This window comes from Cavia porcellus, unplaced genomic scaffold (genome assembly GCF_034190915.1).
Source record: "Cavia porcellus strain 051 isolate PalLab524CR breed Dunkin Hartley unplaced genomic scaffold, mCavPor4.1 scaffold_18, whole genome shotgun sequence".
Lineage (NCBI taxonomy): Eukaryota > Metazoa > Chordata > Mammalia > Rodentia > Caviidae > Cavia > Cavia porcellus.
The window spans coordinates 36061650-36133738 of NW_026947501.1; the positions used below are offsets into that span (position 1 = coordinate 36061650).

At 33.5% G+C, this 72089-nt stretch overlaps 1 long non-coding RNA gene across 1 annotated transcript; it reads right to left on the reverse strand.

Annotated features, from left to right (window-relative positions):
- Positions 1 to 17621: 17621 nt before the first annotated feature.
- Positions 17622 to 28775, reverse strand: LOC134471497 (uncharacterized). The gene is made up of 4 exons (XR_010040946.1): positions 28652 to 28775; positions 27565 to 27753; positions 23744 to 23837; positions 17622 to 18516 (listed from the first exon to the last, which is right to left on the reverse strand). It is a non-coding gene; the product is annotated as an uncharacterized LOC134471497 (long non-coding RNA).
- Positions 28776 to 72089: the final 43314 nt, after the last annotated feature.

Consider the following 72089-nt stretch of genomic DNA (forward strand, 5'->3'; position numbering starts at 1 on the left):
GAATCTAATTGTTATACCAGCTGATAGTTATGCGATGATAAAAGAAATCAATCTTTTCCTTGATAAGTGTTGAAATGACATGGAAACAACTATAAAACTCTAAAATTGTGAAAGCATATACCATAAATATACCACCACAGGGGAACTGAGAGTTGGGTCTATATACCAGAGTACATAATAAAGGAAGACACTGAAGTGTAAGCAAGACGTCAAAATGGGAAAGACAGTCTATGAGAGGGGACGATGAAGGACCAGGGAGGGTTGAGATAAGTGGCTGAGATCTGTTAGTGACCAAAGATGAAAAAAGTAAAGCAAGCAGAGATTGATCAGTTGCTGGGAAAAAAATATGCTAATAGCTTCTGTTTAATCCCATCAACAGCAAAGATTGGCTAATTTGTTTAACCATAGAATTAATAAACTCCACATATTATTTCAGAAATACGATTTAAAAAACATATGAAGGATGAGGTCAAAGAAATTCAAAACAAATATGCCTTTGAATTGTTTCATTATTTTAGTGTCTGCAATTGAGGTTGATGTAGGAAACAACAAAAAAAAATCTAAACTTTAAAAACAGAAATTGCTGTCATAAATATAATACTCCAACAACAGAAGAATACATTTTCTATTATTCATGAAACTTCCCCTAAGGCAAATACTTTAGGGAATACAACAGGTCTTAACAAATAGAACAAAGGAAATAACTTCTTGTATCATTTCAGATTGTAAAATAATGGAAATAAGCAGAGAGAGATACGATAGCAAGTATTGTAAACACTTTAGATGATAAATAATATACTTAGAATGGTAAGTGTGGGTCACTGAAGAAATCTGAGAATTAAAAATTCTTACAATCAAATAAAAATAGGAACCATGACATACTAGACTCTCCAGAGCAAAGAGATGGCAGTTCTGATAGGAAAATTGACAACTATGGTTGCCTGTGTTATAAATTCAGAGCTAGGTGTGGCAACACATGCCAGTGACTGCAGCATTCCAGCGGCTAAGGCAGGAGGTCGCTGCAAATTCGAGGCTACATAGGGAGACTCTGTCTAATAAATATATATATATATATATATATATATATATATATATATAAACTATTCAGAGATAACTCAAACAAATCACATTCTTTGGGAAAAATAATCAAGTTAAACCCCAAACTGGAAGAAAAAAAGTAATACAAATAAGTAATACAAAAAAGTAATACAAATCACAGCTGAAATTAATGAAAGACACTTAACTATTTACTTTGTCTTTTATTTTAGTTTTCATTTATAAGGGGAGGTTCTCATGTACGCAAAACCATGCAGTATTGAAGCCCGGCTGTCTGATTTAATTCACTTAATGTTATGGCCATAGTGTGCATCTATTTGCCTCTAAATCTCTCAAGTTATCTTGTGTCAGCGTAGTACTCATTGATTGTGTATAAATATTACATTTGCCCAGCCAGTTCTTCTGTTAGTAGGCATATAAGCCATTTCCAAATTTAGCTATCACAAATTATGTCACTATAAACTTGGGTATGAACATAGTATTGTAAGCTGATGCCTTTAACTCTTTCAGAAAGATATCCGGAAGACGAATAACTGAGTCAAATGGTTCCATTTTCAGTTTTGTGACAAATCTCCATGCTAATTCCATGGTAGTTGCAGTAGTTTACAGTTCCACCAACCCTGTGCAAGGGTTCCTTTTACCCCATAGCCTTGCTAGCATTTCATATTGATCTCTTGATGATACTCATTCCTTCTGGACTAAGATGCCAAGTTCATGTTGTATTAATTGACATTTATCTAATTGTACATTTTTTCACATATGTAATGGACTTTTTTTTACTTTTTCTCAGAAGTATTCATTGAAATTATCCACTTTTGACTGGGCTTTTATTTTGTGATGACTAATGTTTTGAGTTCTTTATATATTCTAGAGGTTAGTTCTGTATCAGAAGAATAGCTTGCAATTTTTCCCCATTCTGTAGATGATCTCTTCACTCTGTTGGTTGCTACCTTTGCTGTGTGGAAACTTTTAATTTTTTATGATCTTATTTGTTGATAGTATTATTTACTGGTGTTCTTGTTTGGCAGAGTCTTTCTATTAATCAGCTTTTCTTTCACTGGGTCACAATACTGGACACTCAAAATTTAAAGGAAGAGAGGTTTAATTAGGCTAAAGTATTAAATTTCTAAATTCAGTTCAGGGTAATGGTTTCAAGGCAGAAGTACTGTAGAGAAACCAAACAGCTTAGTTTATGACAGCCAGGGAAAAAAGCAAGAGAATTAGGCCAGAAAGGAAAGGGCAAGATAGCAGACATGGAACCCAAGTGCACACCAAAAATTACACTTTACAAATCAGTTGAGAGGATCCCGAAACAGACAAGTTGATATTTCACTCTAATCACCATACCTCACTCCTTGTCAACTTTGTGCTTCAACGTGTCTTTTTGAAGCATAATTACTCATCAAATAAAGCCAATAGCATGTTCATAATTCATGTTACACAGTATGGCTATCCTGCATGGCAGCAGAAGCACAATACCTTCCTCCAAAGTCTCAAACGTTTCGACAGTCTTCCAAAGCTCAAGACGAAAATCTTTTCAGAAACTCAAGCAAACTCTTAGCTACAAACCTCTACAAGTTGCCAGGCTTAAAAGGTACAATGGCAGAGAGTAAACACTCCCATTACAAAAAGGAGGAATAGAGAGATTGAACAAAATGGAGCAAAGCAAACCTGAAACCAGAAGGCAAAACAATAAATCCTCACACATTCTTTGCATCTTTCCCAGAAAACTGTCCATGCTCCTGGCATTTCAGGTTTCTGGGAGTCTGCATTACACCTGTAGCTTTGTTTCTAAAACTTTGTGCATTGCCCTTTGATGGGTTGCTTGCTTAGCCTCCTAGGCCTTCATTTGAAAACCAGGTGAAATCCACCCCCCCACAACTCTTGCATTCTGCATAACAATGAAACCAATATAACTGGACATTGCTAAAATCTCTTGTTAGTACAAGCAGTAGATAGACCCTATGTACCATGGATGCAGAGGCTTTTGAATGTTTTCATGACTGGAGACAATATACTGAACTCTCTGGGACCAATTCCCTAGAAGATCTTTCTTGAGCAAGGGTCCCAGGGACTTTCTTTTGAAAACAGTTTGAGGTTTTAGACACTTGAAATTGTGATGAGTGTGGACAAATCACTGTTTTTCTTGTCCTTATTAAAAAGAAAATTTGGCTTCTCTTTAACAGTGCTGTTTGGCAGTCATTCTTCCTCAGGTCCCAACTTTAAAATAGTTCATTCTTGGCCAAAATTTTCATTTCTCAAAATTTTCTGCTTTTCTTTTTGACCCTAATTCTCTCTGCAAACATAGATAAAAGCATCTAGCACTACTCATGTCACAGAATAAATGTTAACATGTCTTTGAATTTCCTTCACCAAATCAATTAGTCTTCCATTCTTAACCTCAGTCTCATAAACATTCTCAAGATATGGGCAAAATACTGACAAATTTTCTATTAAAGCATAATACACATGGATTCTAGTCCAATTGCCAGTGGAATCTTTGTTCCCAACTAAGAAGTCTTGAAGCTGACCTTTACTATTTGTGTTGATATCAGAATTCTAGTCTTCTGAGCTCCAGCCAAAATCATTCACCAGGCTCTGCTTACCAGGAGCAGAACTTTTCTAGCTGGACTCTCCAAACTGCAAACTCTTCCCATAAATGAGTACTAACATACTGTCACAGATGTGATGGCATTTCTCTGGAAAAAAATTTCATGTTTGCCATATTTCTCTTTGCTAGAACACAACCACCACAGTTTAAAGGAGGAGAGTCTTCATGTTACCAATGTTTCCAGGGAATTCAGTCCATAGTCAGTTGGTTCAGCTGACACTTCACCCAAACAGCCACAGTGCTTACTGCTGAAAAAATACATAAATAACATAAACTTTTAGAGGTTGGCTTTCGCAATTTTTCTTAAAGTTTAAATCAAATTTTTAAGTGTATCAGATATCAACTGTTTAGTTTGGATAGTGTTCTACTTTAAACAGCCTTGTCTTTTGAACTCTATACTGAATGAAGAAAGATCAAGATATGGGACAGAATTTATTTAAGGATGACATATTTTTTTAAAAATAACTATATTGTTAGCACTATCAATAATTGGAAGCCCTGCATTGGTTTCTTAGTCTCTCACATTCTCTGTCCCTGTCTCTTTCTCTCTGTCTCTGTCTCTCTCTCTTTGTCTCTCTCTGTCTGTCTGTCTCTGTCTCTCTCTGTCTCTCTCTTTCTCTCTCTTTCTTGCTCATTGGTCTTATTTGGTTAGCTTACTCATTTACATTTAAAAATAATAATCACAGTAGTGGTTCACAAAAGATACAGAATTGAGGATTAGGAGAACGCATTCCTTATGCCTGACTCCAGATGATTTTGGCAAAGGAAAAAAAGAAGAGGACTTAGGGCAAATTTTTAAAATATAGAGACATTTCTTTCAGTTGTGCTTGCTCTGTATAAATTCCTCGAGAGGCTGAATATGGTAGCTGGAGCAGTAGGTGGAAGAGAGGCATCTAAGAAACCCATACTTTAACATATTCATTTAAAAACATTGACTTCTATATGAATTTTAAATGTAATTCAATGCTTCCTAGTTTAAGGGCATTTTTTTGCCATATTGGCCATGAGAAATAATAAGTGTTGCTGGCATAAAATTGACCCTAACTAAAACTAGTAAAAACCACATAACACTTATGTAATCATCATTATTGAGTCAGTATTTAGAAAAGAGATTGAACAAAAAAAAGCACATTTTGAAAAATGCATTTGTATTTTTTCTGGTGTTCTACTAAATATATGGCAGTACAATCTTTTCATCTGAGAGGATAGTTGTTTTTAATATTTTGAATGTAATTTTTGAAACAATTTGCTTTTGTGAACGTCCTTATGTGTGTAAGGACTTTCCTCACATACAATCAAAGAAATAAATTATTCTTAAACATAAAATTTTGAAAAAATATCTTAGACCTGTAGTTCAAAATTTTCTTTGATGCATTCTTGTGATCAAGCAGCTTTTTACAGATTAGCCTTCTGGAAAATAAAGTTTCATAATGCATGCTTTACTGAGACTGGTTAAAGTTCACAAAATCTAAAACAAAACTATAAAAATATAGGCTTTGAAAATGTCCATTTTAAGAACAAAAATGAAATAACAATTTTTAAAAATAAAGGTTTAATAATAGTCACTTCATATCACAGACATTTAAAACTGGAATGAATAGACGTTTGATGATTAAAACCAAAATAAAAATAGTCATACGTAACAACATATTTTTGTTATTTCCTAATTGTCAGAGGCATAGGACCTGAGATACTGCAACAGAAGAATTAGTCCTGTTTGCTTTTTAATGAGGACCACATTTGAAATTTCTTCAGTTATGCTTTTAAAAATCACACTGAAAACATTGAGCAAGCATGTTCAATAAAACATTTGTTATTTATTCAAATTTTGTCTCTTGTTGTCTTTTTGTTGCAGTTTCTGGTAGAATACATGCATTTAAAAACTAGAAGAATAAAGGTTACTGATAATTAAATTTTTAATGAAACATGAAAGTACACACGAATTGATTTTTCACTCTGAAATATAGAGATATATTCATCAGATTGATAAATGTTTCTAGATCACAACTTAGAATAATTACTTGTATTTTTATTGATAGATCAGTGAAATCTTACACATTTTTGGGTAAAGAATGTTTAATAATTTAATATAAATGACATAATTAAACATTGACATAGGAAAGATTAATTCTTCACACCCAGGCAAAAGGATTAAAAGAGTCTTTTTTTTTTTGTCTTTTTGAGACAGGATTTTGCTATGCATTTCAGGCTGGCCTTGATCTCCCTTTGTAGCTGAAGCTGGACTCAAACTCACAGCAATCCCCTGCCTCAGCCTCCCCAGTGCTGGAATTACAGGCCTGTGCTACCACAATGGGCTAAAAGATCCATATTAAACTCCTATTTTTTAATAGAACACACTCAGAATTTCTCTGTCTCATACGTAAGCAAGTGTTATCAGTGCTTTAGAAGAATGAAACATTCTATCAGAGTAATTTTCAATGTTTTAAAAGCGTAGTTCTCTCTGCACAAAGTGCTGCTATCTTACATATTAATTAATGAGAAACCAGATTAAATAATAAAGCTAATGTAAACAATAATTCCAGGAATTATTAGGATTTTGATTACAAACAAAGAAATGTTGAATTTGTTGAAACAAAGTATTAGTGGAACACATTTTTTATAGGAGCAAAGGTCTGTACTTTTTACAGATTAGCCTGTAAATTCTTACTTTATCAGTCTAAAATATGAGCAAGATGACAGATCAAATTCACCTCTGTTATCTTGAGTAAGTACTCCTGGGTGACACTGGTAAAAGTACTTAAAGGTCAGGAATTCATTCTCACCTTTGTCTCTGACTTTTCCATTGTTTTCTAAGAAGAATCTCTGTCTGTCTGTCTGTCTGTCTGTCTGTCTTTCCCTCTGAAGTAATCTATACCAAAAGGACATTTCTGATCAATTTTTTAAAACATTTAGGTCTTGCTAGAATTACGCTGTGGTACAGGGATTGCATGAATATATTTCTTTGAGTTATTTATTTGTTTTGAGTGTTTTGCTATGCGGTTTGGGTTGGCCTTGAATCACTGCATCGTCCAAGTAGTCTCTAATTCTCAGAGATGTTCCTGGAATTCTAAACGGTACCAGCACACTCCAGCTGAAATAGTATTTCTGAGAAAGATGTAACTTGTATAGGCCATTGGATGTCATGAATTGTTTATAGATGTGGGGAAAAAGGCGAAATTTCTCATGTTCGTGAAAACTCGTACTGGATTCAGGAGATTTAAAATGATAGCAGGAAATTTAGTACGCACTCTGCAATAAGTTAAAAAATTAAAAATTAAGGGTGAAACAGAGGCCAGGGACAGTGGTTTTGGAAAATGTCATATTTATGACACTCTATGAATTTTGTCATCTACACTGTTTGTCAGCTAAACATTATTTGATTGAACACATGATGAGTTCTCAAAAGTATTCTGTGATTAAAAGGCTAGTGGAAACTTTGTTTTACCATGATGTATCTTTTAATAACATCCTTTTTCATCTTAAGAATAAATCACCTAGTGCTTAATTATGTAAAGAGATAAGTAAAGATTTGGGAATAATTCTAAGGCTTGTTCAATGATATAACATTAAATATTTTATATATTTTAATAATGATGAATGTCAAAATTTTTCAATGATCATTAAGCAAATTAAAATTGTTTTTTTTAAATAAACCATATTGAATTGTATGTCCACATAGCTACCTATTCCAAGATCATTTAAAGAAATAATTCAATTTTAATAAAAACTGCAAATCTCATTAGTGCAAGCTTTATTTGTGAAGCAGGCCAAAAAATGAATTTAGTAGTGTTAGCATTTCAAACAACTATAAAATTTAAAAAGTGTGACACAGTAAAATGAATTGCAATAACTTAAAAAATGTTTTCTGGCAATTAGTAAAACGTAAAAATGATAAAACCAGTAATATTTTATTTTTAACATTTTGTTTGTAAGGCAAATAATTAAAAATCATGATGACAGTCTTTAAATAAAAGCCCCACATTTGATAATCAAATGTAGTACTTGTCTTAAAATAATTTAATAGGTAGTAATATTTTGTCATGAGGTACCTGGAAGGTAACACATTTTCTTGAAATTTCTCTTCTAACAACTTAAAAATAATTATTAATAAATTTTAAAAATGCATTTCAAAGATTCTAAGCAAGCTCACTAATTACTTTGCTATTGAAGACATCCTGAATCTTTGAGAGAAATAAAATAACTCAAATACTTTCTTTTAGCAAACTATTTTCATTTTAAGGAAAGCATTGAGAAACTAAACAAAAGCTAATAATGACACATAATTCATTTCAAATGCCTGAACTCTCCATGGTCTAAGTGACAGGATTTGTTTGTATTTATGACATCTGTGGGGAGAATAATTTTGCTATTAGGACTCTCGCTACATAATGTCTATTCCTAAATACAGTATTGATCTGAACATTTGATTGATTTTCTGTACATAGCCTGCTTGTTTATAGACATTTGTCATCTATTTAAATCTGTTCTAATTTTAAAAGAAACAAAGAAATGCAGTCTCGGTTGGAATTTTGCTGCAAGTACAAAAATCAGCTCTTGAAGTTTTTCCAGTGTAGCTTGAATGTAGTTTCTCTTTTGTTGCAACCTCTCCCAAATATCAAACTATTGTGATAATTATTTATTTAACATAGGCCAAAAAATAATGAAAATATTTCAAGAAGATTTTAAAAAAATTAGAGTTAGATTAATAGTTTTTTTGTAAGTTAAATTCTGACATTTTGTGAGCTAAAATTATTTCTAGAGACACATTCTGGAACTCAGTCTTATTTGAAAAGTGTCAAACTTTATAATGACTAAATGACTTTAGGGTACACTAAGAAAAGGTCACTAGTCAATTATATACCTATGATTGTGATTGTGTGTATCAATAAAGTTTGCTACTTTTCTATTTGCTTGAGCAGTTTTGAATGGATTATGTTGGTAAATGTATGTGTGGAGATAAATGGGTCGTATTTTTATAAAGTGATAATGACTTGTCTTTAATAATGAAACTAAACTTCAATTTTATATTTTCGAAGGGAAGCATATACTTGACTTCTCTTACTGGTTTGAGAAGCACTGGACAGGCCGTGCTTTCTAATGACTTAGACGCGTTAACCTGTGCCTCTCACTGTTTCTGAACCTACCTTGGCTCCAGTTCATGCATTTTTCTTAATGTTTTGTTTGAATGTGCTTGATATGTTCCCTTCTTGTATTCCCTCTCCGCAGACAGTTTAGATGACAGTGCTTTACATTTCAGGCATTTTTTCTCTACCTTTGTCTTTCTCTCCCTTGGATATGCTGTCTTTTCTCTTCAGAATTGGAGTTTACCTTTATGAGCTGAGTTAGAATGAAAACAGTCCAGTGAACTGACTACCTTTTTGAAGATCTTTGTTCATATTTTTGGATATGAGCATCGTCTATTATCCTACCAATGACACAACACCTGTTCTTTTTAGGCAGGAGTTCCCATGGAGGAAGATCTCTAGAAAAACAATCAAAATACGTCAGAAGACATATCTACCACCTCTGAAGTTCCTTGTCTCTGGGATACTTCTATTTATCAGAAACTATTCATAAATAGAGGTAGAATTTAATGACAAAAATCAATTTTATCAAAATCTTAGGCCTTTTATTTTCTAAATAGAAGCCAGTTTTAAACAAAGATGATAGATGCTATGCTATGATTTCTAAACTTCAATTTTATGCCAGTAGGCCGAAAAATATCTATCACAGATGGATCAATATAGCATGATAGTCTCCACTAAAAAAAGAAAGAATATGAAAGGGAAAAAAAAAAAGGAGGCAGACTGTGGAAGGAAGAAAAGGGAAATAAGAAGGGAAGTAGAAGATAGGAACACTTATCTTCAAACTAATTGAATCTGTACCGATTAATAATGATAATAATAATATATAATAGCTGTAGATGTAAATAAAATTTACTATATATCAATTAAATAACTATGATTGCTAAATATATCATCTTTAAAGTTTCCTCAAGTGCATACAGGATGTCTACTACTATGATTATTGTGTAAAGATAAGGACTTAGGTGCGGTGAGAATTGAGGGATTTCACTGACTACTGAAGGATTTACCCGAGGAACTGTAGTTCCGGTGTACGCAAAGTCTTTACCTGCCTGTGCTACCATCTCTATACAGTAACACATCCTAAATAATTCATACTTGAATGTATTTATAAAAGGAGGAATTGTTCTGATGGCAATTATTTTCTCATATAACTTGAAAACAGGGAGCATCAGGGCAATATCTCCAGCTTTGTTCTTTCTCAATATTGCTTTTATGTTTGGGGCTCTTTGAGATTCCATACAACTTTAGAATTTTTTTTTTCTATCTGTAAAAATATCATTGGAATTTTTATAGGAATTGCATTGAATGTGTACCTTACTGTGAGTAGCTTAAAAATTTTAATAGTGTACATTCTTTAATCTATAAAGACAGGGTATCTTTCTATTTATTTGTATCTTCTTGAATTTCTTCCATTGATATCTGTTAGGTATCAGTGTATAAACTATTGGCATCCTTGGTTAAATTTATTCCTAAGCATTTTACTCTTTTATATACTATTTTTAAAATGTTTGTTTTCTAAACATCTTTTTCAGATAGTTCAGTGTTAGCTTATAAAGATGCAACTCTGTTTATTTGCTGATGTATTTGACAACTAAATTTCTTTATTATTTTAATAGTGTAATATATTGGGGTCTGGGGATTTAGCTCAGCGTCATAAGCGCCTGCCTTGTAAGCAGGCAGTCGTGAGTTCGATCCCTGGTACCGATAAAAAGGAAAAAGACAAAAAAAAAAAAAAAATAGTGTAATATATTATGAAACCTTAATAAAAAAATAGCATGATACTGATATTGAAAACAGACATAGGAGAGTGTGAAAAATGGAGAACCCAGAACTGAGTCTATGTATATTTGATAAACTAATATATGGCAACTAAAGTAACAATAAATAATAGGCAAAAGATACTATTCAAAAACAAAAACTGTAAACATTGAGGTTTCAGATATAAAAAATTTTAAAATAAGCCTTTTCCATTTTTCACATGTTGTATAACAGAACTATCAATACAAATTAAGCTTTTCAAATCTGAAAACATAAAAGTTCTGAAAAATGCAGAGATATTATGCTTTGGTACTCTCTTGGAAAATATTTAATGTGACACTGAAAGCACAGACAAAAAGGAATTAAATAAGTACAGTAGAACTATATATATCTGAAAATTTTATTTTCTTCACAGTAAAGAAATCAACTAAATTATAAAGAATCCATGGAAAAGATATAGTATTTGCATTCATCCATCTGATTAATATCCAAATTATGAGGAATTTACATAGCTAAAAAGCCAAAATTTGAAATAACCCAGGTTTTAAAAATGAACAAAAGATGTGTGTAAAATTTTTTTTCCAAAAAAAGTATACTAATGGCAAATAACTGACCAACATGACTAATCAGCAATAAACTGTAAACCAAAACTACAATGAGATATCAACTTACACTGCTAGAATAGATATTATTATAAAAATGAAAGAAAATCACTGCAGGTGAGTATGTGAAGGAGCCACTGTGCATGGCTAACAGGAGTGTAAACTGACGAAGCTGTAATGGGGAGAGACAGTATGCAGATGTCTGGAAAAAATCAGTATGCAGCTACTATATGACTATCAATACACTCGGTATATATTAAAATTATTAAAATCAGTATCTCAAAGAGATATTTGTACTTCCATATTTAATGTAACTTTATTCACAATGGCCAAGCTGTGGAAATACAGAAAGAGCTGGGGTCCCCATTGATAGAAATATAGATTTACATAATATCACATTATTCAGCCATAATATGGAAAGAAATACTGTCACTTGTGACAGCATCAATGAACCTAGAGAATGTTATGCTAAGTGAAATAAACCAGACGTGGAAACATAAATACTCTATAAACTCATTTATATATTCTACCTACAAAGTCTCAAACTTAGGGAGGCAGTGAGCAGAATAGTATTTACCAGGGACTTGGAAGTAGGGAAAATGAGAAGTGGTCATACAGATCAAATTTTCAGTTATAAGATAAATACATTCTAAGAATGTAATATACAACCGGGTAAGTATATTTCCTGTTAATTGAAATTGAACAAATAAACTTTCTTTAATTATCCTCAACACACGTGCATACACATACACAAATAGTAAGTGTGCATGATTGATGTGTAAATTTATTGAAGTATTTAATGCACTATGCATGCATCAAGACATCTTGCATACTTTTACATACACAATTTTATTTCTCAATTAAATGCTTATGGTTTTTCAAATTAAAATCAAAATATAGATTAAATATAAATGACTTAAAGATTTACCTGTAAATTATATTCTAAAAACACATTAGCTAGTTAAATTGACTAAGTTATGTTTAACAAAGATCTTTGGATTATTCTTTTATCAACCCTCGACAATTTAAAGTTTAAAAATCCTAATCAGAAGTTAATTTTGTTGCTATTTTATAGATGTCATTGATCTTTAATGTAAATGTTAAAATAATTTGTTTCTTTTAGAATGAATTTTTATCCATGTAAATTTTTAAAAATTGAAAACTAAAAAAGAAAAAGTAGAAACTGAAAACACTGACTGAGATTTTAAGAGCAACATTTTCATTTATAATCTCATTAAGAATGTCACAAAATATTTATTTTGTATCTTCTTAAGGCATAATAAACCTTTTTACTTTACAGCTAAAGACTTACAAGAACCTCATGGTCAGGTAACTTTCAGAGCACATGTGAGTGATAATTATTTGACTCAAGTATTGACTTCAGGCTCCTGCTATTTACAGGATGGTTTGTGTACAAGTTTCAAGCATTTTTCAAAGGCTGAATTGCAAATCCAATTTTATTCTATTATCTATGAAAAATGTTCTTTTAGTTTAGTGAATTTGGTATTTAGAACAATTTTACATTCTCTTTGTTTCTTTCTTTTTTAGAATATACTTGTTAAAGAAAAATATTAGCTCATTATTAAAGCAAGTGCATACTCATATTTTCATAGTTTAACCTAATGTTCTTTCTCTGTGTTCCAGAATCCTATCCGGAACACCAAATAACATTCAACTGTACGTTTCCTTGGAAACCTCATGTCTGTAGCAGTTTCTCATACTTTCCTCACTTTGGACGGCTTTGAATCTTTTAAAGACTGCTGGTCAGTTACTTTGTAGAATGTTCCTATACTGAATTTTTTAATACATTTCCTTTGTTAAGCCAGAAGTATGTGTCTTTGTGCGAAGATCACAAAGATACTATGTCATTTTAATTACATTGTATCAAGGATATAGGGTAGAATTTCATCACTGTTGATATTAATTTGATCACTGGGTGGATAGTGTATTGTTTAATTGCTATATCAACATAAATCTAAAGTATAAAGAACAAAACAGAAAGTAGACTCTACAGAGTAGTGAGATAGACCTTTCTTAAATAGGAACATCTTTCTTAATAGAATCCAGGGAGAGAATGTAGGGACAAAGATCAAAAAAATATTTAAGATGTGTTATCTACATATACTGACTCCCTGTAAAAATACAAAAATTTATGTATTTTGAACACGTGCTAATAAACAATGATAAATAGAATAAAATGAAAAAATAAAAACCCTTTTTCTTACTACATTCTTTGGAAATTAATCTGTATGCACAGAATACAATCTAAGCAATGGAGAAGTTACGTTCTTTCTCCTTGAAATTGGGATAGATGCATAAATTATTTGGAATTCTGCTGCACAAGATATTATCTCTCTTCCCCATGAACTGACTCATTCAATAGTTTTTTATACCAGTATGAATTCAAGGATATCTATTTTACTCTTGAGTTGTAATCCAATGCTACTGTATATTGCCACTCAGATTTTCTAGCTTTGGCCCCTTCAGGTTCTTATAGTTAGCCTCTATGGTCTCCTGTGCAAAACATGGATGCAAATTGATTTTATCACTTTCGTACTTTCTGAAAATTACAAGATTCTCCAGATTTTTCTTGCATATTTTCCACCCCAGTCTTAGTATTAGCCCCTTCTCCTTTGAAAGCATACTCTAATCGTAGAAAACAACATTGGAGATCAACAAGATTTGGACGCTTAGGTGAGCTCATTGCTACCGCAATGTCATTGCTGCTAGGCAGTCTTAATTGGCATGGTAAGGATTATTTGCGTAGGAACTTCTGCTGCACTCATGTCCGCAAACCTTTCTGTATATAACCATCTGTGTCTGCATTAAGTCAACAATACATGGGTACTGATGCCTCCAATCAAATCCACTACATATGAGTCATGCTAACCTCCACCCTCCGTTTGTCTCTAACCTCCCCCTCCAACAGTAAGTAATCTGCATCCCACTGCCCATCATTTAATTACTTAAATGTTAAATATCAATATGTACATCTATCAGAACTGCTAACCCACATACGCTAAGACATAACTTTATGTGCTATGTGCAGGGTTTGTTTTGTTTTTTTTTTTGTTTTTCACTTTTTCTCTTATAATTTCCACAGATTTCCAAAATTACTCAAGCCAATACTTTTCCCTACTGCTCACTTCGATGAAGTTGCTTCCTACAGTTATAGTAAAGTTAGAGTTTTCTGTTTTTGGCTACAATTTGTATTCCATCTGGGGTTTCTCAATCTGTTAATTATTTTAAAAATCTGAATATATTTAAAGTTAAGTCTTTGTGTTGTAAAGTAGGTATGGTCTAATAAGTGCATTATATCAGATGTATAGTATTGCCACACAGAATAGTTTTTATCATCTAAAATGTTCTCTGTAATTTATCTTTTTTAATCTGTCTTCTGCCTTAGACTCCTGGCTATAAAAAAGACATTTAATAATAGTTTTGAGTTTACCAGAATATTACATACTTGTAATCATATACTATGTAGGTATTTCACCCTGATTTCTTCCATAAAGCAAGGTGTCTTTGAGTTCAGGTTAAGATGTTTTGATGTTTATTATTCTTAGTGTTCTCCAAAATCCCTGGATCTAAGGTCTGGTTGTCATTAATTTTAGAAAATTCTCAACTCTTTTCCTTTGAAATATTTCTTCCATTATTTTCTTTTTGACCTCTTCCTAGGGTAGTCCAATGGCTTGAATATCACTGCATTCAAAATTACCTCACAAATATTATAACCTTTGAAATTGTGTGTGTCTGTGTCTATAAATTTCATTAAGGGAAGTTTCCCATGACATGGTGAAGCTCATTGATGTTTTTCTTCGGCCAATATATTATTGAGACCATAGTAGCCATCCTTTTATCTGGTAGTATTTTGACTTTAAGCATTTTCTTTTGATATTTTAGAGTTTCCATCTCTCTTCTCTCAGACTCCTTATGCTTGCTCTGTTGTAAACGTCCTCCATTAGAGCTCTTAAAGTATTAATAGTAGTCATCTTAAATTCTTGCATGATAATTCTAAAACTGGTCTTCTGTGTCCCATCTAATCTGATTCTAATGCCTTCTGTCCCTCTATTTTTCCCCTTACATTTTATGATAACCTGCTCTTTTTGTTGAATTTCAGACATAATTAGTTGGGTAATAAGATTTGATTTATAGTCCTTAATGTGAAATTTTATTTTACTACGCTAGTAATTGGGCTGTGTCTAATGCCTTTGTTTTTTCTTTATAACTGTAGGTATCAGAAGCTTCTGGTTTCTCCCAAAACCTTATTTATGTATGTCTCTTTAAATGCTATTTCTTACCATTATTTCAGGTGCTATTGTACTGGGTTGCTTTCCTGGGTATCAAGGCATAGGTAAGCTAAACACTATGCATTCTATAAGTCTCACATGTTTAGTGAGCACTGTGTCATAAAGCTGTAATCCTTATAAAGGTTTTCAGCTTTCTCTCTCCTTGCTTAGGTATAATAGTAATGCTAAAAGAGATTGAAATTAAGTAAATTTACTTCTTTCTAAATGGAAAAGGCTTTAGTTAAGTCTTTTTCTCAAAAGTATGTCTTTGTGATGAAGAATTCTCCATATGTATTTTAGAGCAGTTATTGTACCCTTCCTTAACCAACACTACAGGAGAACTTTCTTGGCTCCTGGTGTGGTTTGAATGTGGTTTCTTTTTTTCTTTGAAGCCTCATGTGCTCATAGCTAAGTAGTCAATATGAAAATATTAAAAAGATTGGGCCTAGTGGGATGTAATCAGCTTATAGGGTTCTATCTTTATAAATGCATTAGTGCTGGTCTCATTGAATGTATTGACTCTCACAAGAATGATTAGCTTTATTTTTATTGAAATAGATAATTATTGTTAAAATTATTTTAATTGAAAATTATTTTTGAAATATAAATTTATTTTTAAAAAAGAATTATGACATACAGTTTAACAAACAATTCAAAACAAAACAAAGATTTTGCATACAATTGTGTTAATAACACTAGCAGTTAGCATTTCAAAAATTGGAAGCACACTAACAAACATTAAAGTATGGTTAGATTATGGTGTACAAATATTTGGTGAGTAATTATGTAAATACAAAAGGAATATTTTCATTACTCAGGAAATTTAAGTGACATAACAGTACAGTAAAATACAAAGTCTTCAACAATCTTCAAAAAACTGTGTGGGAAATATAATTTTAACTGTGTATAAAATACGTACACAGAAAATAGCATGGAAAGATTCCATTAAAAAATAGTCAAAAATTTTTTAACCTAAAAAAAATGTACAAAACCTGCAAAACAAATTGTATTTATGGAATGACATTCAAAACCTTAATAAAATGAAAAATTATGCCAGATTGCCTGAAGCCATTTTAATGATTTATTCAGATATTTCACAGACTCAAGGTAATTTGAATCATGATTGAAACAGGATTTTTTGTATTCATATAACCTAACTATATTAGGTTGAACCACATGGTTACTATAATATGTATTTTTGTATAATTAGAATGCAATGATAAGAATCAATTTGTAAACAAATCATGTGAACATGATTGGAGAGGTTCTTTCTTAAAAGAAAAACTCTTAAGGGTGCTTATAATCATCTACCAGCACTTAAAATGCTGAATAAACCCTACTATTAAAACAGAGGCTCAAATCTACAAACAGAAACCTCTCGAGATATTGTTGAACTGAGAAGCAGTAAATGTATCTTTTGAAATGAGTTTTAAATTTGCTTTCCAGGATCTCAGGTTGTCATTTTCTTTTACATTCATCTATTATTCTAAGTTAATGAGACTATGAGGCATAATCAGTATTAAAAAATACATTTAATTTTTTACTGGAGACATCCATTTAACACTTTAATGTTAGTTTTTACATCAGATTTTGTAGAGGGAATGAAAAAAAAAAAAAAAACAGTTCACCTTGGTCTCCTACATAGTGACATCTTTAAGTTCCGTGATGGGTGTTCTTACTAATTTGAACCGATACTTTGCTTGTGCAGTGAGGATAATGAGAACTTATTTCACAAGGTTGGTTTGACAGTAAAGCCCATCCATTCATGATTTACAAGTAGTAACGAAGGGGTGGATAAAATCCATCCTCTTCTAGTAGTCTAGGTTAAGGAAAAGGATGCCAGAATTTTTTAAATATCTCACATTATGAGGGTGGGTTGCCAACAATATCATTACAATAGAGAATAACTTTGGTCAATTAACCAACTACCTAAGAAGAATTTAAATCATTGGAATGTGGATGAAAAAGACACGATCCTTTTATGCCATGGAGTGCTTCTAAGCCATAAAGAAGGATAGAGTTGAAACTTTTATAAGAAAATGGATGCGTCTTGAAATCATAGTCAAGTGAAATAAACCAGGCACCCACATGTAAACAGTATACTGCCCCCTAGTGTAAAAGCTGAAAGAGTAAATAAGATTTAGAATGCACAGAAGATGTGAAATGGGAAAAAGCTGTTCAAAAGGAAAGAGAATGGGGGGGGGATAGAAAGAAAGAAAGAAAGAAAGTAGGAAGGGAAGGAGATAGTTATACTACTAGTTTCTCTTAGTTCATTGAATGAAAGGTTGTTCTGATATTTTTGGACAAGTTTTCATGCCTATGTCTTGTACTCCGAGTAATTACTTTGAAGATAACAATATGTCATGTATTAACCATTGTTACTCTCCTATTATCTTGTTGAAATTTTTATTTACTTATTTTTCTCTTTAAAATAAAAAAGACAAAGAATAAAATCATTGGGACAAACAAGCAATTTTTTTTACATGAAAATGACATTCAGAGACTGACTTGACTCCTTTTTAGACCCTCAGATCGTGTGCCATACAGATCTCTTTAGTTTATGACATTCAGTACTGAGAATTTTATTACAATAAATTGAACTAAGACATACCCTTGAATCCTGGTAGGTTTTGGGTGGAAAGCACATCAAAGGGTGGGGAAAATGTCTGCCTGAAATTCCCCTGTGGGCTCATCCTATTCCAAACTTCACCTCCAGCATTTAATCAAAGTGATAACTTAGACACATGTAGTGGCACATGCCTATATTGCCCTCATTCTAGAGGCTGAGGAAGGAGGATGCCAAATTTGAGGGCAGACTGGGCTGCCCAGAAAGTTCTAGGCTGGCTTGGGTCATATAGAAAAAGCCAGTGCCAAACAGACAGAAAGACAAAGTGGCGATTTCAATAGTCCTTCCTGTCTATGACTGCTGTGATTCACTGTAGAAGTGCTCTGCTCCTTGACTTAGAGTGGAAATTTGTCCCCATAATCTTATCACAGATTCAGAATATGGGAAGTTGACAATGTGCTTCAGATACCTCATTCCCCAAACACAGCGCAGCAACTCAGGATGGTGAGACTGACCAGGGGCTGTGAAATGATGCTCTTGCCCAGCGCTGTAAGAAAGATTCATACACACATTGGGAAAGGATCGAAATTCAAAATTTAGTAACAGCTTCTGTTGAATGCTTATTATCTTTGCACCATTATAAAGTTTAAAAAAATCATAATTTGATTGATACTTGTCACCTTCTCTATTCACCTAATTCCAGAACTGACTCAGAAAGGGCTAAGAATAATGGAAGAAGTGTGTCAGAAGGAAGGAAATGTGTTTGTGGTGGATTAATAGTGATTTGATTTTGCTGTTTTAATTTCTTTAATTAACCATATATTTTACACCTCGTACATGGTCAAATAATGCCAAAGTAGTAACACTCATACATAAATGCCTCCTCAGAATGAAGCTCTATTATTAAGTAATACAGGTCTTCAATGTGTTGGCTAACATTGTTGCTTACCCTCTTCATGGTCTGTAGTCCAGGGACTATGATTGAGCCGTCACGCACTAAAATATTACAGTAAGTATGATAGAGAAAGAGAGAATGTGGAGAAATATACACTGGTACTTTAAGAACACTGGCCCTTTAAGATTCTTGTGAAAATGGACAAATCTTTCCTCTGTTCATCTTTAAATTTGGTGAAGAAATATGACAATTTATAGCAGAAAAAGGAAAGGTATCAAATGTTCTCAAAAAAGTAATTTAATTCTAAAATGGATAAATAAACATGCAGGGGAAAGACTGTGCATGATTTTTGTAATAAAAGCAAACCAAATGAATGATTTCCTCAGGAGATTGTTTCTACATCAAAAGCAAATAAATGTAAATGCCTGTATTAAAAAAGGCATCACACATGGCTCTCAGATGAGATTCTGTCAGCTCTTTTTAATAACAGGTAAATGCCAAAATTGGCAGTTTTATATTTTTCAGAACAGAAGATGTTTCAGAAAGTAACACTCATCTTGTATAAAAGATACCACTTTCTGTTTTTAAAATTGACTCTGATTGCTATTAGTCTAAGGAATGGTGTGCAGAAAAGGTAAGTTTTGCATCTTTTTCTGGTTACTTTCTACAGTGCCAAATCAATGCAGACAGTGACAAAACATTTGCCTTCACATGTAATTAATCTTAGCTGCAAACCTCACTTATAATACAGAACCACTTACATTTGTATATACAGCAGAAAAAAAACTTCAGTAAATAAAACTCATTTTTGGCTTCAATGCTTTTACGCTATTGATTAAAGAGCTACTTAAATTGGTTACACAAGAAAAATAGTTATTGACCAAAGAGGGACAATATATTGGAGGAACTGAATACTAGAACTAATTGTGCTTATGAAGGCCATCTGAATTGTCTCTCATTGCCATTTTATCAGTATTTTTCCTACACTTATTCCTTTAGAATCTATATTTTCACAACACATGATAAACTCTACTGTGTACCGTACTTGTTTTATGAATATGCAATAGCTGATTATTCTGCCAAATCTCAGTGGTTGGGCCTGATTTCAGTGCTTCCCGGAAGTCTCATGCTCTGTGTCACCTCCCATGGCTTCTGCTGAGGCCTTAGCACAGTGTGCCTAGCACAACGAGCAAAGGTGGTGAATATTGCAGAATAGTATTAATGTTCCTGCCCATGCTACCAAAATCATGCCCCTGTAAGTCCATCAGACTTCTTGGAATTTTTATCACTAGAAATATTTAGATTAATTTTCCAACTCTTTCTTTGGGTTTTAAGACGGAAAGAAATTGTAAGCCAGTGTGGAGATTTCAAAGATCCACAAGTTTCTTATCATCAAAGAAGTGTTTAATTTTATTTTCCCTTCATAAGTTATCTGAAATAAGACCTTAGAGCAAAGAAACCAAGATGCACACACACACACACACACACACACACACACACACACACACACACACACACAGAGAGAGAGAGAGAGAGAGAGAGAGAGAGAGAGAGAGAGAGAGAGAAAATACAGTGTTTTCAGCATGTCAGGCTGACAAGAATTGACCAGCTATAATTAAATATCTCACAAGTATAACATAATATCTAGATTTATGTGAATTTCTCCATATTGCTATAATGTAAAAAATACAAAAATAAAACACCAGAAAAAAAATCTGTACTGCAAATCTCATTACATTCTCAATGCCTGACTCATAAAATCTATTTGGTAAATGTTCAAGTTAGTTATTTTGTACCTGGAAACTCTGATTTTTGTATATATATGTATACTCAGCTGTCATGGAGAAAAACTAATGTTAAATTAATGTTATTGTTAAATCAAATATTTTATTCATGTTATTTTAAGGAAGAATGAAAAAAGAAATAGAGAAATAATGTAATAGATAATACAGTAACACCTTGGTTCATGAAGACTTCTTTTTGTAAATAATTTGGCTCACAAACAAAAGCATTCAGCTAAAATTTGATTCTGTTAGTGAACTCCACATTGTTTGACAAACACAACAGCCATCTTCCTCACACAGACACAAATGCAGCCATCTCCTCTCAAATTGCAAAACAAATTAAGTTCCTAAAGTGAGGCACCACTCTATCTCACAATGGTTAGATTCATCGCTGACCTTATAGGGAAATTTGATTTAGTTCTATAATTCAGTTTGTAACCAAAATGGTGGGAAGAATTAAATTCATGATTCCACGGACTGCTGTACTTTGAAATCAATCAGTATTTAGTCAGCCAATGAACATTTGGAAAAACATATCTCCGAAGCTGTGCCACAAGAATGTAAGAGACATCTAAAAATCTTTCTTATAGTAGAAAAAGTCAGATCAGACCAATGACCCAGACTAGTAGAAAGATGACATTCAAAGTTTTCAGATTATAGAGGATTACAAGTATCTAAAATGAATGAAGAAATCAGACCCTCATCTACATGTGCTCTTTTTCCAAATAAGTCAAACTATTAAGGGATAACTTTTCGAATGCGTGACACATCTTGCCTTAGATTTTATTTTAATCAGATACAATCAGGCCAAAGGATGAGGAAAGAGTTGAAATCACAAAATTAGTTTATTTCTTACAGTTTTCCAAAGGAGAGGGAACACCACACTGGAGAGAGCTTCAAGAGAAAACAAGTTGGTCACAGCAGAGAGCAGAAGAAAGTGCAGAGATCCTTTCATGGTTGTCTGAGTTATTTTCTCACCAGTATGACTTTTCACAAATACTGTAAAGCGTTATTTTTTAACTTTTTTATCGGTATATTTTATTTACTTATTTATTTAATTTATTTTTTGGTACTGGGAATTGAACTCACAACCTCCCAATTACCAGGCAGGCAATGGATTGGTACATTTTAGATACGTGTAATATAATAATCACATTCATGGTAAGGAATTTGTAACTGCACATGATACATATTACTTCTTCTTTCCCCCATTCTTTCCTCCTGTCGGTTTTAATGCCACAATATGTCAAAAGAAGAGTAGTATATTAGTAGTATATTAGTAATCGTGCAGCTGTGGCATAACTTCATACTAAAAAAACTGAAGAATTAGAATTCTTAGGATATTAAAAAACTAAAATAAAGATCTGATAATGTTAGTCAATGAAGAAAAGTTTAAAAAAGGTGCTCATGGTAGAAGATGAAGCTAGAGAGTTTTGAAAGAGAAGACACAGAAATAGGTTTTTACATAACTTTGTGGGAGAGGATTTATACTACAAAGCAAATTTTTCAGATTCACTGTGAAATGTACTTTTGATTTTTACTTGATAAGGACAGATTTTGGCAGGGGAAAGGAATATTGTTTGATTTAGAATAAATAAAATTAAAGAATGTCACAAGATAACAGCTGTATTTCATATACCCCATAAAACACTAAGAATCATGAGCAATTTTGATAGAACAGAGCTAAAATAGGGCACCTAAACCATTTGTAAATGTTGGATAAACAGATAATTGTACTGAAACAATTCATCATTTTCCAAGAACTGAGAACAGGTAATTAATTTTTGACTTGTCTTGTGCTTTGTATTTTTATTTCATATTATTATTTCATAGATACCTTAAGCTGTTGAAAATATAAAATCTCTATCCATTACCATAAGTCAGAGCCATTCTCTTTTGCAGTATGAGACTTCTATTAGCAATACATAAAAACTTTTGGTTGCTTTTTTTTTCCTCCCTTTTGCAGAATTTTTGCTCTAGAATACATGATATTAAAATAATTGCCCATTTCTTTCTTTCTTTCTTTTTTTTTAATCAGTACCAGGGATTGAACTCACGACTGCCTGCTTGCAAGGCAGGCACTTATGCTGCTGAGCTAAATCCTCAGCCCCAATTTATTTCCATCCTTCTTGATGAGCCACAACTTTCAAATGCTGTAGCATTCTTAATTCCTTGAATGTCTTTGATAACCTTAGTGTACAAAATTATGAAAATTCTATTTGCTGAGTTCATCACCTATCCTCACATGAATGGAAATAAAATGTATTTCAGTGCTTTTCACAGTTATCTTGAGAGTAAACTTTCTAGAAGTTGATAGTCCGAATGTTTACATGAATATTCTGATAAATCTATGAAGATGATTGTACTTTTGCCTTGGTATTTTTTATTTCTGTTTTTCATAGTACATACTGTGTTACATGGCATAGCCTTTGTTGTATTTTGTAAGAATGCAGATTTCTTTTCCTGTGGTTTGCTAAATTGTATTCTTTATAGTAATGTGATATACATTTATCCCTTTGCCAAGGACCTATATGATAAAAGCTTTAAATTTAGCTGAAGAGTGGGTGGTGTGGCTATTATTACAGCTCTCATTCAAGTCTTGGGAATTCATAGTGAAGAAAAGAAATGATTATGGAAAAGCCAAGAAACAAGATGGGTATTTAACAAGCCCATTTGAGCTTTATCTCCTATGTATGGATGTTGTTGCCCAAGATAGGCAAGAAAACTTCTTAGGGGTTTATTAAACTCATAGGAGGAAACCTCTACATTCCCCATAAGGAAATGAGACATTTTGTTTGAAAAATCAAAATTGCAGTATCTTGTAATGAACTATTATAAGGCTGTACTCCTTAAGACAACAAAAATATCCATATCAACAAATGGCTGGATCGTCTGATTTGTTTCATATTTTTTTCTAAGAGATGATTTGCGGAATAAACATAAAAATTCTTTCTACCTTGCTATGGTTTTATAAAAAAAAAATCTGTAATGCTTAAAACACATATTCCAAAGGCCACGATAGCTAAAATTAAATTAACTGAACTGAAAACAGTAATCTTATTGCTATCAGTGAAAATAATTTTCAAAATACGTACCATATTGTAAGTTATAAGAAGCGGGGCTGGGGATTTAGCTCAGCGGCATAAGTGCCTTCCTTGCAAGCAGGCAGTCATCAGTTGATCCCTGGTACTGATAAAAAGGAAAAAAAAAAAGTTACAAAAAGCATTGACATCCCTTGACCAGAGGCAAGTTATTTTACTTGTTAAAGTCAAAAGAGAATATGATGTTTTATTTTATTAAATAGATTAATTTGTATCTCCAACATTTTGTGACACAATGAGGATCCTGATTTATGAGAAACTTTATGGACGTGATAAACTGTATTGTGATACACTGAATTCTCACAAAGTTCATTATGCTGAAATGCTAACTATGCATAGGAAGGTACTTGATTTAGTGCCTTGTGAGACATAATTAGTGTTAAATGAAGTGTTAAGTGAGAGGACATAACATAATTAGATCAATAACCTTATAAGGAGACAATATTCAAATGTTTGTGCTCTCTCTGTTCTCCCCCATCCCAGCCTTACATGTACATGCAAAGCCAACCAACAACACAGGATAAGGCAGCTACCTGCAAACCAAGAAGAGAAACTTCACCAGAGTCTAACAAGGTTGGCATGTAATCTCAACCATCCAGCTGCTACAACAGAAGCAAATAAATTTCTCTTTAACCCATGTGATTAGTGGTGTGTTATCATGGCAGGCTGAGCTGACTAATACAGCCAGATTCATCAAAATTCATGATGTTAATACAACATTTTAAAGTCCTACTAGGTTTACAGATGAATGCTACCATCATTTTTTGTGATAACCTTAGGCCTCATATACAGCCTCTCCTCCAAACAAATCTGCCTAAATGAAGTTATTTTTACAATATCCATTTTCTTTAGTGATATATATGTATGTAACATAACACTTCACCCTGATAAACCTCTGAACTTGTTTAACCCAGGGTTTAAAAAATACAAGCCTGCCAAACAAAGGCACAATTTAGTTAATGTTTCAAGAATGCACCGTAGGCAGGAACTTTGCCTTAGGCTTCCCAGCTTCACACATATCTCTCCTGTGACTAGACAAAAAAGGATATGTTTCCAACTTGTAGATATTTTCGATCTGATCTGAAATGGTTGAAACAGATTCTACATTTATACTCCATCTCAGAAGGTCCTTCTCACAGTTAGTTCTCTGGTATAGCAGTGCTTCCAAAATCTGAATGTCTATACAAAACACTGGGGATCTTGTGAGCTCTCCCCAGAGATGGTACATATGCCAGGAGAACTGATGTGGAAAACACTGTATAGATGAACTGAAAGGGCCCTGTGTATCACAGAGTGTAAAGAAAAAGACTTCTTCCCCCTGGGAAACCAGATAAGGAATTGTCATTGTTTAGATGTATGTACCTCCAAATCTTACAACAGTATGTTTGGACAGACTGTCTTCTTTTTTGTTCATGGAGTTGGATAACATAAATGGAAAATGCTTGGGAATGTACAGTCATTAAAAAACGACCTGAATAGGAGAGCTTGCTACCTATGCCTGCCTGGATATTTGGACAGGAGAATTCTTGTCTTGGGCTTATAAAGATCCAGTCACTTCCAAGAGACCTGGGATACAAGCCCAGTCTGCTTTCCCGGCACCTCTACCGCCACTCCGGTACTAGACTACAGGCTACTCCAGCGTCAGATTCTGGGTCAGGAAACAATCCAGGAGAATATTCTGGAAGATGCTCCATGAAAATGTGAGTGGACAACAGATGTGCTTAATTTTTTTACATTTAACTTTTGTGATAAATGGTAAAAGTGTCCATGTATATTCTCATTCTCATTAGAACAATAACAAAACAATTTTGATTTTAAGGTAATGCTTACTAGAAGCTTTTGACTATGTATTTCCTTGCATATCATAAAATTAACTTTTAATTTTTAAAATTTACAGCAGGAAGGGAGGATTAAGATTTTGGTGAATACATTTAAAGAATTTTAGGGCTTAGTTGTCATAATTTTAAGACAGACCATGGCATGTAGGAAAATAGTTAAGATTTGGTGAAACTTATGACAAAAAAGATGATAGTAGTAAGCAAGCTTTAAAAAAGGAATCTGTGAGTTTTAGTAAGTGGTTAAGGTAGTTGGCACATAAGAATTGGTCTCAGTTAGTCTTAGTCTTATGGTCATTAGCACCTCATTGCCCTGGCTCTGGCCACCTCTGCTACAGCCTGAATTTTCAAGCTGACCTCAGGACCCAGAGGGGAGGCTCCAGGGTCAGGGAAGGCTGACACTGGGAAGGCTACAAGTTGCAGAGTCAGCTAATAATTTCGAGAGAGAATGTGTAGTTTAAGAAGGTTTTATGAGTAAGTTCACTGGCCAGAGAGCAGCTGTCTGCCTGATGGCTGTTCAGGACTTGTAGCCGATATCATGACAGACTTAGAACAATGACAGAGTGCAGGTGTTAGGATGTTCAAAAGCCCAAAGCAGTCTGTCTCTTTGGAATACAGGCCACATGAAATGATTTACAACTACATAGAGAGTCGCAGTCTTCAAAAGACAAAAGCAGAATAGAGGCCACATGAAATGATTTACAACTGTTTAGGGAGACGAAGTCTTCTGTCCACATCCTGCACAGGTCTCAATGCTGCTAGGCTAAGGATGTTGGGAGGATGTAGAAAAAAGAACAAGAACTCAAATACAGAAAACTAAGCCATATGGAACCATCTCTGTAGATAAGAAGTAAGCAAGGAAGAAGAAAGAAGAGAAGGAGCGAGAGCTCCAACAGCTGCAGTACATTTATTTATACACTCGGGAGGTTGAGTATCACATGAAACCTCTTCACCTAACACCCTATGACTTGCCTCAGGTGTCCTGTGTTTTTAGGACTAGAGCAGCTTATTCATGGTTCTTGAAGCTAGCCTTGCTCCAGCTCTGCATCTTCCAAATTCTTACATTTCCTTTTCCTAAGTTGATTTTTCTAATGAACATTATCAGCCGGTCTTTGGAAATGCATAGAAAGATAGACTTTGGGAGATGGCTGTGTCACTTAGAGTTAAACAGAGGAAACAATTATGGCACTTTGCTTGGTTGATCATAAGGGACCTCGGCCTAGTCCCTAGATAGAGCATACAAGCTGCAGTGTGGGAATTTCCATAGAAAACTCAAGGCCTACATGCACCAATCAAGTCAGCACAAAACTATGTTAAGCACTATCAGTGTCACAACTGGGGAAGAAAACTTTAACAGTGTTCGACTGGTAGAGGACAAGGGTGTTTTTACATATCTAACAATAAACAGCCTGTGATTGTTAATTTTATGTGTCAACCTGGCTTCTGGGCATCCAAATATTTTGTAAACATTTCTGGATGAATCTGTGGAGTGTTTCTGAATAATAACAACTTTTTAATCACTAGCAAAATAAGACCAGTTGTACTGCCTAATATTGGTGTGCTCACCAACTCCCTGAAGAGGTGAATGCAGAAAGAATGAATATGAAAGTGTCATTTGGCTCTTTCTGAACCTTCTTTGTGATGGTATGCTACCCAGCAGTCTATACGTATACGGAATTTGTACTCTCAGCCTCCATGATCACATGGTAATTATTTTGCTTTGACCTTGCTACTGTTTAAACACAACTTTTGGAGAAACATAAGGATGCTTAAAGCAGTCTCAGATTCATTCCAGTTTCTGTTTTCCATCCAAAATTTGGGAGAATGTCAGGAAAAGAAATAAACATACTAATTACAATATAGCATGAGTACATGGAGCAAGCAACAGTCTGGCTTGAGATATCATGCAACACAGTCTAGGAAAATGCTGATACGTCCATAAACATAAGTACAAAAACAGTGAAGTATGCATTCATAGACCTGGTCCTGATGACTCCTCGCTCATCGATGGTTTCGTGAACAGTAAGCTGCAGACACAGTGCATAAGAACTCTGTTTTCATACATGGTAAAACCATTTCCCGTTTTTGTACTCCCACTGAACACAGCTCTCAGTTTGCTCTGATCCCAAACACTCCATGCATCAGGCCACTGAACTAATAATTTGCCACCTGCAATTAAAATCAAACAAATTAAAACCCCAGAACATTTGGAGTGATTTCTCCCTGTACAGTATTCTCGCTGACAAAATAAAACATTACTACAAAATTTCTCTAAGTATGTTAGTACATAACCAGAATAAAATGCACACACACACATACATGCACACGCACATGTACACACACCATATAGATAAATATGTGTAATATGTATATATGTAGATACATCATGAGCTTTGAAATTTTTCATACTATATATGTATATGTTTCACATACATAATTTTATACATAATATTTCATATATATTGTTGTAGTTAGACGCTGTGATGAGAACAATTAGAATCAGGACACAGAATTTATGTTATTTTATGAAAGTCATCCAGAGTTAAACACAAGAAAGTGCAGGAAATCTGTCCACAACATTAAAGACCCAGAATATTCAGCTAAGGGCCTGGATCCCACAGCAATGTCCTGCGTAAGTCCAATGAAGACCTAGAGCCCATAACAGTGCCTCCCATGAGAACAACTGGAGATCTAGAGCCCACAAGAAGGCCTCACACCCGTCTGTCTTAAGGATCCATGCTGGGAAAGCCCAACAGTCAGTGGTGGAAGCTAGAAAGTCTATGCCAGTGGGAGGAAGAGGCTGTGCTGACAGATTGAGGGTTCTAAACTGGAGCCAGAAATACTCTCGTCATAAAGACAAGGGCTGTCCTGAAAACCACCACAGCCATCTTCAGTGATAAGGAGGCCACGAGCTCCTCTGACAATGAGAACAGTTGAGTACATGCCAGAAAGCCACTGTGATGAGTTTCTCCTAGAGATTAAATGGCATGTCTTCCCCCTAGATACAGGAAGCAATGCTCACTGTAAGGACCAGAGCTCCCTCAAAGTGAACCATAGTCACCCTTACCTGAGCTCCTCCGATAAAAATGGTCGAACTCACACTGGGGAAGCTAATCATAACAAGCTCCTCCAGGAGAACCAACACCTAAACAGCAACACTTAATGAAACCCACCATGCCTCACTCTTCTTCTCCAAGTTTGAGCTGGCAACTTTCCTCAGGTGGGCCATCTACACTCAGCACCATGCTGATTTAATTCAGCTGGTGTTAAGCTGACCACCAATTTTTAATCCATAACACATATAAGAGGAGAATCTTTCAAAGCTCATAAGATATTAAGGCTGTTTGGAGACTGGATGTATTGGACCACTATTCTTTTTTCTAAGATAATTTCACCTTCGTATGTATAACAAACAATGAGGACCCACAAAAAGATAGGCAATACTGTTAGTAACAGGCAGGTTTCTATCAAGGGTAATATTTGTTAAATCTAACAAAATATCCAGATAGAATCCTCAAATCTAGAAACAAAAATAACTGTAATATTTTGAGTCCAATGAAAAGTGGTGAGAGTTCAGCTGTGATGCAGAAATCCACTGATAGAGCACTCAAAGGAACTTCATAGGACAAAAGATATGAGATCCTCAAGCAATGGCAGAGGAAAGATCTAAGAGTATTAACACTGTGTTAGAGAAAGGAAATCAATAGAGTGTGTTTGTAGCATTCTACAGTGTAGGCTGAGTAACTTTGAAACGATGGGCTGACTGGGATTGGAAGAATTCACCCAGTGACGGCTTTGTATACATAAACACAAGGGTCTTGAAATAAAGATTTCACACCAAACTCTCTGTTTTGACACGCAGTCATTACAGTTAGTTTACAGTTCCACATTTCAGGACAAACAGACTTGGAAGACAGCAACTAATTCATTTATGGCTGATTGCAATGTTGCTTTGCACTGAGATAAGAAAGTATGTTTGGCTCAGAGTGATTTAGTGAAGCATTAGAGATGTACTTGTTTCAGTTCTCAGAATAAAAACTTCCAGGAGAAAAATCTTGCCAAGTATGTAATGCCATTCAAAGAGCGTTCCATGAAAGAAAATCAGAGAACTAATACTGAATTCAAAAACGAAATCAGATTTTTCTGCATTTATTCCAAATTACAAATGGCTTTCCAACTATGCGCAATAGGACATGCTATCATCAAGAAAAAGCCCTTTGAAAATCACTGAATATTAATATAATATGAAATAGAATAACAGTAAGAACTAAGAGATGCTCCACTTTAAACGTATGTAACAAATATATTCCGAGACTGGTATGTGTTTCCTCAAATGCATTGCACAAATTTCACAGACAAAATTTAGGTAATTCTTTACTGCTTAGTGTACGTTATTTTAAAAGATATTAAATAAGCTTCTTTAAGCATTGCATTAAAAGATTTATTCAAATTTCAATAAATCCTAATCCAGTTTCTATGAAATGTTGAATCATTCTGCTATGGATTGTATCTAGACGGAGTTCTAAAGCCTCATGCAGTCATGGGGAGGCTTTTTCAGTGGTGGCTGGATCTAGCATATGTGATGGTGGGGTTAAGTATGTGTGATTACTAAATTAACGCAGTGATTGGCTTGACACCTGTCCTAAGCTGCACCTAGTTAGGATAGTAAAAGAGTAGAAAGAAGCTGCTACTGTTGCTAGCAGTTTGCTACCATCTGCCTTCTTTCTACCTTCCATGAACTGTTTCTTCTCCACAGTGCCCCTTTACTGTGCAGCTCTGCCTTGGAGCCAGCCAGTTATGGACTGAAATTCCTACAAATTGTGAGCCAAAATAAATCTTGCCTCTTTTAACTTTGGATACCAACTATTTTGTCCTAACAATGATTGCTAAGTAACTAAGACATGTTCCTATTCTATATACTAATAGATGAATTATATACTAGTTCTCAGACTGATTACATAATAGCACTCTGGTAAATTCATAGGAAAATATTGATCATAATGTATGAAAACGTAAGTTGTTTTATATTTATTTTATAATGAAGCCTTACTCAGTTATTGTCACATTCCAGGAGCAGAATTCATGATTTTCCCATACAGATTTTTGAGAAAAATTTTAAGAAATTTTTATTTCTAGCCTTAAAAATATCATCTGTGAATAATCATAAATTATTTTCAATTTTTAAATATTAATGAGAAAAGAATTTTGGAATTTAAAAAAATTGGAGTATAGCTCTATTTATTAAATTAACTGTAGTTTATCTATTATATTCTTGATTTATTTTGTAATATTGCTCACAGAAAGTATTGTGTAAAAATGTAATAATTTTATACCACTTTTTACTACAGCTTTGTAATGCAAATATTTTATTACAGTTGTTTCAAAATTTGTTTGCTCTGATATTAGCAATAAAATTTTCCATTTATAGCACATAAAATTAATCTCTTTGATTTTTTACAGTGAAAATATCAGAGTGACAAAGCATAATTCCCACTTGTTTTTACTTTAAGTTCCTTAAGTTATCTTTCAGTAAAAATCAATGTGTTATAAATTGTCATGTATGAAGAGTTCATCAAGAAAATAAAAGTACACCGGGTATCGTACACAGGCATAATTCCAGGGCTCTGGTTGGCAAAGTCACAGGGACAACATGTTCTAACCCAGGCTGGCAGCCGATCCATTTAGCAAGTTATCTAGACACTGTATAAAAAATTATTTTAAAAAAGGAGGAGGGAAGAAGAAGACAGACAGAAAGAAAGAAAGAAAGAAAGAAAGAAAGAAAGAAAGAAAGAAAGAAAGAAAGAAAGAAATTTCTAGGGATATATCTCAGTACAAAAGCACTGGGTTCTATTTCCAGTACTAAAAAACAAATTAGAAAAAAATGAAAAACATAAATAAAAAGGTTGATTGTTTCACCTTAGAATATAGCTTAATCCTTTATTTTAACACAATTTAAGAATGACTTCTGAAGCAGGTTGCTATGTACTTTAAAAGTAAAGCAGAAATGGTCATGACATTTCTTAAAAAGCCAGCTATTCTAAACTATCCACATAGGATATTTATTTGTATTTAGCTTCTTGTGAAATAAAGAGAACTAAATTGATGTTAATACTAATTATAAATACAAATCCACACATATAATTTTTTAAATCTATTTCATTTAAAAATGGATTTGTTATAAGGATTTGTTATAAACGGATTTGTTATAAAAATTTAATCCCATTGTCATTTGTAAGAAGCTAAATCTTTAATTACCTGATTTTATTCTTTTCAAATAGTATGTGAAACAATAAATCAATGTTTTAACCTTAAAATAATTTTTCCTTATATAAATGGAAGCACACATGGATATACCACTAAAAACAGAGAGTCTAATTTCAATTTTTTCTTTAGTTTTTTTTTTTTAACATGTGTGTAGTACACAATGGCCACATCACTTGTGGGGAGTTTGTACATGTGCATGACATCACCATTCCTTTTTTCATTCCTTTTCCCGCATTTCCTTCACCAATGAATGCCTTGCAAGCAATCCACCTCCATACTGCATTTGCTTTTATTTCCTTGATGCCCCTTTTTTATGTTTGCTGTACTTAACATTTAAATTTCTTCAATCAGGTTGGTACACAAGCAGCTTCACAGAAAGGTTAATTTAAAATACATTTCCAATTATATTTTTATAAGTGAATTTCTAGGAAAAATGGAATTTGAATTACTATTTCAGGATAAAGAATACTAATATTGAAGGATATTAATTAAAATTTTCAAATTTTACTTAGTATTGCTTACTTTGAACAAAACAAAAAAACTGCCTTCACAAATACGTGGTATTGTTAAGAGGAAAAATAAATCCTAAGACTTTACAAAATCAAACTGCAGTTGAGGTAATTAGCTAATATTCTTTCATAAGAAGAACAAAAATACACTGATACATTCTCAAGATAGTTGTAGATTCTGCCTTTGGAAATGTCACACACATGTACAAACCAGATGACAAAGAACAAAAACTGGTTAATAAAACTATGCTTATGAAATAGAGGTATAAAATGAATAAAATAATAAGCCACAAAAATTAGAAATTAAATACTGAAAGGAAACTTCAGATCTTCAAAATACCAATAAAATTATTGATGAATTTGAACAGATGAATGGCAATAGGAAAAAGGGTCAGATTTAAAGGTAGAGCAAAAAGAATTATCCATTATGAGAAACAAACATTCAAAATTTGAAAGCATAAGTTATATGTTAGGCTATCTATATATCTATCTGTATCTGTATCTAAATACAAGAAAGATAACTATACATCAAATCTCTGTTCATCAAAAAAGACAGTTCATGCTTTTCTTGTTTGATCATTGTTCAAGTCTGTATCTTGTAATGTGAACAACTGCTTTGTAGTTAACAATACGTAATATATTAGCCAGTGTTAATCTCATATTATTTTGTTTTTAAAATTCTGTATCATCAGGGATTGTTTTACTTAAAATACAGGGATATAGCAAAGCAAGAATAGATAGCAAAATTTTTTAAAGAAAAAGGCTACAACAGTCTGCAGTGTCTGAAGTCATACATATGTAGGTTCATGAAGCTTAGCCAACCCCATCAAGGATAACTCAACAATCAACAATCGGCATATTAAAATCAGTAGGTGGACAGAAATGAACAGTGAGATTTTGAGAAATATCAGATATTATTAAGGGGAATGAAAGGGCAAAAGGCTAATATTTAATATTATATTCCCCAAAGCATATGAAATAATCATCATAATATTTCCCCTTTCAAGAGGAATAAAAGTTAAGGGTATTTTAAACAAAGTCAAAGTGAAATCGAAGAACATATTAGAAAGTGAAAAACAGCATCAGAAATGATGCATGTGAGGGTAAAATAAGTGAACATTTTTCAAAATTTATTTTAAATACATACAGCTATCTAATGCAAAAAAGATAAAAGGATATTTTTGGCTTTCTAATCTGGTTAAATTTAATACTTACGACAAATGTAAAATAAATTGAGTTAAAAGTTCTGTATTGTTGCAAAGCTTCCACATTTTAAGTGGATTGGTGCAATAAAAAGTCTCCAAGTTGTAAATTTGAGGAGATACATTTTAATCCCTAGAGGAAACGTAAGACAAAATTGGCATCTTGGCAAAAGTATGCATTTAAAAAGAGTTCTAAAATTCTATGTAATATTTTTTTCTTAAATTCAAGGAATAAGAGAAAGAAAAAAATAGGATAAGTAGAAGTTACTTTATTGTATAGCAAATTATAAAGATATTCTTAATACATTCAGTGAAGAAGGATTAATTATCATACTTTAATAAATATCAAAGGGAACAAAGTAATGCTGACTTAAATGTTAAGAAATACAGGTTAAATTTAAATGGGTTGAAAATAGTCCATGCAAATAACAAGTATAAATACTATACAGCTATGTTAACATTTTACATTAAAATTATATGACAAAGTTAAATGTATTAGTTAAACATTAAGGCAATTATGTTATCAAAAAATTGGAGGACCTGGGTTTTAACTCGCAGCACAAGCGCCTGCCAGGCAAGTGCAAGGTTGTAAATTCAATCCCTGGTACCAAGAAAAAAATTGGAATGACTCACAAAGATATGTTTCAGTTAGTTAGGAATTTATAACAATCATATTTATGCATGCCTTCAATAACAATGCTTTGAAATACATACGCAAAAATTTTGAAATATATGGCAATTTATTAAAAGATACAATTCCACAATTATTTCAGGACATCTTATTCAACATTCATTGACATAACAGACCAATAGACTTAATCAAGGGAAATTTGTTTTGTCTTTCTCTGTAAGTCAGCTATGTCAGGGCAGCATGGTTAGTTTCTGCCGAGCCCTCTCTTCTTAGCCTGAAAATGGCCAGTCTCTCCGTGTATCACTATGTGGGAGAAAGTCTGTTCTAGTACGTGAGAACTCACTCTTAGGAGTTCATTGGAAGTTGGGGGTACAATATATGAATTTTGTAGGACATATTTTGAACGACATATTTCAGTCCACAGCATACGAAGGTTTTGATGGGTTTATATTAGCAATGAATAACTACAAAAATGTCACTATACACACAGGTCAGAAAATCATATAAATTCTCTTGAAATGATAAATAATGTAGAGAAAAATAAATAAAATTCTTGGAAAGATGTATTAATTATAAATATGTATTCAATGCCCACAAGATATACTGTGTACGAGTAAAATAAGTAATGATGATTTATAAGAAAAATATTGATTATTTTCATTACAACTAAAAGTAATAACTAAACAACTTGGAAAATCCTTAATACTTTTTAAATAAGCCCAATAGTTTCACATGACAACTTGTTATGTGGAAAAAAGTAAAGAGAAATTATAAAATAGTTTTAATTAGTTAAAAATCTAGAAACTACAATTGTGAAGTTCAATAAGATAAGAAAAAAATTAAAATGCTAAATTCTTATATTAAATAGGGGAAAACAATCAATAAAATCAATCACCTGATATCCTACCATAAAGAGCTAGCAAAACATATAAAAATAAAAACTGTACATATTAGTGAATACTGTGCAATTTTTGTTACATACATACATTTTATAACATAAATGTTTAAATTAGTTTAAGTACAGTATTTCCTCAGACATTTGTTATTTCTTTACAATGCAAATTTCAAAATCTTTTAGCTTTTTAAAGCATACAGAACGTTATGGTGTCTATAGTCACCCAACCATGGAATAGTCCACCAGAACTTTCTTTTTTTTTTTTTTTTTTTTTTTTAATTTTTATTTACTCTCTTCCAGAACTTTCTAATCCTAAGTATACGCACCCACTGACCAACGACTTTTACCACCCTCACCTCTGGTAACCACCTGTGTACCTTCAACCTTCTGTGAGATCAAAATTTCAGCATGTGTGAGAGCATGCTGTATTTGTCTTCTGTGCCTGGTCTATTTCACTTAACATATTTACAACCAGATCCATTCATGCTTATGGAAATAACAGAATTTCCTTCCTTTTTACAGATTTTGTTGTTTTTGTTAGTCATCAATCAGATAAACACTTAAGAAAGAAGAAGAAGCAAAACAGAATAAAATGAAATCCAAATTAGAAACAAATACTAAACCCATGCATACAAACAGGTCCAGAAATATGCCAAAATAAAAAAGAGAATGTTTGACAAGAAATTAACATAGCAGAAAATATAAATTTGTAAATTAATTAGGGAAAAAACAATGAAAATTGCCAAATCATTCTTCAAACCACCAATGAAATTAATGATTATCTGGCAGATATATTAGAAGCAAACATTTAAGACAAAAATTCCTAATACCAAGAATGAAGAAATACTATTACAGAAATATAGACATTACAAACACTAAAAGGATCTTATGAAGACATCATTGAGTATTTTAATCACTACACAAAAGTCTCAGTTCATACATTTGCATTTAAATTCTATTCTAAAATCAAAGAAAACAAAATCACTAACAGGATCTTTGATACCATTAATTGATCTTGCTTGAAATTTAATAAAAATTAAATAATATACATGGAATATCATGCATTGCTTTATTAACAATTTAAAAGGCTTTAGAGGCTTAATCATGATATCTCATATATATTAATCATTTTAGATGTGTGTATATCTTTTTCTGGAGTTATGACTTTTTGTTTATCAATTCAGTAGTTGAGAAATATTTAATCTTTTATAATTTCATTATTATAAATAATATAGCTATAAACACTCAAGTACCAGTACATATCCATACCATATATATCATATATTTCGTTATATTTATATAATATATGGTAAAGGTATGCATAAATGTTTGAGATACTGGAAAATTATTTACCAGCATGACTATACTATTTTACATATCCACCAGAAATGTATGAAAGTTTGATATATCTTTGCCAACATTTTGAATGTTTGATATTTAAAATATAGACATTTAAATGAGTGTCTTGCTGTGGTTTTAATTTTTCTTATTAGAGTAACAATGTCAAATATCTTTTGGTTTATACATAAACATCTTTTTTAAGAAATCTGTTCACGTTTTGGTTCTACTCTTTTTCTTGATTGATTCGCAATCTAATCTTTGTTATGTGTTTGCTTTATAAATGTTTAAATTCAAATTTCATCAATTGTTTGTATGTTGAAATGATTGCTTAGCTTATGTTTTGATGATTTATTTTGATGATTATGATTTGGAATGGCAAGTCAGTTGCATTACCACTAAGCCCATGTTCTCAATAGTGTTCCATATTATTGCTATTTTAATGTAATGTTTAACAATATTTTCTGAAACATAGGTCACAAAAATGTTGTTTATTTTTCCATAATTATAACTCTTACTTTTAAGGTAATAGTATTACTAAATTTAAATCTTTCATGCATAATGTGGGTAAAGAAGTTAAAGTATTTGCTGTTGGTTTTTCTTTTATTTCTTTGTTTCATTTGACCATCCATTTTGCACATCAAATATTGGAATATTTACATTACTGAATTCTTTGATCCCTTTAGTAAAAAATAATTTACCATAATTCTGCAGTTTTTGTCTGTACTCTAGCAGTATTGCATTTGCTCCATTAGGGTAACATGTATAGCAAATTGTGAGAACAGACATTCTAAGTCTTCCAATTTTCAGTTTTCAAAACTGTGTGAATGTTTCTGGGATGCTATATGTCCATGCAACATTTTAGGATTGATTTATCAAGTTCTACATAAATTAAAACACCTTCCACAATTTTTGTGTGGGTACCAGTCTATGTATAAGTCAATACAAGAGAATTAATGTTACTAAGACTTCTAGCACAAATATATCCTATGCCCCATCCCTTATTTAGATATTCTTTTATTTAGAGGTTCTGTAACACTTCATTTTGCTCTGAATGAACATTTTCTACACTTTACCTATATTGTAAAATTTATCACTACCAATTGTATTTTATGCTATGCAAATGAAATCTTTTAACTTTATTTTTCTCTGTTAACACAAAATCTGAATCTGTTTTACATTTTTATCTTATATTCTGATTCTTTGGGAATACAATATTTGTAAGTGATATCTGTGGAATCCTTGGATTTTCTGTGTATGTCATTATGTCATTTGTGAATAAAAACAGGTTAACTTTTTATTAAACATTTATTTATCTAGAACAAGAATGCCAAAACATTGTCAGAAAAATTTGTGAAACTTTGCATTATGTAATGCAAAGTTAGCCACAGTTGATAAAAACACATAAGTATTTTTGGGTTCCAATATAAATTCACTTTAGAAAATATCATGGACCAGAATTGGCACCCAGGTCACAATTTGCTGAGCTATTGCTAAGTACATTAACTACCTTTTTGTTTTTTTCTCAAAATCTTTATTATGTATGTTGGAGTACAGGGAAGAAATAAATATTTTACCATCTTTTCTTCTCTATGCCATTATGAAAACATAATTTATAATGAAGTCATGCCAATAATACTCTGTTAGTACATAACCCTTATACAAAAGGAACCAAAAGTTTACTTCTACTAATATTTCACTGTCCAGTACCTGTCACATGACCAGGCCCAAAGTGTTGAGGAAAAATAATTCTACCTTCTCCGTAGAAGCAGCAGCCCATAGCTAAAGATGAAGAGAAATGACAGCAATCTTTTAAAAAGCTGTTTTAGTGGAGAGAGACAGGGAGACAGAGACAGAGAGACGGAGAGAGCGAGATGGCAACAGAGCCTAATAAATCGCTGGTTTTTGTCTTTCAATGCTGCTATTATTGATTACTTCAAGCATTTGTAACAGGGCAAGAAGTAAATTTACTTTTACCAGCTGTTTTGTGTTTTTATTAGAAGTGTAACAAAAATAAAAGAAACATGACAGAGAGAAACAGGAAGCTCAGCGGTTGGGAAACATCACAGTTAGGAAGAGATACCTGTTGACAGTCATCATCTTTGACTAACTGTTCTTTCTTCCATCAAGAGTCCTTTAGATGAAAAAACTGAAATCCATAGAATGATTACTTCATTGCTTTGATCCTTTACAACAAAATGTAGGAGGACTTAGAGGAACTTAGCTAGATTTTATAATAATTTTCTAACAATTAGTACCCTGGAAGAACCTGTGTGTAGAAGATACCAAAATAAAAGCCATTTTAGTTTTTTTCCTAATCATTTTAATACTCATAGGGGAGAAAAAAATATCAAAATGCCAGTAATTCATGGACCAAAAGGGTAAGAATCAAACACCAAAAACTATTATAATTAATAGTAAATCATAATTACTATTGAAAGACAATAGATCAAATCAGAACTGCAAGTAACTCACAAAATAAAACTTTGATATCATCAAGCTTGAGTTCATTCATGTAAAATGGAAATAATGTACGAAGAAGTTAATTACAAGAAATGATACTTAATACATAAGTAAAAAAGAGGATGAGTAAATATATTACTATCATATTTACTGTAATGACACAGTTACTAGCAAAAAAGAAAAACAGAAAATTCAAAGAGGTTAAATGAATTGTTCAACTTCACATATCTGATTAGTCTCAACTCATGTATTAGATAACAATTTTTTGTTGTTATTTGTTATCTCAAAATCTTTAAAATCTTTCCACTACGTCACACAGAATCATTTCCTCTTAGGATGATAACATTGCAAGGTAGACATAAGCTATGTGCTTTTCTTATCTATGATTGAAATATTCATACGAAACTAGTTAGAACAGAAATTGTTCTGAATATAACAAAATAAAAATGAACTGACCTAACAACTGTCCTAACAAAGAGATAAACTTAAACTATCATACTTATCAATGAAGCAAAACTGAAAATAGAAATAATAAAAAATAACTTTAAACTAAAATACACACACTTCTCAGTAAAGTAAGCATAATATGATTGGTCTTCAAGTCCATCCATATATAGTCAACTTTATTTGAAGATTTATTAATTCTAAGTCAATATTCCATTCATAGACAATAAAGAAATTAAACATAAATGTACAGTGTTTGGCTTCAAAAGTGACTACAGTTTAAGAGAATTAGATCTCAATGGGAAAAGACACAAATTGTACTATTAAATACTGTATAGAAAAATAATTATATTATTGTACATAAATTGCATTAGTAAAATGTAAATTATAATTATTAAATTATATATGAGAGAAATTTGGAATCAGGAAATAGAAAAATGGAGTATACGATAAGCTATATTAATCATTACTTTTAAAAATAATTTTGAAGATATTGATTATATTTATGACATTTGTTTCAATACCCAAATGAAGTATGCAAGTGATCCCAAGCTTATCTGCATGCTACTGTCTCCTATGTTTCAATCAAACAGAATAAATGCAAAGGGTTTTGGGGTTAAAAGCATTAGGCATGTGCTGAAACTATTTTTAAAATGTCAACATGGAGTGCACAGCTTGAATAATCAGGAAATGATAGTAAAACAATTTCAACCAGTATTCAAAGATAAAAGATTATAGTGTTCAAAGAGCTTTCTCTTTATATCTCCAGAATGACAACCAACTAGTAGAGCTCAGACATGGCAGAGCGATAAGATCTGACTTCATCTAACTGAATCATTGAGGCTACCATGTCATGAACAGAATGATGAAAACAATCTGGAAACAGTACTTCCATTTTGAACGTTATTTCACTACTGCAGGCAGAAATAATAGTAACACGGATTATAATAGTGGCATTAGAATACTGAAAGCTCAGATTAAAATCATTTTCTGATAAAGATAAGATGGAATGTGAGGGAAAAATTAGAGAAAAATCAAGAATCGAGCTATAATCTTGAGTACGGGAGTGAACGACGGTCCCTTTTTCTGATAAGTAGAATAGCAGAAAAGACAGAGTGCTAGAAATGGTAAATGAAGATTTATTAGAAGCATGTTAACCTTGGCTTTACTAGATTTACTAGAAATTTAAGTAAGCATTGTGAATAAGCTGTTTGATCTGTGTATCTGGCATTCAGTACAAATACTTGAAGAAAGACAGATTTAGAAGGCTGTGTAATACAGGAAAGTCATAGATTTAGATAAAAGTAAATCAGGCCACACGGAAAATAAAATAAAATTTACAAATAAATGTCCAAGACTGAGTTCTTAACAATGGCAGTGTTTACAGGCCAGAAAGTATCAAGAAGACCAAGGAATAGCAAAGAATGTGGTCAGTTTTAAAACATTAGAATAGTTAATGAACCACAGTTCTTGAAAGAGGTTTCAGCAGATTACATTAATAAAAGATTGATGTTTTGGCAAATGGGACCAAGGTATTTTAAATACAGAGTGCCTGGAGAGCATCATTGAATTTGTATTTAAAAAAAAAAAAGAAAAACACAAAAATTTAAAAATTCTCAAAGGAGTTTCCTTGTACATTGAGATTTTAAGTACGCTATACATTCTTAAGAAAAAACTTGAAACTAGACACAGCATAAGAACTTGGAACTTATGAGCTTCAGAATTAGCAAACTTGTCACAATGATGAAAAAAATTAAAGTTCAGAGATGGCCGGAGAAGATGAACATTATTAAAATATGAAATATTCAGCAAACACCAAGAAAGTTTATGCCTTATAGTAGAGCTGAACCTACACTAAGTTAAAGATTCTTCTGGGCCTATTCTAACAACTAAATAAACAAATTCAAAAGTATTATGTTGAACAACATCTGACTTTAATTCCTACAAGAACATCTTTTATTATTTTTAAAAAGACCAGAAAACATCCAGACTGAATAATGCAATACTGAAAATGCCAAGTATTCAAATAAAATTCAACAGACACAACAACAGTCAGAAAAGTCAATTGATAAGAATAGATAAATAAAAGTGTGACACCATCAGGAAACAAGACTTCTTAAATATGTGCAATAGTTTAGAGGTATATATGAACAAAACATGGAAAAATAAAATATAAATTAGCCAAATGGAATTTCTGCACATAAAAATACAATACATAAATGATTTTAAATGTACTACACAGATTAGACACTACCCAACTCCCTCCAAAAAATTCTTTGAAGAAGGAAAAATACAATTATCCAAAGAGACAAAAAGAGAATGAAGAGATTAATGAAAACTTCATTGATATGAAGTAGTCTAACATGAATGTAATGAGTTCCCAAGAAAGCAAGAGCAAACACACCTAAAAAATAAACTAAGTAAACTTAATCACATAGATAATTTGATGAGAAGCATAAAACTAATGTCTGTAAACTCAGTCAAACAGAATGAATGTAAAAATGAACTCCATCAAGGCATATTCTCAAATTTCTAAAAGCAAGCTATCAAGGAAGCAACATAAAAATAATCAGAAGAGAAAACATATACTACCGAGGAAATAAGTAATATAATCTTTATGATCAGAAGTAAAGCTATAATCAATGAATGGAGTGTGAGCTGTGAAGTACTAAATAAAAAATTGGCATCCATGAATTATATGTCTAATGACGATAACTTTTAGAAATGAAGATAAAATTAAACAATATTTGTCCGGAGCCGCTTCCGTCCCGCGGAATGGAGCACACGAACACTCAGCCTCTGCAAGCACCTTTATTGACTGGGCAGCAACCTCAATACATGTCCGTCCTCGACGGCTTCTTCCGTGTTGTGCGTCGGGCACTTCCTATACTTGGGCTTATATAGCTAATGTTATCCAATCATGGGATTACACGTGGGGACAGGCGATTGGGCGGCAACAAGGAAGCAATCAATCATTACCATATATGGCGGGGACAGTAAGCCGAGCAAGAACCCGGAAGCAGGATGTGTGTGCCATCTTGGGCACACGATGGGCGGGGGAGCAGCAGAGGCGGCAGGCGGGTGCCATCTTATGAATATGCTCTCATGAATAACATGGCAGGCTCCCAACAAATATTGATAAAGAAAACCTTAAGGAATACATTGTGAGCATATTTTGCAATAACAGATATTAAAGGGAATTATTCTGATTGCAAGAATACATCAGGAGAAAGTCTAAGTCTTAATGCAGACACAAAGAAATCAAAATAATGCAAATTTTGGAATTTGAAACATGCTTGGAAGTAAAATATGTGACAGCAACTTAAATTAATCTAATATTTTCATATTTAAAATTAATTTTAATGAATGTAACATGATAATGAATTAAAATCATTATATTTTATATTAATTCAATAATTAAAACTTTTCCAAAATTAAAAAAAACCTCACCTTTCATAACAACTTGCAATAAGATTTTGAAGCAGTATCTCATATAAAACTAAGGATACATCACTGTGTTAATTACTGCCAAGATTTTCTAGAAAAAAGCCAAAGCTAATACAAAAAATTTGCCTTCCTTCAGAAATTCATATATAAAATCTCTACCATATACATCTGTATATTTAAGAACAGAGAAGACATTAATATTTAATACTTAGAAAAATTATTAAAATAAAAAGGCATAATAGTCCATTTAAGTGATCATTTATTTTATCATATTTGCTTTCTAGCTTAGTTAATATACTCTAATAGCAATTGTATCTATAAAGCTGTAGATTTTTAATTTCTGAATTGTTCAGTTGGTGGATGGAGCCTGATACTGTATTGTCATCATCATTAAGTTGTACCAATTACACATCGTTGATCCATATCAGTTTTACTAGATATGTGAACTTATTTATGAACTTATAAGTAGATTCACTATAAGCAGAATGGAAGTGATTATGGCCATTAAGTCAAACAAAAAGACACGTTCTCAAATATTTTAAATACGATGAAAAAGTTAGACATCATTCACCAGAATACTGTGATTCTAAATAGTTTTTTTCTATAGTACAAATGTACCTATACAGTGAATGGTTCCAAAAAGTTTCTGAAAACTTCTTCCATCCTTTGAATTCAATTGCATAATATAAAATTCATATACAGTACTTTGCCTTCAACACTACATTAAGATAATTAAGGAGCAAGAAGTTAATTAAAAAAGACCATTTTCCCTCTAAATACATGGATACATTGATCTACTACTCATGTGCATCTTGTATTTTAAATCCATGATTTTATAATCATTTTATTGATAATATTAGGTACTGTCAAAAAGTCTGCTTCTGAGGGTTTGAAAAATGCTTACACCTGCAGCTTATGGCCTTAGTATTCTCCATTTTATTTTTAGTTTGAAGGCAAAAAAAAGAGTGAAACCAACCATCACAGAAGATTAGACCTTTTGTAAGATATGATTAGGATATTCAGTATCACCAGAAGTTCTGGAGGAAATGTTTTACTAAGACATTTTGAAGAATACTAGTTTTGGTTGCCTTAGCTAGCCACAGCTGTACACATGGAAGGATTAATTGAAGAACTGTCAACTTTATTGACAGGATCAATTTCATCATTTGTAAAACCTCAGAATATTTTAAGCACACTGTTGAAATCTGCAACCATTCTATGCAGCCTACTAAAATGAGGCTTAGTCTTGCTACATTGTTAAAGATACATGTAAAATACAATTCATATTGTATTTAGATTTTATTTTAAAAAGTGAATTAGTTCAGATTTATAGGTTAAGTATCACATGGTTTTTCTTGTATTAAACACTCCATATGTAAGTGAAATGCAAAATAAAAGACAAGAGGAAAAAAGGTAAAAAATTACTGCAATCTAGCATGGAAAATGCATCTAAAAATATCCCTGGACTTAGCACAACGGTCTTATGTGTTTTATGTTTTTCTATCTGGTATCTGTATGTGTGACAATTAGCTTTATGAGGATTGATAAAACAGCTGAGTCAAATTATGGTGAAAAAGGAATTAGAAGGGGGGAAGAGAACTGTGATGAGATGTGTAGTCTACATGTTATAATTTCCCATAATTAATATAATCACTGTGGATTCAAACATATATTAATAATAGAAAATAGTTTTTAAAATTATGTTTATCAACAACATCTTTCTAAATTTATGACATGCATGTTTTTGTATATTATTATCATTTTTTCTCTACATAAGGCTAATAGTTTATAGTCTAATGAACATATTGATTGCAATGGATTCAATTTCTGCAAATTCTATCTAAGAAATGACATCAAAAAGACCAGATCTGTTGGTGACATACTGAATAATTTTTGGATTGTCTTGGGTAAAAATAAGCTTAAGATTATTTATAAATTTCTGATGTTACTGTTGACTGACTGGAATCTTTCCAACCAGTTCAGTTTCTAGTTTGTAGGTAAAAGATGGTTTATACTTTGGCATGAAATTTGAGAACATAGTGGCAACGAGAATTGAATGTTTCTGTAATGCATTTATTCCACTGAATATTTGGATGGTCTGGCTATTTTGATAGCAAATGACATCATATTTCTCTTATCTATTTTATTCATCATTCATACAGATCACATAACCTACTGCACAGAGGTATGGTCTAACCCACAGGCATGTTCACAAATGCTCTAAAGGAAAAGTTTAAAAGCAAACGTAATAGGATACATCTTATAAATGCAAATATACATATAAATTTTTAAAATTTTATAAAATGTCGATATTTGCTATCAGCCCTACCTTCCTCTCCATTCCCCATGGGCATCCTTATTAGCACCTGTGGGTTGCTGTAGGAGTGGACGTATTTTATGCCTATGGTCCACCTTTAGGAGCTCTGTAATGAATTATGCATTCTGTCTTTTAGATACCACTTCATTGATTTGCAAAGCCTTCCAAACTTCAAAATCTTTCTTCTGATTCATAGTGCAGGTTTTCATAATTAATCTCCAAGCATATCAGCAAGTCAGCCCACAACTTTCTGGATAGCTCTAATTGAAATGTCTATTACTTCACTCTCAATGCCAAGTCAATTTTTATTCTCTCATCTATTCCATTTGCAAAAGGTATTCACGACCCTGTTCTTGATCCTATTATTCAACTCAGAGTCAGGCATATGGAGTTAATAAATAACTCAAATGAGTTATCCAAACAACCAATTTTCCTACTCTGTAATGTAAACCCTGTCTATCTCCCAAATCAACTAATTAAGTACTCAGTGCCCTAGTTATACTCTCTGTCAAAATCTCTCTTTTTCTCTCTCTCTGGCCTCATGAAGTTCTCTTTCTCTAATTAGATTTTCACACTAAATACCAATGTGGGGAACTGAGCCCTTGTATCTTGACCATTTAGTTTCCTTATCCTTGTTGCACAAGAATTGAGTCCCTATTATGAATAGTTTCTTTTGTTAACGTTATTTTTAGTCTTCTTGTTTTCCAAACAGGTAATTATTATAGAAAGGTACTTTCTCACTCATGTCCCTATATCAGTCCTAACATGGGCCCTATGCAAATGAACTCTCTGCAACACGTAGGTTCTCAGCCATGCCATCCATCTGCTGATTCCACTTGTTTTGTTTAACTAAACTCACTTCACATAAATTCTTTTTTTTATTTAGTTTTAATAAACCTAAGTGACTTTGAAGAATCTCAGTCAGTATACTTAAAACAGTTCACAAAGTAATAACCATAAGAATGATTTCAGTTTCCCATTATGTGCCAGTAAACTTCAGGTATGATAATAAACATTCACAAAATATAAGGACATGGGAAAAGTGAATAGTTTTACCGGCTGAATTATGTAAATTCTGAGAGTTCTAGAAGTTTTCTAGACATGAAATGATTTTGCAATAAACATTAAAGACGAGGAAAAAGCCCCAGAAGAAAGATGGAATCGTGAAACAGCCTGACAGTCTGTGAGAATGATGAGAACTCTCTCGTTGCTGAACGTTGGACAGGTAGGAAATGCAAGTGGAATAATAGATCAGACAAAGGCAAAGTATGAAGAAACGTGCAGTTGAAGCAATAAGTTGATCAATTACACTCATGTATACAGAAGAAAACATAATTAAATAAGGACTGCTGTGCTTAGATTCATTTTGGTTAATTTGTGCAATGCATATAGTTGTGGGGCATACACTTGAGTCTAAGTTGGCATATATACAATACACTTTTACTCAATATTTCAACAAAAAAAGTTACAGCAGAACAAATGCAGCAAAAAATGTCCTTCCTGTTCTCATGGGTATGTTCTGGGAAGATGGATCAGAGTATTTTTCTAAGCCTAGAAAAAGTAATCTTGTATTTGATTAATACAGCCAGATGTTCACATGTGAATAATTCAGGTAAACTCATGATTTTAAAATAATGCATATAATTACTTTGATTAAGCTTATGTGTTTATAATTTGTCACATGACCAATTAATGTCACTAGGACCAAAATACATATTACTGTGGACTTTTCAGAAAGTAAATTCTGAGAGACCTATCAGAAGCCAAGTCCTTGACTCTACTTTTTGTACTACGTAGTGTTCCAGGATGAAATAGATAATTTGACCATTTTATCTCATCATGAAAGAAGTCAGAATTAGAGTACGATGATACCAAAAAAAATATAGCAGACTAAAAAAGCAAGACATTTACGTTAAATCACTTTGAAATAACATAGCCTTGTGCTACCGTAAGCTGGGGGGAAAAAAACCTTAAAGCCTACAGTAGTGGTGAAATAGAAAAGGAAAAAAGACCTTAAAGTCTAATATAAAATATTTCTTCATAATACTTCTCTATCACTGTAAATTTCTCATTAGCCTTTTTAATTTTACTTTTAGTTAAAATCATAGTAATTAAAAACATTGAAAATACCAAGAATGGAAATAGCTTAGTTAAAAGGAACTTCTAGTTTTAGATTTTGAGTAACCTCCATACTGATTTCCACAGTGGTTGCTCCAGCCTACACTCTTTCCAGGAGGGGAAAAGAGTTTATTTTCCTCCATAAATCTACCAATATTCATTATTTGTTGACTTCATGACAATAGCCATTCTTTCTGGAAGGAGATAAAATCTCTGTATGGTTTTTAATTTGCATCTCTCAAAGGACCAGTGTTATGGTTTGTATTTATATGTCCCCCTAAAACCTCATGCAGTCATATAGGGCAGACTTTTCAGAGGTGGCTCAATCTAGACGTTGTGATTGGCTCATTGTCTAGTTCTGGGGTTGGAGGATATAAGTGTCACACATACACTAAAATACAAAGGAGGAAAACAGACTGGTTCCTTCCTTTTGCTCTTGTTGGTTCTGCTGTTCCAGCACCATGGATGGTTACCCCTCTGGCATTCCACTCTTCCTTGGAGCCAGGTGATTATGGACTCTAAAAATTGTGAGATAAATAAATTTTTCCATCCTTTAATTTTAATGCTGGGTATTTTGTCTCAGAAATGTGAGAGAAGCAACTAAGACAGAATTTGGTACCAAAATGGATTCATTGCTTATACTGTACCTAAATATGTGATTCAGGAGATTTGGGAATGACTTGTGAGAAGAGTTTGTAAAGATTTAGTAAATCTAGAAAAAGTAAAACTAGAATACCATAGACTATTCTATAAGGGAGAGTTTGTTAAAGCACAGAAGACAAGAAGACTGATAGAAATCTTGCAGGCTCAGATTTTTGCTGGGAAAGATGTACTGGATGTTGGGCTCCAGATGATGTAAGTAATATCTTGGCAGAGAATTTGTCTTTATTTTTTCTGTGTCCAGAGACTTTTGCTCATGTCCAGAGACATTTCTGACACTGAGTTTAGAATCAGTGGATTAATTGGTGGAAAAGAGCTGTCAAACATTAAAGCAGTACTATGGCTACTGTTGAGGGCTTTTAGTCAGATTCATGTTGAGAATCAAAAGCAAAGAAGATTGTAGAATGGTTTAAAACATTGTGAATTTGGACAAAAAGGAAACTCTGGTAAAGATGTGGACTGAAAAGATAGAGCAGAGGGAAACTGATTACTGAGAAGGAACAGGAGAGTAAAATAAATGTGACCTAAGAGCATCACAAGAAGCAACAGGAGTCCATCCTTTGTATCCAAAACACTACAGAAGTAAAACTCTTTGCTTTGAGAAGAAAGCCACAGACCCTCCAGGCTTCTGGGTGCAGTGAAGTGGAGAAGTGGGTTTGAGGCCTCTACATCCACCTCCCCATCCTAGCTGCACTTGGAGAACTGCTGAGCTTCCAACAGGTGGGCGGGCCCACGCTATCCCCGGAGCCCAACCTGTTTGGGACTGCGGCGCCTAGACATCTGTGTGCAGAGGAGGGGCTGGGCGGAGGGAGGCACCTGTATCAGCTTCCCCGTGTGTCTGGAGGACTGTGGATGTCTCGGGGGGCGGTGGAGCATCGTGGGTTCCAGAGGCCCTGCAGCCTGTGGTGAGTGCTCAGCCCACTCTGCCCAGAGCCCAGACTTTTGGGTCCCTGCAGGCTTCCAGGTGCAGTGAAGTGGAGAGGCGGGTTTGAGGCGTCTACATCTGCCTCCACATCCCGGCTGCAATTGAAGAGCTGTGGAGCTTCCAACAGGCAGGTAGGTGGACAGTGTCCCTGAGGCCCAGCTTGTCTGGAACTGCGGAGTTCTGAGCAGGCAGAGGAGGGCCATTGTTTCTGCAGGCCCAGTGGCTGGGGGTAGCGTGGTGCCAGAGTTTCAGTAGCTGCAAACATAGAAGGGAATTTCCAACAGATCCTAAGGAAGCTTTCAAATAACACTTGAAACACAGAAATATAGGAAAATGACAAAACGAAAGGCCAAATTACAACCTCACACCTCCAGCCCATCTCAAGAAACCCTAGGAGCAATGTATATAGAATAAAATATATGCCATTCACCTCAAATATCAGACACAATAGCTACTGAAATTAACAAGCAACTCCAGGAAGCTTTAAAGAAATTCAAACTCGAAATAATCTCCCAGGTAAAAAAAGAAATGATAAAAGAAATGAAAGAGATTCTGAATATATCTAAAGAAAACACAGATAAAAAATTGGAGGAACTAAACAAAAAGATAGAATCCCTAGACGAGCAATATAAGAAACAAACAGAATACATAATGCAGATGCACAGAGATATACACGAAATAAAAAACTCCACTGAAAGTTGTAAAAACCGCCTTAATGAAAGTGAAGATAGAATTTCAGACCTTAAAGACAGGATTGCAGCTAGTGAACAGGAAAGGAAAGACCTTTTAAAAATAACAAGAAATCAGGAGACAACAATTCAACAACTGCAAGATGATGCAAAGAAAAATAACATAAGAATGATAGGGATTAATGAAAAAGAAAGAGACGACATAAAGGATGTCAAGAGGATATTTAGAGAAGTAATAGCTGAAAATTTGCCAAGCATGAGATCAGAAACTGACATCAGGATCAGTGAAGCATATAAAACTCCAAATAGTCATAACCAAAATAAAACTACACCCAGATATATAATAATCACCATCCCAGAAATCCAACACAAGAATAGATTATTAAAAGCTGTCAGAGAGAAAAGACAGATCACTTATAAAGGAAAACCTATGAGAATCACAGCAGACTTCTCAGCACAAAAAAATAAAGTCAAGAAGAGCATGGAGTGAAGTATTCCAGATCCCAAAGCAAAATGATTTTCAACCTAGACTGATGTATCCGGCAAAACTATCATTCAAAATTGATGGGGAAATATGATACTTCCATGACAAAGCACAGCTGAAGAACTTCATGAACACCAAACCAACCCTGCAAAAAATATTGAAAGACAGTTTAGATACACAAAGGAAAAAAAACCACTAAGCAAAGCAGATAATTAAACAGAACAGAAAGATAAAGATGCACCAGCAGAGAGATAACATGTCAACAATAAACCAGCATTTAACAGTAATAACCATTAATGGAAATGGTCTCAATGCACCAATCAAAAGAAACAGACTAGCAGAATGGATCAAGAAACAAAATCCAACTATCTGCTGAGAATCAACGAATCAAAGAGTTGGTTCTTTGAAAGAATAAAAAAATCGATAAGCCCCTAGCCAACCTTTTTTTAAAAAAAGGGAAGAAAAAGCTCAAATTCAGGCAATAAGAAATGAAAAAGGTGAAATCACTACAGACCCAATAGAAATACAGAAGATCATCAACACCTATTTCGAAAACCTCTACTCTCAAAAGTTTGATAACACAGAAGAAATAGACAGATTCTTAGAAACATATGAAGTACCAAAGCTAGATCAAGAGGATGTAAAACTGTTGAATAACCCAATCTCTGTTAATGAAATTGAAAATGTAATTAAGTCCTTACCTACCAAGAAGAGCCGAGGCCCAGATGGATTCACTGCAGAATTCTACAAGAAATACAAAAGACCTAATGCCCACACTCCTCAAACTATTCAATGAAATTGAAATAGAAGCAATCCTTCCTAAGTCATTCCTGGAAGCAAATATTACTCTAGTACCAAAACCTGAAAAAGACCCAACTAAAAAAGAGAACTATAGACCAATCACCCTAATGAACACAGATGCAAAAATCTCAATAAAATATTGGCAAATAGGATGCAGCAAATCATCAAGAAGATTATACACCATGACCAAGTGGGATTCATCCCAGGAATGCAAGGATGGTTCAACATACGTAAATCAATAAATGTAATCCACCATATCAATAAAGCCAAAAATAAGAATCACATGATCATTTCTATAGATGCAGAAAAAGCCTTCGATAAGGTCCAACATTTATTCATGATAAGAACTTTACAGAAAATTGGAATAGATGGTCTTTACCTCAATATAATAAAGGCCATTTATGACAAACCAACAGCCAGCATCATACTAAATGGCCAAAAATTGAAAGCCTTTACTTTAAAATCAGGCACAAGACAAGGATGTCCTTTATCACCACTCCTATTTAACATAGTACTGGAAGTACTAGCCAGAGCAATTAGGCAAGAGAGAGAAATAAAAGGGGTAAAGATAGGAAAACAAGAAGTTAAATTATCATTGTTTGCAGATGACATGATACTCTACATAGAAGACCCCCTAAACTCCATGGAAAGACTCTTAGATACAATAAATAAATTCAGTAATGTGGCTGGATACAAAATCAATACTCTGAAATCAATAGCATTCCTATACACGAACAACAAAATCAAAGAGAGGGAAGTAAGAGAAACTACACTCTTCACATTAGCAAGCAAAAAAAATGAAATATTTAGGAATTACTCTTATGAAAGAAGTGAAAGACTTATACAGTGAAAATTATAATACACTGAAAAAAGAAATTGAAGATGATCTCAGAAAATGGAAAGACATCCCTTGCTCATGGATAGGAAGAACAAACATTGTGAAAATGGCTATTCTCCCAAAACTGTTATACAGATTCAATGCAATCCCAATAAAAATATCATCAACATACCTTATAGATCTAGAGAAATCACTCTTAAATTTCATCTGGAACCAGAAGAGACCTAGAATAGCAAAGGCAATTCTAAGCAGCAAAGACAAAGCAGGAGACATCACAATCCCTGACTTGAAGTTATACTACAAAGCAACAGTAGTAAAATCAACATGGTATTGGAATCAAAACAGAGCCGAAGATCAATGGAATACATTAGAAGATACAACCACAACTACAAACACATTCAACCACCTTATCTTTGATAAAGGAGCCAAGCAGGTTCACTGGAAGAACGTCAGTCTCTTTAATAAATGGTGCTGGAAAAACTGGCTCTCCATTTGCCGAAAACTAAAGCTAGACTCATGTCTATCACCATGTACTAAATTAAAATCTAAATGGCTCAAAGATCTGAATATTAAAAGAGAAACACTAAATCTATTGGAAGACAAATTGGGTAGAAACCTTGAAGACATAGGAGTAGGTAGAGAATTCATGAACAGGACTCAAACCGCACAGGAAATACTTCCCAGAATCAATAACTGGGACCACTTCTTATTAAAAAGTTTCTGCATGTTAAAAGAAATATCCAGCATAGTGAAAAGAAAACCCACAAACTGGGAAAAGATTATAGTGAACTCTCTCTCAGACAAGGGACTCGTCTAAAACATATAAAGAATTAAAAAAACTCAGACCTCCAAAATTCAAAGATCCAATCCAAAAATGGGCATCTGAGATGCAAATGGCAAATAAATACATAAAAAAAAATGTTGATCATCATTGGTCATTAGAGAAATGCAAATTAAAACCACACTGAGATATCATCTCACTCCTGAAAGAATGGCCAGGATCAAGAAAACCAACAACAACAAGTGCTGGAGAGGCTGTGGGAAAAAAAGGAACTCTCCTACACTGTTGGTGGGAGTGTAGACTGGTGCAGCCTTTGTGGAGGTCAGTCTGGAGATTTCTCAAAAAGCTGGGATTGGAAGTCCCATTTATTCCAGCTATTCCACTTCTAGGCATATTCCCAGAAGAATTGAAAGCATCATACCACAGTGATATATGCACACCTACGTTTATAGCAACACAATTTTAATTGCCAGATCTTGGAAACAACCCAAGTGTCCATCAACTGAGGAATTGATAAAAAAAAGTTGTGGTATTTCTATACAATGGAGTATTATTCAGCTATAAAGAAGGATCACATTGAGATATTTATCAATAAATCGGCGCAGCTTGAGACCATACTCATAAGTGAAATAAACCAATCTTGCATGTGTGAATACCGAATAGTTTCCCTAATGTAAGTAATGATTCAAATATATAAAAATATGTGGTAATCATGATTCCCCATTATGTGGCCTGCAAGCCTTATAAAGTTTTCACTTATGAATTGGAAAGGCTTTACTCTGGGTTTCTTGATATGGAAATATTTGAAGCTATAGTATATGAAGTTTATTCAAATATTTCAAGGAAAAAGACAGACACTATGGTAACTACTATTAATTCGGGTTATTTGGTGGTGAAGTACTAGGTTGCTGAAACAGTCATGCTTTGACCTGTATTGTTATATTGTTATGTCCTGTTTTATCTCAATCTCTCCCTTATTCTTTAAACAATTATTTAGTTATTTCTTATGTTTGTTTTAATTAAGGGGAAAAATTTAAAAAATATCAGGATACATAATAGTAACTTTTTTTTTATTTCCTATTAACTTGTTTTGAAGTCCTGTAATACTCCCACAATCTTGTTTTGACTGATTAGACTCTGTTCCATTCTGTATGATAGTATCAAGTTTGAGGGTATAGGCAACTACTTTGAAGGCAATAAAATTCACTAAGATGCCCATTCTGGTTTGACTATTGTCTCCTTTGGAAGTCCTGTAATGTTTACAATGCCTAAGTTTTATTGGTCTTGTTCTCTACTGTTTTGTTCAACTTTATAATATCTGGTGAGATAGACAATTCTTTTTAAGGAAACAAGAGACATTGTTGATAACCATTGTTGATAACCTTGTACTCTGTTTTACATCATGTGCTATGTCTATCCTTGGTTTTGAATGACAGCTTTGTTTTGCCATATTTGACTTTATTCTCTCCCCCCCAAAAAAGTAATAAGAACTAAGGAGTAATAACACCCAAAATGTGTAAATTTTGTTGTAAAAAAGAGAGGGAAAAAAAGAGCTCTAAAGGATACAACAGCAAGTGTGTTTAGGGGTGTTAAATAGCATATTAATGTTTTTGGTTGGATCATTGAACACAACTGTTTGCAGTCTCACTGCTTGAATGTCCACTTTGTATGCTTTGATACTGTGATTTGAGCAACTATCTCTAAGATGCTAATATGTAATCTATTAACTGGTGATTTCTTTCTGGGTTTTTTTTTTTTTGTTTTTTGTTTTTTTTTTTGTAGTTCTGTATTACTTGTACCCTTACACCGCTTTGTTTTGCTTTGTGTTTTTCTCTTTTTCCTTTTAAATAAAATTTTAAAAAGAGAGAGAGAAGAAAGCCACAGAGCACCAGGTTCCAGAATGTGGCAGATGCAATATATTTCAGAATGGTGGGAGCATAGAGAATTTGTTCCTCAGAATTGGATTCAGAGTGCTCAGTGATCCAGGCACTCAACTCCTATAGCAAAGAGACAAGGATGCCTGACCACAGTTCCAGTTGACAGCAAACCTTCGCATTATCCATGTAACACTGATTGAACACACATGAAAAATGTACAATAAGAAGACTTCCACACAGATTTCAGAAGGTCTGGGCGAGAAGGCAGTGTATCCCTGAGAGGGCAATGTATGAAGCTATGAGAGTGAAACCAAAGGTGCAATGGAAACAGAAGTTTGGAGAAGCCAGGAATTTGGATCGTCTAAGGAAAGTTAGAAGTAGGGAGCAAAGTGGGCTTAGGAGAGAATTCTTGGGAGCTACTACCACCAGAAGTGCCATAAAGGTGGAATCCCTCAAGCCCTTTGGAGCTGATAAAATGCCACAGATTGCCTCTGATACTGTACATGGACTTAATGTTTGCCCTGAAGCATTGTGAAATTGCTTCATTCCTTTGTATCTCTGTTGGAATCAAAATATCTATCTTATATCATTAAACATTGGAAAAATTTAACTCTTTTCATTTATACAAGAATTCAGAGGTAATAGTTTGCATTAAATCTCAGAGACTTTGGAGTTGAAATTTTAGCCATGCTGGAACAATTAGGATGTCAGCAATTCTTAAAATGGACTAAGTGTCTTTTGCATAAAGGGTTATGAATCAGTCTTTGGAAGGTGACAGGAAGAATGGTATGATTTTTGTCTGAGTGCCCTCATGAAGCCACATGAATTCATGGGGTGGGGCAAATTTTCAGAGGTGGCTGAATCTAGAGTTTGTGACTGGTTCATTGTCTAGTGCTGGCATTGGGGGTGGCCACACTCACCCTAAAATGGGCTGCCTGTATACAATATAAGAGAGGAAAAGAGGCTGGTTCTCCCTTTTGATGCCATTGTTTTTTCTGTGTTTCAGTGCCATGAATAGTTGCCCCTTTGCCATGCCACACTGCCTTGGTCAGCTGATATGGACTGAAAGCTCTACAAATTGTGAGCTAAATAAAGCTTTTCCTTTGATATTCGGTGCAGGTATTTTTATCTCAGCATGAGAGAAGTAACAAAGAGAATCAGGAATGTTGAACATTTTTGCATATATTTAGATGTAATTTATATTTCTTCATCTAAGAAGTGTCCACTCATTTCAGATGCTTGTTTTTTGATTTGGTCTTTAAATGGGAGATATAACTCTTTGAGTTCTTTATATACTTTTTATAGTAATTGTTTGAGGAATAGCTGGCAAATTTTTTTTTTTACCACAATGTGTGTTGTTTTCACTCTGTTGTTGAAAAAAGCTTTTTAATAGGAGGAGATTTTATCACAGTTTTTGTAATAGCTACATTCTGGAAACAGCCCAAAAGGCCACCAGTTGATGAATGGATAAAAAAATGTAGATTGTTTCCTATATAATGCAATACTATTCAGCTATAAAATAGGATAAATTGAGACATTTCTAGGTAAATGATTTCACCTTAAAACATACATTTTTTTTTCTTTTTAAGAAAAAAACAATAACAAAATTCAAAATGATAGTACTAGAAAGACAATGGTTAATACATTATATAGTTATCTTCAAGATCAGATTACAAGATATAGGCATGAAAAATTGGTCAAGCAATGCAAGCACAAACCTTTTTAAATGAACTAATAGAAATTAGTAATATACTGTCTTAAATATCATGTTTGTATACACACACACACACACACACACAGACACACACACATATATATATATTCTTTTCCCTTCCCCCATCTCAGTCTCTCTTTCCTTTAAAAATTTCCTTTAATTTCACTATATCTATTGTACATTTTGAATGGACTCTTTCAGCTTCCTACACTAGGGAGACAATACCATGTTTACATGTGTGGGTCTGGTTTCTTTCACTTATGAGTATGGTCTCAAAGCACATCCATTTATTTATAAAATATGTAATTCTAAATGTATTCCAATTGTATAGTAATTTTTGGAATATGTAATTCCAATGTATTAAATCTGTATAACAATTTTTGGAATATTTTCACTATATTAAGTCTTCCTATCCAAAAGAAAAGAATATCTTTCCATTTTCTGATAATCTCTTTAAATCTGCTTCTTCAGAGTACTGTAATTTTCAATCTATGTATGTCTTTTTTCATTTGTTAAACTGATTCCTAAGCAACATCTCATTTTATTTTTGAATGCTATTGTAAAGGGTGTGATTTTCCTAATTTCTCTCTCAGTGAGTTTGATGTGTGTATTCAGGAATTTAACTTCATCCTTAACTATCCTAATTTCTTTTTTTTTTTTTTTTGGTCTAATGACTCTGGCTAATGTTTTGAGAACTATACTAAGTAGGAGTGGAAATAGTGGACATCTTTGTCTTGTTCCTGATTTTAAAGTGAAAACTTTTAGTTTTTGTTCACTTAATATGATGTTGGCTGTCCCTTTACCATAAGTGACTTTTATCAAATTGATATAAAGAATTTCTACTATGATTTTCTATTGGGTTTTTATCTTGAATGAGTATTGGAGTTTGTCAAAGCTTTTTCTGCATCTATTTAAGTGAATCTGCAACTTTTCTCTTTGGCTCTATTGATTCAGTGTATTATATTTATTGATTTGCATATGTCGAATCCTTCCTGCATTCCTGTGATGAATTACATTTGGTCATGGTGTATAATCTTCTTGATGATTTGTTGCATTCTGTTTGCTAGTATCTTATTGAGAATATTTATATCTTTTCATTCAAGATACAGGCCTATAGTTCTCTTTTTGGGTTGTATTTTTTTTTTTCTGGTTTTGGTACTAGGGTAGTACTTGTCTCCAGGAATGAGTAAGGGAGTGTTGCTTAACTTTCAATTTCATTAAAGATTTTGAGAAGTATTGACAGTAAACCTCTAAATTTCTTGAAGAATTCAGCAATAAATCAATCAGGACTTACACTTTTCTCCAGTGATAAGGTTTTAATTACATTTTCAATTTTATTAGCTGATACTGTTACTCAAATTTTTTGTATCTTCTTGTTTTGGCTTTGGTAATTCATGTTTCTAGAAATCTGACCATTTCTTCTGTGTTGTCCATTCTATGAGAGCAAAAACTTTCAAAGCAGGTACTAATGATCTGAATTTCCTCTGAACCTGTAGTGATTTCACCCTTTTCATTATTTAATGCATGAATTTCAGTCTTTTCTTTCCTTTTTTTTTTTTTGGTAAGATTGTCTAAGGGTTTATCAATTTTGTTTATTCTTCAGAGAATCAATTCTTTGAATTATTAATCCTTTATATTTTTTATTTCCATTTCATTAATTTCTCTTCTGCTATTTTGCAATGTCCTGCCTTATAGGCTTTTTGCTTGTTTTGATCATCTTTATCAAGAAGGTTAAGGTGCAACATTGAGTTGTTTATTTGGACTCATTCTTTTTCCAAATGTGAGAGTTAACTCTATAAATTTTCTTTTTAGGACTTCTTCCATTGCATCTCACAAATTCTGGTATGTTGTATCTATATCCTCCTTTAGTTGTAGACATTATTTAATTCCTTTATTTTCATATTGTTTAAGAGAATTTTCTTTAATTTCCATTTGTTTTTGAAGCTTTTGCAACTACTTTTGCCATTAATTTCCAATTTCATTGTACTATGGTCAGGAGTATGAGAAATTTTCAATTATTTTGAATTTACCTAAGAATATTCTGTGGTCTAGCATATGGTCTATTTTAGAGAACATCACACATGCAACTGAGGAGAACGTGTATTTTGATGATGTTGGGTGGAAAACTTTGTAAACATCTACTCAGTCCATTTGTTCCCAGATTTGGTTCATTTCAGATATTTTTGTCTGATTTTTTTATGTAATCAATCTACCTCTTTGTAACAATGATGTATTAAAACTCCCATTACAATTGTTATTGCTTGTTTGATTTTTGATGTCTATTATTGTCTTGCATTCTTGGATGCTCCCTTATTTGGTACACACATATTTATGATTGTCACCTCTTGCTTTGAAATTTTCCCCTAACAAGTATGTAACGACCTTCTTTAGGACTTTCGATCATTTTTAGTGTGAGATTTATATCATCTATAAACTGAATAGTTATACCTGAGTTTTTCTGAGTTCCTATTGAATGGTTCATAATTTTCCACCATTTCATTTTCAGTCTATGAATTTCTCTTGGAGTTAATTATGTTTCTTATACATAGAATATTGTTGACTCACATTTCTTGATCCATTCTGTCAGTCTGTTGCCTTTAATTGTTGAAATGAGGCCATTTATATTGATGGTTATAACTGATGTGTAATGGCTTATCCATGTTATGATATTTTTCTGTTGTTGGTTTCTTGGTTTTCCCTCTGTTTAGTTCCTTCCATTTCTGGTGTCTTCTTCCTATTATTGTTCTTCAAATTGTGATCATTTTTATTTCTGCCCCCTAGAATATCTTTCAGTACTCTTTGTAGGGCTGGTCTGATGTTCTGATGAATTTCTTCAATTGTTCTTTTTCATGGAAGTATCTTTTTCTCTATTAATTTTGAAAGATACTTCTGCAAGGTACATCAATCTGCTGTAGAAGCTGTTTTCTTTCAGGGCTTGAAAATACTTCATGCAAAACTCTTCTTGACTTCTGTGTATGTGTTGAGAAGGCTCCATAATTCTGATGGGCTTCCCTTTCTAGGTGATCTCTAACAGCTTTCAATATTCTGTTGTGCTAAATTTCTGGAATCTGATTATCATACATCTTGTTGTATTTTTATTTTGGTCATGGATACGTGAAGTTTTATATGCTTCAATTATTTGTATGTCAAATTGTTTACCCATGTTTGGGAAGATTTCTGCCTTTATTTCAGTGAAGATATTTTTATGCCATTTTCACTGTCTCCAGTTTTCTTATTGACCCCCATCAACCTTATGTTATTATTCTTTGATTCATCCTGTAGCAGTTGATTTGAGTTTTTTCATGGTCTCTCACGATGTTTAAGATATTTTCTTTTTGTGATGACTAGCTGCAATTCTGTCTTTAAAATATGATACTCTCTTCTCTCTTTCATTCTGTCACAAGACATTCAATGAATCTTTTAATCCCTTAAATCTCTTTTTGGATCTGTTTTATGGATTCCACTTTCTTTCCTGTGTTGAGTATATTTTGCTTCCATTATTTTTCTAAGATCATCTATTCTTTTATCTGTGTCTTTTGTAATAGTTTTGATTTTAAGCATCATTTTTTGTATCTGAGAGCTTATTTTCTCTGTAGCCTTTTCAACTTATTTTTTGCAAACTTGTTAATGTAATTTGAGAATGTTCCAATGTTTGACTTCCAATTTTATCTATCTGACTGTGCACCAGGCTTGCCTTAAGTGTTCTGGGGCTCTGGTGCTGCATTTTGCTTCTATATTTTGTCCTCTACCATTTTCTGTTTTTTTATTTTATTTCATTTTCTATATTGATGATGTCAAATTTCTTATAATAAATAGCTTTTTTATTATTTTAAAAAGAAAAAAGAATAAAGAGAATGGTATAGAATTTTAAAATAAAATAATAGATCACCAATGGTTAATATATTGTATATTTCTGTCTTCAAAGTAGTTGCTCAGGTTATAAGATAGAGGCATGAAAATATGATCAAGCAATGAAAGCACAAATCGTTTTTGATGAACTAAGATTAAAAATATAATTATCACATATATGTATATATTTTACCCTCTTTCTTTTATTACTCGTATTGAGGTTTCCTTATGAGATGTCTGTTCTTCTGTGATGACCTGTAGATGTAATTGGTTCTTACCTGCTCTTTTTCTTCATTCTTTTTTTTTTCTCTTAGGTATCAAGGATCAAACTCATGACCTTGCACTTAACAGGCAAGTGCTTAAGCCACTGAGGTATATCCCTGGCCCGACTGGTTCTTGTTTTTATTTTTTATTTAAAAAAAAAAGATAGGAATGATATAGAATTTCAAGAAAAGTGGGAAATTAACCCTAGTTAATATACCACATATTGTTATCTTAGAAGTAGTTGTTCAGGTTACAAGATTTAGACACAAAAAATGATCAAACTATCAAACAATGAAAGCACATACTGTTCATTTGGATGAACTAACAGAGATTAGAAGTATAGCTATCATATAATACATATATAGATTCCTCCTCTCCTTTCTCTTTTCCTAGTTGCTCTTTCCTTATGAGCAATTTCTTTCCCCTTCATTATCACAATGTCTATTGTACATTTTAGATCTTGTAAAACTTTCAAGTTTTTTTGTACGCTAGGCAGGCAATACAAAATTTACAATTATAAGCTTGATTTATTTCACTTATGTGTGTGGTCTCAAGGTGCCTTCTTATAAAGGTGGTTCTTTATAGCTATTCCAAGAACCTACCTTCCCAATTTGTAAAGGATGCAAAATTACTGTTTGGCTCAGCCCCAATCCTTTGGTACTGGGCTGTGGTTTTGGTTATGAATCTATACAGTCACAGTGTTAACAAAAAATGGAGAAAAACTGATTATAACATGTATGACATCGTGATAAAAGTAATGCAGTTAGTAATAACAATAGTTTCAAATACAGCTTAACTACTGGCAAACCATGGTAATCATTAACCTGCTGCCTTCAATCATAGGCAGAAACTCTAATGTTATACAACAAATCAAACATATACTATTTATTGCATGCAGTGATTTTCCCCTTAATGGAGTGATTTTACCCTTGAGGTGGTTGGGAGGATTAAGAGGGGTATAGCATAGGAAAAAGTGATGAATGAGGTCAAATATTGTACAGTCAAGACAGGAGGTGAAAGATTGATCACTCAAGTTTTGGCAAACTGCAGGATCCAGGAAGGAAAGATTGATACAGAATGAGAAAGAATAATCAGAAAGGAAAGAGACAATGTTTACTCAGTTGAAACTTTAAATTCAAGTAGTTGGAGAAAGAAAATCAGCAGAAGAAAAACAAAACAAAAAAAAAAGAAACTTGAACATTGACAAAAAGAAGGAAAAAATAGAATAAAAATATAAAAAGAAAGAAAAAAGGAGACCAAAGAAAGAGAATAAAAGGAAAAAATCCACAAATATTTAATCATAAAATACAAAGTAAAACAAGATGACATCCAACCAGAGATGAAAAGGCTAGCCATCCAGACCAAGAGTGGGGAATAAAAGCAGTAAAATACATCCAGTATGTACAGTGCTGAGACAGGGTCCCTGTCATATTCCAGAATATTACTGTGCACTCCAGCCAAGTTTGCCACAGGATTTGTGCTGAGTATGGAGCTGTTTTGGGGCTCTGGATGTGGAGCAGGGGTTTCTGTTGGTGGAGTTCTTTAGAGCCCAAATGCTGGCTCCTTGCTGGTGCCTCAGACCCTTCCACATTGCCAGTCATGCTGATTACTCTGCCCACCAAAGGCATGTGTGCACCTGCAAGCCAGTGTCAGCTGCTCTGGCTCAGTAACCTGGTTGCTCTGCCCACCCAGGACCATAATTTTAAGTGAAATGAATTGCACACACTAGTATAAATATTGTTGCCCTGATATGAGAAACCAAAAGCATAAACAAAGACTGAAATTTATAATAGATACCATGAAATAGAAAGAAAATGTTCAAAAGAGGAGGGAAATAAAGGAGAGTAGAGAGAGGAAGGGAGGAATGGAAAAGAAAAACAATGAGAAACGTTGGGAAAATGGTAACAAAGCTTTGTAAATGAAGAGGAGAAGAGGGGTTGAAGGAAGTGGAGGGGGATGGGACAAAAGAGGAACCAAGATACACCATGTGCAGGAATGAATTACCTACCAATGATGAATATAACTCTTATGTATATCTAAAACATATCAATAAACATAATTTTAAAATGTATTAATAAACTAAATTTAAAAAGACAAAATATGAAAATAAAATAAATATGTAAATACTAATAGTAGTCACAATATAAAAGATTCAATAATCATTACTGGTGTATGAATTCAGCTCTTCATCCCCAAAGATATCCAGTGGGAGAAGACTATTTTTAATCTGTCTAGAAATGTAATTAAAGTTTCAAAGCATATAACCTAATGTATAAAACTACACTGTATTTTAGGAACAGTGGCCTCCATTAATTGAAAGTGGACTATAACAAATGTGCTGTTTTCAAAATGAATGTACCAGAAGTTGGTACATTATTTCAAAAACTGTAAAAATATGCAAATAAACAAGTCATTATGAAAAATAATCTAGCAGTTGTCTTTAGTTTAATTATTCCACTGTATGATCTAAGACATAACATGATTTATTTTTTCTAATGTTCTCATTCATTTTTTAGTGAGAAAATTAGGAATAAATATAAGATCAAAGTTAAAAGATACTGTTGACTCAAAGAATTATATTCTTATGAAAATAGCATGTAGGATTTTGAAATAATTGGTTGCCAAAAAGCAAATTCACTGAATACTTTTTTTTTTATTTAAAGAAAAGGAAACAAAAAAATATATGGAGATTAAAAAAAGGGTAGAAATAATACAAGCTTACAGAAAAACAAATGGTAAGAAATTGCTGGTTGATAAGTTACACATTGTCATCTTAGAAATAGCTGTTCATGTTATAGAATTAAAGTATTTAGAATAACATTCAAAAAGTGACACTACAAACCCTTCTGCTCTATGATCGAACAAAAGCTCAGTAATATGGTTATCAGTCCTACACATTTGTTTTACATCTCAAAGAGGGTAAGGTTAAACATATCAAAACAGAACAAAACATTTAAAAAAACAATTTAAAGAAATACAGATTTCAAAGCAAGTCCACTGGAGATCTTCATTGTCTATCTAACTGTCTCTAGTTTCTTACAAATAGTTGTCCCCATCTTCACCCACTTTATATACTTATTGCATATTATAGAACTAATCAAATCATTGGAGGCTTTTTAGGTCCTCAAGTTCCAAATTAGGGAAGACAATAGTAACTACCATCACATCTCTCATTCTCTTTGTGATAGCTGTCCCCATCTCTACATATGCTGAAATTGAACTCAAGAAACCAGTGCAATGTCATTCTAATCAGCAAACAATAGTATTGCTAGAGTTTATATCATAATGCTACAAAATTAGCCTCGGGTTTCTTAGCGTCTCTTCCTCAGAGTATCTGTTCATTACATCTTGCATTATATAATCTGTTCCCGTAAATAATTTAAAAAAAAAAACCCATGTGTGAATTTCTACGTATATATCTATCCTCTCTGTATTATAGGGAAAACCAAGTCATAGCAAGACAGCAAAACAATTTTCTAGAAAAACATGCAATGGATAAGACATATAAGACCACAATATAGATGATCTTCTGTAGTTACTATGTTTTTTCTTGTTATTTTCAATAGATTTGTCCACAACACTGGCTTATTATAGTTAAACATAGTATCACCTATTTTTATAAAAACTTAACTTTGACAGCATTGTAGGATTTGAGAGCTGTTACTAATTAATACCAGTATGGATATCCTTTACATCTTGTCATCCTCAGAGTAGTTGCCTCTACTTTTAGGGTTGATACTAACAAGCATACCAATTTCAAATAAAATCAGCCAAGGCCATCCCATAGTCTTATGATTCAGATTCAATTAAGATCAGTCATAGTAAGACAATGCAAGTTACACAGGATTTCAGTTTAAGTTAATAGGAAAGTAAGGATAGTTACCATGGTATAACCTGCTATTTTTGGGTCAAGATGTCTGTGCCCGCAAATCTGACATGAGTGGACAGACCAGAACAAATTAAATTCAAACTAAATATGGCAATAAGACTACTGTGTCTTTTAAATCCTTATACACCATTAACAAGGACCTCTGCCTTTTTTTTATAGAGTTTCAGAGCTGTCTATACTAACAATTATAGCTTACCATCTCTGCTTCATGTCTGCTACTCCACTTTTCTGCTATAATTTGTCCACTTTATTCCCTCATTCCACTGTCTGCCCCATTCACTGAGCCTCTCTGCCACTGTTGCTGGAATCCTGGTATCTCTTCCTCTCTTTCTCTGTAATGTCCTTCAGCACTCTCTGTAGGGTTGGATTGGTGGCCACGAACTCCCACAGTTCCTCCTTGTCTTGGAAGTATCTTATTTCTCCATTAATTTTGAAAGAGAGTTTTGACGGGTATATGAGCTTCGGTTGCATATTATTTTCTTTCAGGACTTGGAATATTTCTCCCCACTCCCTTCTTGACTTAAGAGTTTGTGTTGATAAGTCTGCTGTTATTTTGATAGTTTTCCTGTTGTAGGTAATCTGCATCTTTTCTCTGGCTGCTTTTAACATTCTGTTCTTTTGGTGGATTTCTGGAATCTTGATTATTATATGTCTAGGTGTAGATCTGTTTTGGTTGTAGGTAGCTGCTGTTCTATATCCCTCTTTTATCTGGATATCATTTCTTTTTGCTATACATGGGAAATTTTGCTTTAATATATCTGTGAATATTCTTTGTATTTCATTTTTGGTTGCTCCTGCTTCCTCACTCACATTCTTTATTCTTAAGTTATGTATCCTTTTATCATCTTCTAGTTTTTGAATTGCTTCTTTCTGGTTCCTTGTTATTTTTAAGAGGCTTTTTCTTTCATGATCATATGCCATAAATCTCTCTTCAAGTTTCAGAAGGCTGTCTTTAGTTTCTGTCAAGGCATTTTGCCAGTGTTCAATGGAGTTTTTAGTTTCCTGGTATTCTCTTTGGATCTGTTTCATGTATTCTAAGTTATGTTTAAATTCTTCTTCAGAAGTTTCTCTTTCTTTTCTGATTTCCTCAGTTCTTCCATCTGTGTTCTCTTGGGCGGGGCGTGTCATTTCTATAATTAATCTCTTTATATCTTGCCTCACTTGGATCAGGAGTACAGCTTTAAATTCATCTATGAGATCATGAAGGTACTTTTTAATTTTGGCTGATGCTGTGTCGAGCAATGGATGGTTACTATGCTTGTTCTCTTCAGTGTTTACTTCTCCTGGGCTTATTTTCTCATATTGGGCAGCTGGAGATTTTTTTTTTTTTTTTATCTCTTGTCAGGTTTCTGGTTTCTTTCAGACTGTCCTGGGGTTCTCTGGCCCTCTCCAAATTGCTTAGAGCCTTTCAGAAGCGTGCTGACTTGAGTTTTTGCTGTCCTCCCCAATTTGCTGTTATCTGGGGTAGGCTGGGATGCAGGGGTGGTACAGGCTAGTCTCCAGCCTCTGCACCAGTCAATCCGTAAATTAGGCTGTACTTTCTGGATGTCACTGAGTTGTGACTATTTTGTATCTGCTTATTGGGCCCCAAGCAGAGGCTTGGTTTAGCCCCAGTAGCTCCTGCCGGTTCTCTTTGTACCAGAAGCAGCTAGCTAATGTCACTATGGCACAGGGTTCTGCCCAAATCCCAGCTGTTCTCTTCCAGACCTCTCTGTGACAGGAGCACCAGAACAGCAGATCTGCCCAAATCCAAGATGTCTCCCACTAGTTCTCTGTATGATGCTGAAGCCAGCACGTACTCAGGCTCTGCCTGCCAATTTCAAGATGTCTTGCACCAGCCCTCCCTACAGGGGGACTCAGTGATGCCACTGAGCTGTAGGTTCTGCCCACCTCTAAGAAATCTGCCACCAGACTCTGTGTTATTGATGTCCCCGTGGTGGCAGGCACTGCCCAGTTCCAAGATGTTCTCTGGCCAACCCCAGCAGCCACGGGGTCCCCAGTACTCACCAGGTTCCAGCGCAGGTCCTCCTCCCAGGTCCACTACACACCATGCCGCCCACCTTTCCCGCGCTCCCGGCACAGCACAGAACAGTCAGAAATCTGCTCAGCGTTCGGCTTTGGAGCTCCAGAGCCTTTCACGATCTCCTCTGGTGCAGTGGAGCAGTCCTGGCTGCTTCTCGGGGTCCCAGGTCTCAGTTTCCAGCAGTCACCAAAAGCCAACACAGCTTTTCCAGTTGGGTCCATGGGTCAGTTTGTTGATTTAAAGGCGTGGGATTTGCAGCCTCCTATTACCAGCCTTCACAGTCTCAGCACGACTTTAAATCCTCCAGCTGCACTGTCTTGGTTAATAAGAATCATTATCCATTTGTCTGGCCCTCTCCATGTTGTCATATTCTAGCTTCTAATATGATTTCTCCAGAGAGACTCTCCACCCAATCCCCTAGCAAGCCGCCATTTTCTCCATCTCCCACTGAATACTTTGAACGGTCATAAAAATCTACTTAAATATCATTGGCATATGAAATAATCACTAGCCAAGTACCACTGCACAATTATATTACTTTTATTATAATTATAAATCATCATAAGCAAACAAACAACCAACCTGAAAGATGCTGATATTTTTGTCAAGACTGGAAACTTCAAAAGTATAAAATAAAATAGTCTAAACAAGTAGTTGACAGATACATTCATGTAATTATAACTCATATTCTACAACACTTTTTATTTTGTTTGAAATTATTTTATTTTATTTTATTTTAAAGAGATTGAGACAAAAGAGGACAGAACAAAGCAAATCAGAACAGAACAATATAAGCAACAGAGCACTTCACCAACAAGACACCTGGATATTAACATTAGCTACTATACTGTCTCTTTATTTGAAATAGTTGAGCATACCTTCACACACACAATACTATCAAATATAACAAAATATTATAAAACCATTCAAGAGATTGAAACTATTATAGGGCATTCGGGACCAAATAACAGAAAAATGAACAATGGCTACTATATTATCTCATTTGCCATAAAAAATTATTTATACTATCACATATTAAAATCCAATAAGACACAACATAATACAACCAATGGAAATAGAAGAAAAAAAGCATGGTGTGACTTCAAAGCAAGATAATATTATATCAGAAATGGCTGCCATAATGTTTTCTTTTCTTCAGAATAGCTGTTCATACCATCACAGATACTAAAATCAAACAAACCAGAATAAAACCATTACAACTAATGAATAAAAACATGATAAGGCTTCAAAGCAATGTAATGGCATATCATGATTACCATAAAATCTTATGTACTCTTACCATTACTTACACTAGGGAGACTATATGGTATTTATATGTAAGTTTGATTTATTTCACTTATGAGTATGGTCTCAAGTTGCGCCCATTTAGTTATAAAAATCTCAATGTGATCATTCTTTATAGCTGAGTAGTACTCCATTGTATAAAAGTACCACATCTCTTTTATCCATTCCTCAGTTTATGGGCACTCAGGTTGTTTCCAAGACCTGGCTGTTACAAAATGTGCTGCTATAAACATGGGTGCACATATATCACGGTGGTATGATGTTTTGAGTTCTTTTGGGAATATGTCTTGAAGTGAATAGCTAGGTCAAATGGGACTTCCAATCCCAGATTTTTGAGGAATCTCCAGACTGACCTCCACAGTGGTTGCACCAGTCTACCCTCCCATCAACAATAAAAAAGAGTTCCTTTTACACACAGCATCTCCAGCATTTGTTGTTGGTAGTTTTCTTGGTCCTGGCCATCCTTTCAGGAGTGAGATAGAATCTCCGTGTGGCTTTAATTTGCATTTCTCTAATGAGTAATGATGGTGAACATTTGTTCATGTATTTATTTGCCATAGAGGGATATTTATTTGCCATTTCTTCATCTGAGAAGTGTGTATTCATCTCAGATGCCCATTTTTCGACTGGATCTTTGAATTTTGGGGTCTGATTTTTTTTTTTGTCTTTTTTTCCTTTTTTTTTTATCGGTACCAGGGATCGAACTCATGACTGCCTGCTTGCAAGGCAGGTGCATATGTTGAATGACCCCTGCATTCCTGGAATGAATACCACTTGGTCATGGTGTATAATCTTCTTCATGATTTTCTGTATCCTGTTTGGCAATATTTTGTGGAGAATTTTTGCCTCTAAGTTCATTAGGGAGATTGGCCTGTAGTTCTCTTTTTTAGTTGGGTCTTTCTCAGGTTTTAGTACTAGAGTAATATTTGTTTCCAGAGATGATTTAGGAAGAATTGCTTCCTTCTCAATTTCATTGAAGAGTTTGAGGACTGTTGGCATTAAGTCTTCTTTGTATTTCTTGTAGAATTCCACAGTGAATCCATTTGTGCCTGGGCTCTTCTTTGTAGGTAATGACTTAATAGGATTTTCAATTTCATTAGTAGAAAATGTGTTTTTCAGCTATTTTACATCTTCTTGACCCAATTTTGGTAGTTCACATGTTTCTAAGAATCTATCCATTTCTTCTATGTTACCAAACCTATGAGAGTAGATGTTTTTGAAATAGGTGCTATTGATCTTCTGTATTTCCACAGAGTCTGTAGTGATTTCACATTTTTCATTAAGGAATCACATGAATTTGAGTTTTGTTTCCTTTTTTAATAAGGTTGGATAGGGGCTTATCAATTTTATTTAGTCTTCCAAAGAACCAACTCTTTGATTCATTGATTCTTTGGATTGTTTTCTTAGTCTCTACTGCATTAATGTCTCCTCCGATTTTTATAATTCCCTCCCCTCTTTTGGTTTTTACTTGACTTGCTCTTCTTTTTCTAGATGTTTGAAGTGTTGCATCATGTGTTCATTCTGTTTTCCTGATGTGGGACCTCAATGCAATAAATTTTCCTCTGAGTACCTCTTTCATTGCATCCCACAGATTCTGGTAAGTTGTATTTGTATTTTTGTTTGCTTGGAGGTATTGTTTAATATCTTCTTTAATTTCCTCTGTCACCCACTGATTGCTCAAGAGTGTATTATTCAATTTCCATGTGTTTGTGGGGTTTTTGCAGTTTCTTTTATCATTAATTTCTAATTTCGTGGTGCTATGATCCGATAACATGCACTGGATAATTTCAGTTCTTTTGCCCTTACTTAAATATGTTCTTTGGGCTAGTATACTGTCTCTTTTAGAGACTATGCCATGTACTTCTGAGAAGAATGTACATTCTTAAGTTGTTGGATGGAACACTCTGTATACGTTTATCAAGTTCACAGGTGTGATTCAGTTCTGCTATTTTTTTGTTCACAGGTGTGATTCAGTTTTGTTATTTCTTTTTTTTTATTATGGAGAAAAAGAAAAAATAAAGAAATAGGGTACAAGTTATACAGAATTTCAGAAAAAATAAACAATAGGAAATCACTAGTTAATAGATTACATATTGTTATCTTAGAAATAGTTGTTCAAGTTACAAAATTAAAGCATATAAAGTGGACTTTCAAACAGTGAGACGGGAAAGAGTTTTGTTCAATGATCCAATAAAACTCAGTAATATGGTTATCTATCTTATACACTAAAATATATATGTGGTTATGTTCTTTAGAGCACTTTGTTTTCCTTTCTTTTGTACAATGACAATTACACATTTTAGGTTTCATTACTCTCACAGTTATTACTTTTTTTGAAGAGAGTAAAACCAAATGTGACATAACAGAACAGAGTCAGTCAAATCAAAAGGATCGGTATAATAGAAAATGCATAAACAAAATACTGGGTGATCAACAATGGTTACCATACTGCCTCTTGCTTTCTTAAAAAGAATTGCCTATATCATCAGTTATAATAAAATTGAACAAAACAGTAAAGAATAAAATCAAAACATTAGAGACATTACAGGGCTTTAAAAGAAGATAATAGTCAACCAGAATGGGTGTCATAATGAATCTTATTGTTTTTACAGTTGTTCCCTATACTTTCAAACTTGGTACTATCAAGCAAAGCATAATAGAGGAAAATCAGTCAAAGCAAGATGGTGAGGGCAATACAGGGTTTCAAATCAAGTTAATAGGAAATCAAAGTGGTTTACTATAATGTATCCTGCTATTTTTTATTTTTCTCTTAATTAAAAAGAAAAATAAAATAGTAAATAATTTTTTTAAAAAGAGACTGAGATAAAAGAGGGCATAACAACAAAACAGTGCAGGTCAAAGCATAACCATTTAAGCAAAATAGTGTTTCACCACAACACATCCCGACATAAAAATAGTTACCATAGTGTCTCTTTCCTTGAAATCTTTGAGTATAACTTCGTATACTGTAGCATCAAATATATCAAAACAATGTAAAACCATTCAAGAGAATGACAGTATTACAGGGTATGTAGAATCAACTAACAGAAAATGAACAATATATAACCTCCTTGTCTATAAAAGTTTTTGTTTGTATTATTGCATACAATAAAATCCAATAAGATACAACCTGTTAAGACCGATGGAGACAGAAGAATAAAGGCTTGATGGGACTTCAAAGCAAGATGATACTAAATCAGCACTAGCTATATGATGTCTTGTTTTCTCCAAAATAGCTGTTCCTATCATCCAATCTTCTCTGCCTCATTTCTGTTGAGCTCTTTTTCTGTCGTTTATTGTCAGTTTGTCTTCTTCATTTCACTTTCTGCTCCATTCATTGTGGCCTCTCTGCCACTGTTTCTGAAGTCTTGGAATTTTCCTTTTTTAGAACATCCTGCAGTATTCTCTGTAGAGTTGAATTGGTGGTTGCAAATTCCGCTAGTTTCACTTTATCCTGGAAGCACCTTGTTTTTCCATCAATTTCTAGGGACAGTTGTCCAAGGATATATCAATCATGGCTGGAGGTTGTTATCTTTCAAAGCTTGAATTATTTCCCCCCATGCTCTTCATGATTTGATGGTTTGTGCCGAGAAGTCTGCTGTAATTCTGATGGGTGTTCCCTTGTAAGTGATCTGTTTCTTGTCTCTGATGGCTTTTAGTATTCTGTTCTTATATTGGATTTCTGGAATTTTGATTATTATATGCCTGGGTGTAGCTCTGTTTGGATTGTAGGTGGCTGGGGTCCTGTATGCCTCATACATCTGAGTATCTTTACCTTTTGCTAAATTAGGGAAATTCTCTTGGATTATTTCTGTGAATAGCTTTTGTAGTCCATTTGTTTGTGTCCCTACTTCTTCTTTTATGTTCTTAATTCTTAGGTTATAGATTCTCTTATCATCTTCTAGCTTTTGTATTATTGCTGTTTGTTTTCTTGTTATTTTTAAGAAGTTTTCCATTTCATGCTCCCATATTACAAGTCTGCCCTCCAATTCAGATAATCTATCCTTAGTTTCTTTCAAGCTGTTATGCCAGCTTTTGATAGAGTTTTTAGTTTCCTGGTAATCTCTTTGAACCTGCTTCACGTATTCTATGTTTTCTCTATTTTCTCCATCAAACAATTCTCCCCTTTTTTTCTGTTCTTCCATTCTGCCATCTGAAACTATTCTACTTATATCTTACTTTATTTTGTTAAATACTTCCATTTTTAAACTCGTCTATGAGGCTCTGGAGATATCACTTTATGTCTGTTGGTGCCGTGTCTGATATTGCATGTTTTCTGTCTTCCTTTGTGTTTCCCTTTCTTGGGTCAGTGTTCTCAGGATTGGGGATTGAGGACCCTTTCTTGTTGCTTCCTCTTCCCATACTTTTTGTTCCTTCCATACAAGCGAATGTAGGAAGCCCAGGTTTTTTTTTCTCTTTGTCGGTTATAGTTTGTTTGAATTGTGCCGGCTAGGTTTTCCCGCCCACTGCAGTGTACTAGGGAGACACAGACCTGGGCAGCCTCTGCTGCCCCCCCCCCAGGTCAACCTACTGAAAGCTTCACTGCTAGGGTGCACCTTCAGGCATGGGACCTGGTTTGGGTTAGCCTACTGGGTCTTAGTCAGCGGCATCACGCAGGCCAGGCACTCCCCACTAATCCCGCTTGAGAGGAAAATATGTGACTGAAGTCACTGCAGTGCCCTGTTTTGGCAAGTCTTCCCAGTCCCAGTATGTCCTTTGCTGGAGCCTCCTACTCTATGAAAGGGTCCCCGTTCCGCTCACTCACCGCAAGTCGATGT